The sequence below is a fragment of the Ursus maritimus genome, assembly GCF_017311325.1.
Source record: "Ursus maritimus isolate PB19 chromosome X unlocalized genomic scaffold, ASM1731132v1 scaffold_X1, whole genome shotgun sequence".
Taxonomy (NCBI): Eukaryota; Metazoa; Chordata; class Mammalia; order Carnivora; family Ursidae; genus Ursus; species Ursus maritimus.
In genome coordinates, this window is record NW_024423319.1 from 28,187,994 (window position 1) to 28,250,634 (window position 62,641).

Sequence of the window (62,641 nt, forward strand, 5' to 3'; positions counted from 1 at the left end):
TTGGAACATTTCATTGAGTCAGTAATCTCCCATAACCTTCATTCTTGAGCGTGGATTTTTTTAAGTCCAGATTCTATTTTAGCTTTCTCTTCTACTAATGCATCCTCCAATCGCCGATTTGTTCTTCTGCCTCATTCACCCTGGCCGTCAGAGCCTCTAGTTTTGACTGCATTTGGCTCATAGAATTTTTAATTTCTGCCAGATTTGCTCTCATTTCCACCCTTAGAGATTCTATATTCTCATTAACATTTTCATTAATACTTTTTTCAAGTCTACACATCATCTTGACCATTGTTACTCTGAGTTCCATTTCTGATAATTTGGTTATATCCATAGCCATTAGTTCTGTGGCAGAGGCCACAGACTCACTGTCTTTTCTTTGCTGGGGGTGACTTCTCTCTCTCATCATTCTGATGAGGAGAGGTTGCGCGTTTGTTCAGAGCCCAAATTATTGACCAGGACCCAGGCCATGTGCCCTTGTTTTATAGGGATCTTAGGGATGTGGGCTTCTTGATTTTTCAGCCTGTCTTCTGGGGGAGGGGCCTGCCATGCCGATACTCAGGCAACCCTGCTTGGGTAGAGTCTCCGCGTCCTCTGAGAGGGGGGATGGGGATGGGCACCCTGTGAGCTGGTCTTTCCAGGCTTTTGTTCTCTGGTGGCTTTCCTGGTGGTTTTTGCTGTGCCTCTTCTGCCGAAGTCAGAGCAGCAGTGGCCGAGTCTCAGCCTCTGTGGAGAAAAACAGAGGTCTAGAAGAGATATTTGAACAAATTGTAGCTGAAAACTTCCCTAATCTCGCAAGGGAAACAAACATTCGTGTACAAGAGGCAGAGAGGACCCCTCCCAAGCTCAACCACGACAAACCTATGCCATGTCACATCATAGTGCATTTCGCAAATATTAGATCCAAGGATGCAGTATTGAAAGCGGCCAGGGCAAAGAAATTTCCCACGTACCAAGGAAAACGTATCAGAATTACGTCAGATCTCTAAACACAGACCTGGAATGAGAGAAGGGGGGGGGGCATTTTTAAAGCTCTTTCAGAGAAAAACATGCAGCCAAGGGTCCTCCATCCAGCAAGGCTGTCATTCAGAATGGATGGAGAAATAAAGACGTTCCAGAATCGCCAGTCATTGACCAATTTCATAACCATGAAACCAGCCCTACAGGAGATATTAAGGGGGGTTCTATAAGAGTAAAAAGGCCCCAAGAGTGATACAGAACAGAAAGTCACAATCGATAGAAACAAAGACTCTACTGGCAACATGGCATCATTAAAATCTTATCTCTCAATAATCAGTCTCAATGTAAATGGCCTAAATGACCCCATAAAACACCACAGGGTTGCAGATTGGATAAAAAGACATGACCCATCCATTTGCTGTCTACAAGAGACTCATTTTGAACCTAAAGATACATTCAGACTGAAAGTAAATGGATGGAATACCATCTTTCACACCAATGGACCTCAAAAGAAAGCTGGGGTAGCAATTCTCATGCAAACTGAGGGCTTCAGAGGGGAGGAGTGGAGATGGGATAGGCTGGTGATGGGTAGTAAGGAGGGCACGTATTGCATGGTGCACTGGGTGTTATACGCCTTTCTTGAATCACGAACTTTACATCAAAAACTAGGGATGTACTGTATGGTGATTAACATAATAAAAAAATTATTTAAAAACATAAGTGCCCTATTTTTACGGGGTGCCTGGGTGGCACAGCGGTTAGGCGTCTGCCTCGGCCGAGGCGTGATCCCGGCGCGTGGATCGAGTTCCCAGCATCAGGCTCCTCCGCTGGGAGCCCTGCTTCTTCTCTCTCCACTCTTCCCAGCTTGTGTTCCTCTCTCGCTGGCTGTCTCTATCTCTGTCAAATAAATAAATAAAATCTTTAAAAAAAAAAAAACATATGCCCATTTTTAAAACTTTTTGATAATCATTGCTGAATTAACCTCCAGACACATACTGTACCAATGTAGCTCCACCACTAGTCTATTATGTATCTTATTTCTCTACATCCCTTCTCCCTACGTATTATCATTCTTTTTATGTTTTCCAAAACTCTGATATATAAAATAAATATTTTAATTTGGAGTTCTGTTGATTACTAGTGAATGTGGAACTCACTAGTGAATAAGAACTCTGGAAATTCAGGCCATATCCTCAATCTAGCTCTGTCTCCCTGTTACTTTGCAAACTACCTTTAATGTTTTGCTGTTGCTTTTCTGGAAAAAGTAGGATTGGTGTCTTAAGACATTTTGATACTAGACTGGCCCCTGTGAATGTGTTTATTCTGCTTAGAGAAGATTCACAGCCTCTATCTTTTTTTTTTTTAATAGTCCCCAATTTTAAGTATAAACTTCAGCTTTTGGTCTCAACATTTTTGATTTCTAGCAAAATCTGAATATAGTATTGGTCTCTATATAGTTGAGTTGCCATTTGAAGCCTTGACGTGTATAGTTACAATTGCCCCCCAAAGAATTAATTAATTTTATTGGAAAGTAAATATTTACTATCAGAGTGGGTAAGGCAGAGGATAATTGTAATTCTTCATGGAAATATAATTCCTAGGATAATAGCTTCAAGGGCTGAACTGATTGCTCAGAAAGACCAGTGTGGTACTCATGGGAAATTTCATGTCACTGAGTTTCTACAGAATGAAGTGGAGTTTAAAGGAAAGAACTTTAAGAAAGAAGCAATTTTCTTTATTCTCACCTTGATTCTTCAAATTCACAGTGTTGATGCATTCCTCTTTCTCTTCCTTACATGGAATCTTGGGCTGGCTAACGGTAAGAAAACCTGTTTCACAATATATTAGCATACTATTTTGGCTCAGGTGCTAATACAGCCCTTCTTTAAGATGTGGGGATACTTGGCACCTATTAGACTGTCCTCAGTCTGTGATCCTCTGAAGAAACACTGAGACAGAAAGCATTTCATTTTAATATGTTACATGGGATTGGGAGAAAAAGTATTTCAGCACGATCAAGGAAATATGAGCCCCGTGATTCTGTTACTGGTGTTTCCATAGGCGTGCTTGAAAACCTCATTTACCCTATGTTATAGGAGGAATGGGGATACAAATAAAATACAACCTCTGCTCTGGTGAGTTTGTAATTCATTTGGAGAGACAGGCCATGACAGAGGACATATTTGGAGTAAGTAAATTCTGGGGAGCTGGCTAAGTTTCTGTCACATGATTGATTCTGGCAGATGCAATCCCTAAACACCCTATTGCTGGGACTTGTTTGGCCTTCTTCTGTCACTTGGGGCAGTCAAATATGGCAGGGTTCTAAACAAGGCAAATAAGTCTCAAAATCCGACGCTACACTAATTAGAATGAGAAAACTATTATTTTCTAGGAGACATCAAACGCGGAAACTGATGTTCACCCACCTTGCAGAAATGCCATAATTCCGAAGAAGAAGGCACCAGTAACCTGCTAAAATGCACAAGTACTTTTCCTAAAGGTCACTTACATATCATTCCTCCAGTTTGCCATGTAGTCCCAGCTTGCTAGCGAGAGAATGATTCTTCAAAATTAACAAAGCGTGCTTTGGAAGACATCAGTTGTGTAGTGAAAATGGCTGCCTTTGGAATAAGACAGACTTGATTTTATGCTTCCTGTCCGCCTCTTACTAATTAGGCAAGTTTGCATAGTGGTTAAGAGGAAAGAGCCTAGAGAAAGGCAGCCATTTCAAACTTCAGCTTTGTCACTAGTTAGATGACCTTGAGCAAGCTATTCAAACTTTTTGTGTCTCGGTTAGTTTATCTGTAAAGTGTGAATAACAGTAGCTCCTACTCACATGTAGTTATTCGAAGTAAATGAGTTTACATATACAAAACATCTAGGAGAATGTCGGAGTACAAAGTAAGAGCTATGTATGATTAGGCCACGTTGATGATGATGATGATGGTGGTGGTCGGTGGGACCAGAGATAATTTATATCTCAGAGCTACAGATCCCTAATCTGTACAACTAGAGATAATGCTATCTATTTTCAGTTACTGACAGTATGTAAGAAATAAGTATATGAAGGATTTGATATTTGGTATCAGTTAAATAAATACATTGCTCACCATTTCCCCAGCCATTCTTTCCTTTTGTCATATAGAAGAATGGGAATGGTAGGGGTGCCTGGGTGGTCTCAGCTGTTAAGTGTCTGCCTTCGGCTCAGGTCATGATCCCGGGTCCCTGGGATCGAGTTCATCGAGGCTCCCCTGCTCAGCAGGTAAGCTCGCTTCTCCCTTCTCCTCTCATACTCCCCTTGCTTGTGTTCCCTCTCGCCGTCTCTCTGTCAAATAAATAAATAAAATCTAAAAAGAGAAGAAGAAGAAGAAGAAGAAGAAGAAGAAGAAGAAGAAGAAGAAGAAGAAGAAGAGAATGGGGGGATGGTTGATTCAGGAATTGAGAGCCTGGCTTTTTGCTTTTCTTTCAACATCCCATGAACCCACAGGCATAAATATGGTCTTTTAAGCACCTGTACTAGGCTAACTTGGATTCTGACATATCCAGCAAAGTTTTTTTTTATAAAAAGTACTATTTATCTTGGAGAGAGAGAGAAAGCATGAGCTGGGGAGGGCAGGAGGGAGAGGGAGAGAAATCTCAAAGCAGACTGCACGCTGAGCACAGAGCCTGATGTGGGCAGGATCCCATGACCTGAACGAAAATCAAGAACCAGATGTTAACCGGACTGAGACAACTGCAGGAGCTCCAATCCAGAAAAGTATTTATGCTACCCTCAGTCTGAGTTCTGTTTGATAATGTAACATTCACTGAAGATATTTCAAAACCATTATAACCGATGGGAAGCAATTTGGGATGTATCACAAAATGAGTCACTCCTTATCTAGGGAAGGGTGTATTCCTTGAAAGGCTATCAAATGGAACCACACCACCAAACTGAGGGACAGAAACTTCTCGTGATTCATTATCCTGCAAGTTAGCACCACTGCAAATTTTTTTAGCATTCAATAAATATTCACTAGAATCCGATATGTCTATCACTTTGAAACATATTGTCTATGTTTCTTTCAAAGAAATTTGTTTGTTTACCTAGCTGCTAGAAGTTACCAGTCCTCTCAGGGAACTAACTGCAAGGTTATACCTAGTTAGGGGAAGCCCGTATAATGACGTTTTGAGGTAGGAGCTATGAAAGTCCTAGCAATTTGAGCAAGTGAGGGCCATTTCTAGGATATAGAGCTCCTGGGGGGTTGGCTGAGGTTACTGGGCCTATCCGTAGCTCAAGTTTGCCCTCTTGATCAGTTCAGATTTTGGAGGGGTTTGAAAGCTGAGCAATGTTTTTGACTGGATAAAGTATACATTTCTATAACCTTTTACAAACTACCATTTGCAAGACATGTCTTTTTCTCCCTCAGTTGTCAAGTTGGTTTTCTCCTGACCCATCTACTCTTTATTTCTGCCTTCTGGTTACTTTTGGGAGAAGTTCTAAGAATATCTCCTGACTCCCAAAAGAAAGGGAAAGCTAAGTAATTCAATCTAGGTTCCAAATCATTATCGATGAGTATCATGAGATACTGAAAAGTTCCAAATCATGTTGATCCTCTTATTCAACTATCTGAGATACACACATGGACAATGAAATAGTGGACTGATATTTAGGGCCTTCAGAATTGAGAATCTTTATTTTATGTATTATCCATTCTGAGTCTAAAAGCTTGATTAGAAACATTTTTAAAATCACTGGTTATCAACCAGGAGTGACATTTCCAACATCCCTTCCTCCACCGCCAAGGGGATATTGATAGCATATTGTAGAGGCATGATCTGGTTGTTACAATCTGAGAGAGTCCTACGACATCTAGTCGGGTAGAGGCCAGGGACAATGCTTAAACATCCTATAACACATAAGACAGCCTCCCACAGCAATCATCGGGCCAAAAATTTCAATAGTGCTGAAAGTTGAGAGTTAAGATGGCGGAGGAGTAGGCGGACTCCCTTTTTCAAGGGGTCCCTTGGTCGAGCTGATAGGTAGTCCAGACCATCCTGAACATTCACGGAATCAGCCTGAATGCAGGAAGATACATCTGGATCCCTACAAGAACGTCTCCAGCGCTGAGTATTGAGGTATGAAGCTGGGAGCCGAAAACCGCTACACAGATATGGGAAGATAAATGGGAGGAGGGAGCCTCGCACATGGGGCGTCGGAAAGCAGTAGACACCTGCACGGGGAGCAGGGCGGACTCTCGGACCAGCACCAGCTGAGAGGGAAGACTGAGACTGTGAGCCGGGAGGACGTGTGTCAGACTGAAAACAGGACCTCCAGTGTGCCTATCAGAACCAGACTGAGACTCCGGGCGCTCCGGGCGCGGGGTGGCTGGGGCTGGCGCATATAGAAACACAAAGGACAGAGAGCCGGCCCTGGAAGTGAGGGCTGGGACGCCGGGTGTGGGCGCACATCCTGGGCGCTGCAGGGTTGAGCAGCACCACAGTAACAGTTAAAAGTGGCCAGATCATCAGTGGAGAATGGTCCGTGATCCCTCTGTTCTGAGACAGAGAGCTGAGATCGGCCACTGCTGCTCTGACTCTCAGAAGAGCACAGCAAACCACCAGGGAAAGCCACCAGAGAACAAAAGCCTGGAAAGACCAGCCTCAGGTGCCCATCCCATCCCCTACTCAGAGGAGCGGAGACTCTACCCAAGCAGGGTTGCCTGAGATCGGGCATGGCAGGCCCTCCCGAGAAGACAGGCTGAAAATCAAGAAGCCCCGCCATCCCTAAGATCTATAAAACAAGGGCACATGGCCTGGGTCCTGGTCAATAATTTGGAGCTCTGAACAAGCGACGCAACTCCCTCATCAGAATGATGAGAGAAAAGTCATTCCAGCAAAAGAAAGATAGTGAGTCTGTGGCCTCTGCCACAAGAACTAATAGCTATGGATATAACCAAATTATCAGAAATGGAACTCCAAAGGTAATAATAGGTCAAGATGATGGTAGATCATTTAAAAAGTATTAATAGAAAATGTTAATGAGATATCATAGAATCTCTAAGGGTGGAAATGAGAGCAAATCTGGCAGAAATTAAAAATTCTAGAGCCAAATGCAGTCAAAAACTAGAGGCTCTGACGGCCAGGGGTGAATGAGGCAGAAGAACAAATGGCGTGAGGATGCATTAGTAGAAGAGAAAGTCTAAAATAGAATCTGACTTAAAAATCACGCTCAAGAATTAGAAGGTTTGGGAGATTACTGACTCAATGAAATGTTCCAATGTCAGAATCATCGGTCGATCCCCGAGGAGGTGGGAGAAAAACAGAGGTCTAAGAAGAGATATTTGAACAAATTGTAGCTGAAAACTTCCCCTAATCTACTCAAGGAAACAAACATTCGTGTACAAGAGGCAGAGAGGACCCCTCCCAAGCTCAACCACGACAAACCTATGCCATGTCACATCATAAGTGCATTTCGCAAATATTAGATCCAAGGATGTCAGTATTGAAAGCGGCCAGGGCAAAGAAATTTCCACGTAGCTCAAGGAAAAGCGTGCAATTCGCAGATCTCTAAACACAGACCTGGAATGAGAGAAGGGGGGCATTTTTTAAAGCTCTTTCAGAGAAAACATGCAGCCAAGGGTCCTCCATCCAGCAAGGCTGTCATTCAGAATGATGGAGAAATAAAGACGTCCAGAATCGCAGTCATTGACCAATTTCACAACCATGAAACCAGCCCTACCACAGGAGATATTAAGGGGGTTCTATAAGAGTAAAAAGGCCCCAAGAGTGATACAGAAACAGAAAGTCACAATCGATAGAAAACAAAGACTCTACTGGCAACATGGCATCATTAAAATCTTATCTCTAATAATCAGTCTCAATGTAAATGGCCTAAATGACCCCACTAAACACCACAGGGTTGCAGATTGGATAAAAAGACATGACCCATCCATTTGCTGTCTACAAGAGACTCCATTTTGAACCTAAAGATCATTCAGACTGAAAGTAAATGGATGGAATACTCATCTTTCACACCAATGGACCTCAAAAGAAAGCTGGGTAGCAATTCTCATATCAGACAGATGGATTTTAAACTAAAACTACAGTTAGAGACAATCAGAAGGGCATATAGTATCTTAAAGGATATATCCAACAAGTGGATATGACAATTAGTAATATATATCCACAACAGGGGCAGCTACATACGCAAGCCAACCTTAACCAGAATAAAGAGGAGCATGTGATAAAATACACTAATAGTAGGAAACCCCAACACTCCACCGCAATAGACAGAGGAAGTAGCAGAAAACCAACAAAGAAACAAGAGCTTTGAATGCCATATTCGACGAGTTGGAGCTCATAGATATATATATGGAACACTACACCCCAGAACTAAAGAATACTCATTCTATTCTAATGCCCATGGAACATTCTCAAAAATAGACCATGTTCTGGGACACAAAACAGGTCTCAACCGATACCAAAAGACTGAAGTTATCCCCTGCATATTCTCAACCACAACGCTCTGAAATTGGAACTCAACCACAAGGAAAAATTTGAAAAAACTCTAAACAGCTGGAGACTGAGAACCATCCTAGCTCAGGGAAATGTGACTCGATAATCAGGAAATAAAAAATCATTTTAAACAATTTATGGAGACCAACGAGAATGAAAACACAATGGTCCAAAACCTATGGGATACTGCAAAGGCAGTCCTAAGGGGGAAATACATAGCCATCCAAGCCTCACTCAAAAGAACAGAAAAATCTAAAATGCACTTTTAATATTCTCACCTCAAGAAGCTGGAACAGCAATAGAGGGACAGGCCTAATCCACTCACGAGGAAGCAGTTGACCAAGATTAGAGCAGAAATCAATGAATTAGAAACCAAAAGTACAGTAGAGCAGATCAACAGGACTAGAAGCTGGTTCGTTGAGAGAATCAATAAAATTGACAAACCGCTGGCAAGACTTATCCAAAAGAATAGAGAAAGGATCCAAATTAATAAAATTATGAATGAAAAAGGAGAGGTCACAACCAACACCAATGAAATTGCAAGGATTATTAGAAACTTTTATCAACAGCTATATGCCAATAAATTAAGCAATCTGGAAGAGATGGAGGACTTCCTGGCAACCTATAAACTACCAAGACTGAAACAGGAAGAAATTGATTTTTTAAACAGGCCAATTAATTATGAAGAGATTGAAACAGTGATAAACAACCTTCCAAAAAACAAAACTCCAGGCCCGGATGGTTTTCCTGGGGAATTCTACCAAACATTCAAAGAAGAAATAATACCTATTCTCCTAAAGCTATTTCAAAAAATAGAAACAGAAGGAAAGCTACCAAACTCATTTTATGAGGCCAATATTACCTTGATCCCCAAACCAGGCAAAGACCCCATCAAAAAGGAGAATTACAGACCGATTTCCCTAATGAATATGGATGCCAAAATCCTCAACAAGATCCTGGCTAATAGAATCCAACAGTACATTAAAAGGATTATCCATCATGACCAAGTGGGATTCATACCTGGGATGCAAGCGTGGTTCAACATTCACAAATCAATCAGCGTGATACATCGTATCAACAAGAAAGGACTCAGGAACCATATGATCCTCTCAACTGATGCAGAAAAAGCATTTGACAAAATACAGCATCCTTTCCTGATTAAAACCCATCAGAGTGTAGGAATAGAGGGTAAATTTCTCAATCTCATAAAAGCCATCTATGAAAAGCCTACAGCAATTATCATTCTCAATGGGGAAAAGCTGGAAGCCTTTCCCTTAAGATCAGGAGTACGACAAGGATGCCCACTCTCGCCACTATTATTCAACATAGTACTAGAAGTCCTTGCAACAGCAATCAGACAACAAAAACTGATAAAAGGTATCCAAATTGAGAAAAGAAGAAGTCAAACTGTCTCTCTTCGCATATGACATGATACTCTATATGGAAAACCCAAAAGAATCCATGCCCAAACTATTAGAAGTTATAGAGGAATTCAGTAATGTGGTGGGATACAAAATCAATGCTCAGAAGTCAGTTGCATTTCTATACACGAATAATGAGACTGAAGAAAGAGAAATTAGGGAATCCATCCCATTTACAATAGCACCAAAAACCATACATTACCTTGGAATTAACTTAACCCGAGACGTAAAGGACCTATATTCTAGAAACTATAAATCACTCTTGAAAGACATTGAGGAAGACACAAAAAGATGGAAAAATATTCCATGCTCATGGATCGGAAGAATTAACATAGTCAAAATGTCCATGCTACCCAGAGCAATCTACACTTTCAGTGCTATCCTGATCAAAATACCAATGACATTTTTCAAAGAACTGGAACAAATAGTCCTTAAATTTGTATGGAACCAGAAAAGGCCCCGAATCGCCAAGGAACTGCTGAGAAGGAAAAACAAAGCTGGGGGCATCACAATGCCGGATTTCGAGCTGTACTACAAACCTGTGATCACAAAGACAGCATGGTATTGGCACAAAAACAGACACACAGACCAATGGAACAGAATAGAGAGCCCAGAAATGGACCCTCGGCTCTTTGGGCAACTAATCTTTGACAAAGCAGGAAAAAACATCCGGTGGAAAAAAGACAGTCTCTTCAATAAATGGTGCTGGGAAAATTGGACAGCTACATGCAAAAGAATGAAACTTGACCACTCTCTCACACCGTACACAAAGATAAACTCCAAATGGATGAGAGACCTCAATGTGAGACAGGAATCCATCAAAATTCTAGAGGAGAACATAGGCAGCAACCTCTACAACATCGGCCACAGCAACCTTTTTCATGACACATCTCCAAAGGCGAGAGAACCAAAAGAAAAAATGAACTTGTGGGACTTCATCAAGATAAAAAGCTTCTGCACAGCCAAGGAAACAGTCAAAAAAATTAAGAGGCAGCCCACTAAATGAGAGAAGATATCTGCCAATGACACTACAGATAAAAGACTGGTATCCAAGATCTACAAAGAACTTCTCAAACTCAATACACGAGAAACAAATAATCAAATCAAAAAATGGGCAGAAGATATGAACAGACACTTTTCCAATGAAGACATACAAATGGCTGACAGACACATGAAAAAATGTTCAAAATCATTAGCCATCAGGGAAATTGAAATCAAAACCACACTGAGATACCACCTTACACCAGTTAGAATGGCGAAAATTGACAAGGCAAGAAACAACAATTGTTGGAGAGGATGTGGAGAAAGGGGATCCCTCCTACATTGTTGGTGGGAATGCAAGTTGGTACAGCCACTCTGGAAAACAGTGTGGAGGTCCCTTAAAAAGTTAAAAATTGAGCTACCCTATGACCCAGCCATTGCACTACTGGGTATTTACCCCAAAGATACAGACGTAGTGAAGAGAAGGGCCATATGCACCCCAATGTTCATAGCAGCATTGTCCACAATAGCCAAAGCGTGGAAGGAACCGAGATGCCCTTCAACGGATGACTGGATTAAGAAGTTGTGGTCCATATATACAATGGAATATTACTCAGCTATCAGAAAGAACGAATTCTCAACATTTGTTGCAACATGGATGGCAGTGGAGGAGATAATGCTAAGTGAAATAAGTCAAGCAGAGAAAGAGAATTATCATATGATTTCTCTCATCTATGGAACATAAGAACTAAGAAGATCGGTAGGGGAAGAAAGGGATAAAGAAAGGGGGGGTAATCAGAAGGGGGAATGAAGCATGAGAGACTATGGACTCTGAGAAACAAACTGAGGGCCTCAGAGGGGAGGGGGTGGGGGAATGGGATAGACCGGTGATGGGTAGTAAGGAGGGCACATATTGCATGGTGCACTGGGTGTTATAGGCAACTAATGAATAATCGAACTTTACATCGGAAGCCGGGGATGTACTTTATGGTGACTAACATAATGTAATAAAAAAACATTAAAATAAAAAAAAAATAGTGCTAAAGTTGAGAAACCCTGCTTTAGTCCACTTCTCTCCTCACCTTACATAAATGCTCATATCCGGAGGCTTGAAACTGTACTTTCATTCATTTCCAAATGATAGTAGCCATTTAGTATTTCCATGACCTTACCTGGAACAGTTTTCAGAAAAAGTTCCAGGCTTTTCTGTTGAATATAGCAGACAATGGCCATATAGGATACACTTGAAATATGGTTGATCCAAACTGATATGTGCTATAAGTATAAAATACTCACCAGATTTTAAAAACTTACTATTAAAAAATTGTAAGATATAGCAATAGTAACTTTTAAATGCTTATTGCATATTAAAATTAAAATATTTGAGTATCTTGGGTTAAATGAAATATGTTACTAAATCTATCTTATCAGGGTGCCTGGGTGGCTCAGTCAGTTGAGTGTCCGACTCTTGGTTTCAGCTCAGGTCATGAATTTATGGATTGTGAGATCGAGTCCTGCATTGGGCTCCACTCTTAGCGGGGATTCTCTCCCAATGCTCCTCCCCCCATTTGCTCCTTCTCTCTAAAATAAATAAAGATTTTTAAAAATTTTATCTTATCTGTTTTCACTTTTTAAGTGTGTCTACTCAAAAAATGTAAAATGACATATACAGCTTGTACTGTATATCCACTGGACAGTGTTGATCTATATGGCTGCTCATCTTTATCAATTTCCATATGGTCTCCTAAGAGATCCAGTTCCTACTGCCAATCAATCAGCGGACCTAGGTTCTACTGGAATCCTATTCTGTTCAATCCCCTGGAGCAGCTGTTTCAAAAACTCAGCATACTGATTACCTAAAGAATATGACACACTTATGTAACTTTTCTTTTCTATCCACAATTGTCCCCATCCTAAGCTAGTCATCAGAACAGACTCCCAGTGTCTCAATGATGAACTGCTGCTTCCAAAGTATTCTTCTTACAAACCATAAAAAATTGCCTGTAGGAGTTTTTCTATGAAGAAAGCTGTGATTCTACCTTGGCGGGAGAAGCATAAAACCCGGGACGTTGATAGTGACAGAAGGCCGTGATTGAAGAGACATAAGGAAATACGAAGATGAATGAGGAAAAGAGCAAAAAAACTAAAGTCTTTCTAAAGAGAGGACTTCAAGGTGATGACCTTCTCACTTTTCTCTGAGATAAGAGACGCTTGGCTTGGTGAAATGGAAGCAACACTGGACTGAGAGATGCTTGAATTCTAGTGGTGTGGCTGCCACGAACGAACTGTGGGAACTTGGGTGAACCACCTAACTTCGCTGAGCATCAAATTAATATATCTGTAAAATGAGGGGAAAAGCCTCAAAGACTGTTGCTCAGATCATATGAGAAAGTGTATGTAAAATTCTTTTGAAATGTAAAGTTATATAAACAAATAAGGGTTATTATGAGACTACCTCTTCTAAATGCCTTGAATATACAGAGTGTATTTGAAAATATGTATGTCAAAGGTAATAAAATATAAGAGTAGTTCCAAAAATTTAGGACTGATGTCATCCTGAAGTTGTATGTCCATAAATGAACTGACTTAAAAGCAGTTCTCTGTGTTCAACGAAACCATGGCTATAAACTGGTTGTTTTCAAAATAACTAGTTGTTTGCCTTTAATGGTATTTTGAAATGACGGAAAAACACCATTTGTGCCAAAATATTTGGCTCCCAACTATCAGCTCTAACCATGTTGACAGCGTCACAATAGTAACATTGTATTTGGAATAACTACGCTCCACGGTCGTGGTTAAAGGAGCCATGCTTTTACCCTCAAAATATTTCAAGGCAAAAAGGAATCTTTGCTCAACAGTTGAGTGTATTTATTTGTTAAAGCACAATCGTTACACAGAAAACAAACTATAGCACAGTTTAAAGACATTTAAGGATTTGTATATTTAAGTAAATCTTTGAGAAGAGGTAAAGATACATTGCCATTTAAACTATCCTTAGAGTTAAAAATAAGCTCATTTTCAGTATTTAAACTCAATGTAAAATTTCTCAGACTATATATGAAGCAGTGATAATAACTGAATATTAAGTCATCACATTGGACTTTTATATTATTTTAGTGGTGACTTACCTCTCTCACAAACAAAAGACTTATTTTATCTCTTTGGTTATCTACTTCCCTAAATTGAGAAGACATACTTTTATCTCTGAGCCTTCTGCTATTACCTTCTTTTTTTTTTAAAGGTTTACTTACTTATTTTAGAGAGAGAGAGCATGGGGGGTGCGGGGAGAGGGGGGCAGAGGGAGAGGTAGAGAATCTCAAGGAGACTCCCTGCCAAGTGGCAGGGCTCGATCTCCCGATCCAGAGATCATGACTCAGAGATAATAACCTGAGCTGAAACCAAGAGTCAGGTGCTCAACTTGACTGAGCCTCCCAGGCACCCCTGCCATTACCTTTTTGACTCACTCAAGATTGCCTACAGTTTCCCTTGAAGGTAAAAATGGACTTTACCATGTAGGACTTATAAGTGGATGACAAATATCTGTGCAATGAATGAGTGAATCTGCAACTACTTTGTTATTATTTCTTTCCCTTTGCTTTGCTTCTAAAATTTTTTTCATAGGTTTTGAGTTCTCTTTCTCTGGGGCTCTACTTTTCCCATTCCTGTGCCTTGGTGGCATAAAGAAGAGATTGGTGGGGCACCTGGGTGGCTCAGTTGGTTAAGCGTCTGCCTTCGGATCAGGTCATGATCTCGGGGTCCTGGGCTTGCACCCCACATTATAGGGCTCCATGCTCAACGGGAAGTCTGCTTCTCCCTCTCCCTCTGCCCCTCCCCCTGCTCATGCCCTCTGTCATATAAATAAACAAAATCTTTAAAAAAGAGAGAGGGATTGAAGATTATGGTCACCTGGTATATCTGTATATAAGAAGCATGAATACTTGAGAAAAACTTCTCTGTAAGCAATGATTTTCCTTGTTAATCAGTATTCTCCTGATAGGTGTTTACTAATTACATTGTATCAAATTGTTCTTAACATCTGTCACTCAGAGAGCAAAGGTACTTGATACACTGAAATCCACTGATAATTATTAAAGAATCTGCGGCTACAAATTCATGCTGTATCAGGACATCATTTAAAAACACATTTTTTAAAAATATGTAATTTCAAACAGCTATTCTTCAATGATTGGTATTGTAAACTGGCTTAGGCTGTCATAACAAAAAATCATAGACTGGGCAGTTTAAACAACAGAAATTAATTTTCTCACAAGTCCAAGATCAGAGCACCAGTGTGGTTGTTTTCTGGTGAGGGCCCTCTTCCTGCCTTGTAGACCAGTGTTTTTTCACTGCGTCTTCACATGGCAGGAAGAAAGATCGCTCTGATGACTCTTTCTCCTTTTTTAAGGGCACTCAGCCCATCTTGAGGGTCCCAGTCATGACTTCATCTAAACCCAATCACCTCCTAAAGGTCCCCTCTCCAAATACCATCCCATGGGTTGAAGGGGGGAGGGCTAAGGTTTCAACATATGACTTGGGGGAGGGAGCCACAATTCGGTCCATAGCAGTTGGTAGAAACCAAAGCTCCCCTGATACTTTGAAATTACTGTAGAACACGCATGGCAAACCTGGTGCCGTAGAAGACAGGTTGCTTCAGCGACTCCCTGGTGCTTACAGTACAGAGTTTCAACTTCTTACTCTCAACACACAGAGCCCGAATCTGGTATCATGTTAGTCTCCTTCATAAACTCTGCCAAAAATGTAGGGGTTTGGGGCTCCCTGCTCGGCGGGGAGTCTGCTTCTCCCTCTCCTCCTTCTACTGCTCCCCCTGCTTGTGCTCTCTGGCTCTGTTAAATAAATAAATAAATAAAATCTTAAAAAAAAAAAAGGTAAGGGCTTTTCCTCGCTGGCCCCTAAATATACTGTATACTCTTTGGGTAGCCCTACGTCCATACATTTCTTAATTTATTTCCTTTGCTTAAAATGGTCTCCCTAACCCTTTCTCCTTATATAATCGTCAAGAATTCCGATACTAAATAACTGCATTGAGCAAATAGTAAGCACATAGTTGATTTTAGTTAAATACTCAGTGTGGATTATCTCCTTTAATCCTTGCAACAACCCAATGAGGCAGATACAATTATGATGCCTTTCACAGATAAGAAACCCAAGACCGAAAAATTGAAGTAACTTGTTCAAAGTCCCACCACTACACACTCCATAATGGCAAAGCTTGAATTCAAACCCAGTTTCATCCACTACAGGAACTGAGTTTTAATCCTTGTGCTATGTTTCCTGGAGTCAGCATTCTGAAAACAATTTTGTTTTCCTAATGTGATTAAAGATAGTGAATAGTTCCAAACAACAATTTCCACTTATGACGACTCAATGCCTATTCTTTTTTAAGAATTGGAAAACATTAGTTATTAACTCCGTGGAAAAACACGTATATAGGGAAACACCTGCCACAACCAAAAATTATCCAACAAACATTTCATGGCTAAATAGGCTCCTTTTTAAAAAATAGAATATCCTTGGAAGTTGATGGAAATGGCTTCTCAGACCTTCTTAAAGAAAACTGAAAGTAGCAAACATTAGCTGATTTGGAAAAAAAGAAAAAAGAAAAGAAAAAATTACATTTCCCATGATCAATTTGATATCATTTATTTTTAGGCAACACCAAGCAGATGGAAGTGAAATGTTTGCATTGTCACTGACTGCTCAGGAGTCACCTCTCTCTCATTCTCAATCAAGACACTGAATGTACAGCATGAACCCAAGTGCAAAATGGATACAGTGTGCATGGACCTGTTTCAAGCACGATGCTATTTAAAGCCATACTACATCATCAAATGGAATGTTCTGCACCACAACAAAATACTCATTTCTACACAGGACAGACACAGACTCCTCACCAAATAACACATTTACTTAAATTAATGAATGAACATTGTGAATGCCTACTATATGCCAGTCATCACTGGGGACAAGGCAGTAAACAAGTGATTCTTATTAGAGAGCTATCGTTCTAGAGGACTAGACAAAAAGTTACGTATGTAATTAAAATTATATACATGCACCCAATTCTGTGGGTATCTTGAACAGGAGGACCTGACAGTCTGGATATTCACATTCTAAGAACTGAGAGAAGCCCAGTATGGCTAGAGCAGAAATAGCACACAGTTGAGTCAAGCATGAGTGGAACTTGCAAAGATCTATTAGTGACAGTTCCTTCAGGGAACTGTAGACCAGGTTTTGTATTTTAAGCTAAGACAAAGGGGAAGCCACTGCATTACCTCTTAAGGCACAAGAGAAAACTATTATATTCACTCCTTTTTATCTTTCATTCCATACATATTCATTGAAAATTGTTTAGGTCCTATATGCTTTATTGCAAATAAAGATTTACGACGTGGTGGTTGTCCTCAAAATGCATGCAGTCAATTTGTAAGAAGAAAACAAGATCTTTGCCAGGTTTTTTTTTTTTTTAACACTTTTCACCTCAGTTTATTCATCTGTAAAATAGAACACAGCCAATTTCACAATAAACAGGAAAAAGTGAAAGTGTTGTTATACACCAAAGATTGAGCAGTTTCTTAATAACTTTGTGTACACTATTATTTTTGAATATTGGAAGAATAAGTTCACCACAGTGATATGGTGGGGGTGGTAGGGTGGGGGGTGGAATTCTAAAATGTAAGTTCCTCTGTAAAGACTTTTTTTTTTTAAGATTTATTTATTTATTTTAGAGAGAGCACACATGCAAGCCTGGGGAAGGGCAAAGGGAGAAGGAGAGAGAAAATCCCCAAGCAGACTCCCCACTCAGCATGGAGCCCAATGTGGGTCTCAATCTTACAACCCTGAGATCATGACCTGAGCTGAAATCAAGAGTCAGCCACTCAACCGACGGAGCCACCTAGGTGCTCTTGTAAAGCTTCTTAACACTCAAAACTGCCTTTCTGCCATCACTCTACTTACCTCTCTTCAAATCACACTGCATCACTCTTACATATCTGCATTTCCTACCACTGGGAATAACTTGAGGGTAGACTTGTATCTTACTCATCTGTCTCCAAAGTCTCTCACATGGTCTTTCACCTAGTAACGATTCAATAAATATTAATTTATTCACTGAATGAAGATCCACACACATGAATCAATTGCTAAAGAAGAGTGAATTCATACCTAAAGTGCTACACTGTAAATTTTAGACTATAAGTAACAGAGGATCAGAAAAATAAATGTGATCACGATAAGCAGCAGTAGCTAAAGAAGGCCTTGTTGAGATGTTGGGATTCAAAATAAATGTTTAAATCGGGATGGGTATTGGAGTAGATTTTCATAGGCAGAGAAAGAGAAGCATGATAGCTATGTCAAGGCTTTTCAGAAGCTCATATAGATAAGTAACAAAAATTTGGAAAGTTCAGGTCAAGCTATGTTAAGAAGGATGGGGGAACATCACTTTTAGGCATCCCACAGACTGTAACTGATTTTTACATACATTTGTATCACGTAACTTTTGTTGTATAACAATCTCAAAACCTGGTGACATAGAAAGAAAAACCATGTATTTAATTCATGATTTTGCAGGTTGGGAATTTGGGCTGGGCTCATCTGGACAGTTCTTTTGATTATGTTGGCTGGGCTCATCCATACATGTGTAGTTAGCTTCTGGGAGTCGGCTGCTTGTCAACTGCAGCAATATGGGTGGATGGGTCAGGCATTTCTCATCATCCAGAAGGCTAGTTCAGGCTTCTATTACTTGGTGGCTAAGTTCCAAAAGGGGAAGGAGAGGGCAAGATTCAACATGCAAGAACTTTTCAAACCTCCACTCGCGCCATGTTTGCTGATGTTTAATTGACCACAGTTTATCATGTGGTCGATTTCAGATTTAAGAAGTGGAGAAATTGGGTGATGGGCATCAAGGAGGGCACTTGTTATAAGGAGCACTGGGTGTTATATGTAAGTGATGAATCACTAAGTTCTACTCTTGAAACCAATATTACACTATATGTTAACTAACTAGAATTTAAATAAAAATTTGAAAGAAAAAAAATAAAAATAAAAAGTGGAAAAATAGACTCTACCTTTTGGTAGAAGGAGTTGCAAAGTCACGTTGAAAAGTGACACACATGCAGGAATGGGAAGAATTATTGAGGCTCTTTTAAAACAATCTACATCAACATTATCTCTAAAATTCAAAATAACCATCAAGGTAGATACACATATTCTCATTTTAGAGAAGCTTTTTAAAAAATGAAGTTCAGAAAGTTTGAATGACTTGCAAATATTACACATTGGCAGAGCATGGGTTAGAACCCAGCTTTGTCAAGTCCAAATCTTTATTTCTACTACACGAGGCATCTTCCTGGAGAATTGTTAGTTGCCAGTTGTCGGGAGCTATCGAAGATCCTTGATTCTGATGAACACTTGGTGAAAGCTGTGTTCCACGAAGATGGCTTTGCGTGCTGGGGGGCTGGGAGAGGACGAGACTGCGGGGAGATTTCTCTGTGTGGTGGAGACCAGAACCATGCATGGGATTTCAGGCATGGCCACAGGCATCTTCTAGTAACCAGGGAACACAGCTAAATGTTCAGGACCCTGCATGCAGCTGTTTTCTACCTTCATAGCAGAAAAAGTCCTAGTATATTTCCACAGCAAATAGTTTTCTTCTTACAGCTACTTGATGGGGTCAGGTTCAGAAACTGAAGTTCATAGAGTTCTCAAGACCTTGTATTGTGGTAAAATAAAAACCACCATAAATAATAAAAACCAGCACTTCATTAAAAATAAGTTTTTATTACAGTCATCCAACCCACTCCAAAATATGCTGAATAAATGTTTATTGCATCTATTTGAAATCGAACAAAATGTCAATTTCTTTCAGTGAACAAAGGTGTCCTATCACAGAATCCACTTTTATAGGAAGAATTAAGTTTAATATCCGATTGGCCCCTGAAGACCTTGTTTCATTAATGAGCACACACTGCTTATTGCATCTCAGTACTCGGGTCTGAACAAATCATGAAATGTAAATATCTCATAATTCCATAAAATGAATAGTTACTTCCCTAGTGGATTGAGTTTTCAAAAAGATTTGTGGAAACTAGCCATCGATCTTCATTTCCTGTTTCCTCTGCGTAGCCAACATTTCCTATTTCAGGAAATATTTTTGTTCCGAAGCATAGAACATTTTGTTGTCAGTTTCTTTCTCACCCTGGTTCTTTGAGGTAATGGCTCAGCTCCTATCACTGTCTACCACACACACTCTAATTATGAAACACATGCATAAGTCATAGAGGTTTCAGTTCATTTTATTTTCAGAGGGGCTAATCTCAGTCTCCATCCAATGTATCTCAGAGAGTTACTCAGTCAAGGGTAGAAAATGCAAAGCACTGTAAGAGTAGGATTGGAAGTTCGGCTCCCTATTCCACAGTTTCTTAACTACGTGGCCTTGAGGAAGGTGTCACTTTTTAGGGCCTTCGGTATCTATTTGTGAAATGGGGATAATAATAAAAATAATAATAATTTAAAAATAATAATACCTGAAAAGGCTAACTTGGATATCTCAGAGACAGAGACAGAGCGATCCTCTGAGTCCACTGAATCCATTAAGACCATAGGGAAAAAAAAACCAAACCCAAAAACAAAAACAAAACAAAACAAAACAAAACACCAAAGCAGTTTCCCAAGAAACAGTATTGCCGGTAATACCAAACTTGGCTTTCGGAGGGAGTGTTTCCCTGAGTAGCAAGTAATGGAGGCACTAATTTCAGAGGTGAATACACTGTAACCAGCAAATGCAACTTCTATTCTCCCTGGGGTCAGGACAGCCCAGGATTTGGAACAAATGCATTTTAAAAGGATGGTATTAGCCTTTCGGCACTTGATCTCCTATTCTGTCAGCTGCAGAAACAATCGATGATAGGAAGACGCTCATGGCTGGGATTCCTAAGACCTGGCTTCTAGCCCTATTTTTCTACTTCCTGCTTCGATGATCTTGGGTGAACTTCTTCCTTCTCTGAGGCTCCGTTTTATCATCTCTAAAGTTAGAAGACAAAATTGTACCGTCTGAGTATACTTTATTAAGCAGCGTGTTGCCTGCCATTGCAAAAGAATTGGTAGGCTAATTGCACCTTTTCAAGCTAAGTTAGTTCCAAGCTCTCCCTTCTGGGATGTTACATGATCCATATGCAGTTCCGATTATTCTAGCGTCAGCTCTCAGTAGAACTGTGAAGTGGGGGGTTTCTAAGTATTGTCATTTTCACCCTCTCTTTAAGTGTCCTCCACAAACTACACAGCTCCACTTCTGGTTTACTTCAGCTGTCATTTCCTCAAATGACATTTCCTCAACATGCAGGGATAAGATAAGCGAGCTGGTGGTAGTGACGACTCCACGCTGGATGAAAAGTGAACTACAATAAGCCCTGTCCTTAATCCCAAATGCGGATGACAAATTGTCAGGCAGAAAATGGATATGAAAATGCTAATGAATGAGTAATTAAATAGTATGCATCTTTATTATGGTCTCGAGAGCAATAAACTATTACCACTTTTACCGTCAATAATTAACCAAAATGATAAATAATTATGATGACAAAGACCATGATGATGACAATGACGATGAGTATAATGAATTGTCATGTTCAGAAAGAAAGTCCACTGGAAGTACTGGGTGTTTCAGATTCTCTGAAACTCAAATGATTTATTTCCACTATAGAAAGGTTACTAAATCCATAAAATTTTGTTAAACAGCTTTGACTGATAAAACTTGACACAGCAAGATGATGATGTGTGCCTTGGTTTAAAATGCTCATTTTTATTCTTCCTTTTACTCGTCAGCAACCAAACGGAGTCTCCTGCCTTCAGAGCATAAGACTTCTGGTAGGCTCTGAGTCTTCTAGAAAATTGATTTTCCTGGGCACATTGCTGCTAGTGCCTCATGCTGATGAATGACTCTGCTAGCGAAACACAATTTCTCCTAAATCAACAAATAGTTGTTATAAAGGCTCTAAGTCTTACTCTATTCCTACAACAAAAGCTTCCATCTCCTGCTCATTAATCCTTGTACGTGAGCTTCAAACGATGGGGCAAATTCCAATAAACCCTCTTCTTTTCTTAATTCTTTTCTAGTTATTTCCTAATATTCTGAGGAGGAGACTTGATTCCAAGGAAAGAATGGTGGGGTTCAATGTGGGTCAGCATATTTCGAAAGGGCTACGATCATTCAAGTGTCAGCGGAAATGTCCTCCCATTAGGTTTATGTCGTCCATCACCTTATTGAATTATATCTGATGAAGGAAGGGAGGGAAGAAATGGGGAAGGGAAGGAGCAAGGAAGAAAAGGGGAAAAAGGGGGAAGATTACCACTCAGGGGGCACACCTCGTGATTGCTGGGTTTGGAGCTGCATAACGATGAGTCATTCTTGCAGGATCCAGAGGAGGAAAGTGTTTCTTTGTACTCTTCTCTCGGTTGTGATCATACCAATGTTTCACTAATTTGAGGTTATATTACAGGAGACTCATCATAATTATTATTACATTATTATAACCAGTCCTAAGAATTAAGCTTCGGTGTGTCTACTCAATATTTACTCCCAGCATTTTTTCAGCAGTCAACCTGGTATTTCCCACTCCTGCACTACTACTTTTGTGTAGGCAAGAAATTCTACGGAGTGTGAGGGCTCTGCAGAGAGCCTTCTGTTAACAATGGTGTAACACTGTCCTGGCAGGCTTCGGGTCTCAATTCGCAATACATTTATCATCTTTCTCCACGGGGTGCTAGCTACGACAGCATTACTATCTCCATTCATTAGGACCATGAGCTATTACATTCTTGTTTTGTTTTGTTTTGCTTTGTTTTTTTAGGTAAGCTCTCTGCCCAATGTGGGGCTCGAACTCATGACCCTGAGATCAAGAGCCGCATGCTCTACCCACTGAGCCAGCCAGGAGCCCCGTTTTGTTGTTGTTGTTGTTGTTGTTGTTGTTGTTGTTGTTGTTGTTGTTGTTGTTTTTAGGACCATGAGCTTTTAAATAGTAAGGGAGTATTGTTACCTGCCTGACAGTCTTTTTAATGAACCAAAGAAACTATATTTCTTCCTAAAATATTTGACAATTGTTAATGGAGGCCACGTATTAACTGAACTATAATTTTTACTTTTTTTCCCAGGGGCTGCTTTACAAATAGGCAGACCCAATTTCTCTACATTTCTCTGTGCCCCCATAGTGTGTCAACATTTAGAAGTGACTGATGGCAGGGTCCACTGCTTCTCTGTTCCCAATTTTTCCCCAAGGAAAATCCTAGGCTTCATTATAGAAAACCCCACAATATTATCTCTTTTCTCTAGGATCAGGGCTGCAATGCTTTCAATTCATTATGTACAACTCTGAGGTGTCCCAACAAGAGATCCACCCAGGAATCTTCCCTTTGGGCCCATCAGCCAGGAAGAAGGACGCCTGAGGGCTCCTCAGGTGAGCAGTTGTGATTTGAATTACAATAATGAGAATAATATGCTTGAGGACAGGGAACAATCAAGAGGACACAGTGTCTGCAGCTCCCCACTCTAATACTGCCTTCCCTGAAGCCTTAGGACAGAAGAGGAAACAGAAGCCTAAGTCTGTCTTTAAGGTCTATGTTCTATGGTGCTTCTGCTTCAGAGCGGTCAGAAGAAAGGCCAGAAAGTAACTAGTGATGCGTAGTGAATGTGAATCTCGCTTATTTTGTGCTCTTACCCACAAAAATAACCAGGCAAAGATGGGGACAATGGGTATCATGATCTGAAACAGGAACTTCTGAATACTCTTTCTCTTAAAGGGCTACAGTACAGTGATAATGCCTCAGCATTTAGTGACCAACATCAACCATCAGATTATTAAATTTCTTCTGAAACATCAAATGTCAAGAAAACAAATGCGCACAGATCATCAAAAGTATATACACAGTGTAATCTGTAGGAACCCTGGAATTTCATGCATAGCATGTTCTGTTCAAGGAACCATTTTTTTGTTTTGGGGTTTTTTTTAAAGATTTTTTAAATGTATGTATCAGAGAGAGCACAAGCAGAAGGACCGGCAGGCAGAGGGAGAAGCAGGCTCCCCACTGAGCAAGGAGCCTGATGTGAGGCTCAGTCCCCGGACTCTGGGATCATGACCTGAGCCAACGGCAGACCCTTAACTGACAGAGCCACCCAGGCGCCCCAGAACCATTTTTTTTTCAAATTTATTTAAAAATCTACCTTTCACTTAAGTACCGAGACAAATATTTTTTCTTCTGGCACTAAACTCACGAAATTATAGGTCCCAGTGGAAATATATTAAACAGGTACACGCACAAACACATGCAGACACACACACACATACACACACATTCACACACAGACACTGGAAAACAATGAGATATTCTCAGAACCTGAGGAATCATTGAAAGCTGGAAAGTAGATATTAAGTCTCAGAGGGGAGACAGAGTCTCAGAAGAAAGCTGCACTCAAAGTTACGTTTGAGAACTTTATGCTACCAGAAAGGGAGGACCAACACTAAAGGTGGTCCACATCTGGAAACAGAAGAACCCATAAGCAGGCAGGGACTTAAGAGAAGCTACTAAAGTAATTAGATGGCTCTCTCTGCACACTTTTCTAGACAGTCCAATTCCTGTACTATAGACACCTGCTTCCTCTTTTAAGCCGTATGACAGAAGCAATTCAAAATCATGGGGAAATTGTTGAAATTAGAAACCCAAAGACCAAGTGTTTTAGTCTATTCAGGCAGCTGTAACCAAGTACTATAGACTGAGTGGATTCGAAACAACAGAAACTTACTTCTCCTAGGTCTGGAGGCTAGAAGTCTGAGGTCCGGGTGCCAGCATGGTCAAATTCTGGGGAGGGTGCTCTTCCGAGTCTAGACGGCTAACCCCTCACTCAATACTCACATGGCCAAGAGCAGAGAAAGGGAGTAAGCTGTCTTGGACTCTTAAAAGGGGAACAAGCCCACTCATAAAGGCTCCACCCTTATGACCTCATCTCCCCATAGTTGCCTCACAAAGGTGCTACCTCCTATTATCATCATAATGGGGGGTTGGGGGGTAAGGTCTCACCAGATGAATTGTGGGGGTATAGAAACATTCGGTCCATCACACCACACCACCGTCATTTCCTGCTGGAGTTAACATAGTTGTTTCCTAATTGGTCTCCTTGCTCCCATACTTGTCCCCCCAAAAACCTATTCTTAACAGAGGACCATGAGAGATTCATTTGTAATACAAATCAGATTATGCCTCTCCCCTGTTCAAAACACCCCACTGGCTGATTGTCACACATGACAACAGTCCCGATGACCTTGAGTACTCTGTATAATCTGTCCAAGTTCAAGTCTCACACCCTCTTTTCATTCTCTTCTTCCTCAATAGGCTCCAGTCACAGTGACTTCCTTGTTGTTGCACACTTCCCCTCAGTGCATTTGCATCTGATCTTTCCTCAAGTACACTGTGCCCACACTCTCACTTGACTGAAGCCTCTGTTCAGTTGTCACTTCCTCCAAGAGGCCTTTCTAATCACTCTATCTAAAGTAGTACTTCCCTCACTTTCCATTCTCTATTTTTGTTTTTCTTTTAGCACTCATTAATATGTAACAGGCACTTATAACACAATCCCATAACAATATGCATGCAATACATAGCTGTTGAATACCGATCGAATGAACGAATAGTACAAAAACTAGCACAAAAAAACAAAGCAGAAGAGTGAATTAGTGAACTGAGGGCCAACCTGCAAAAATTTACCAGAAGAGAGTAGGAGAGTATGAAGAAAGAAACAGATCCAATGTCAAAGACATCTTAAGGGAAATGTAAAATAAATATTTACATTTCAACATCTTTAAAATCAAAGTTCCAGAGGGCATGAATAGAGGGAGTGGAGTGAGATAATATTTCAGGAAAAATAATGAGGTAACTAGAATTTCCCACAAATGAAGAAAGACTTAAAATACAAAAAACATAAAAAATCATAAGCCCACATAAAGACACATTGTGGTGCTATTTGAGAAATGTTAATACCTAGGAATGAATCTAAGCAGAAGAATGACAAATCTTTATAGAAAAAACTACAGAAATTCACTACATAATATCAGTGTACACCTGCATAAATTGAGAGCTATACCATGGTCTTGAAAAGGTATATTCACACTTCATTATTTCTTTTCCTCTGCTTAATGTGGATTTGATTTTCTCTTCTTTTCAGTTTCCTAAAGGTACAAGCTTAGCTTATTGATTTGAGGTTTTTCTTCCTATCGGATAGCATTCAATGCTAAATTTCCCTCTAAGCACTGCTTTGCTCCACCCCACACATTCTGAAAAGTTGTACCTTCAGTCTTGTTTAGTTCAAAATCCTTGTTAATTTCTTGAGGCTTCTTATCTGATTCAGGTGTTATTTAGAAGCTTGTTGTTTTATTTGCAAGTAATTTGGGATTTTACAGATTTCACTTTAATTCCATGTTCTTAGAGCATATGTTACATGGTTTCTACACTTATAACTTTGTTAAGGTGTGTTTTATGGCCCAGAACGTGTTATGTAAATGGTAAATACTCCAGGTGAGCTAGAGAAGGATGTGTTTTCTGCTTTTGTTGGATGAAGTAGTCTATAGATATCATTTAGACCCACTGGATGAATGGGGCTATTCAGTTTAACTATGTCCTTGTTAGATCTGTCAATTATTGATAGTGGGGTGTTGACGTATCCAACTGTAACAGTGAATTCACCTATTTCTCCACGTGGATCTCTTAGTTTTTGCCTAATGTAGTTTGCTACCATGTTGTTAGGTGTAAATGCAGTGAGGATTGTTATCTTCTTGGAGAACTGACTCTTTTATCATTATGCAATGACCATCTTTATCCTTGATAACTTTCTTCCCAGCTTTATTGAGACATAATTGACATATAATATTGTGTAAGTTTAAGGTATACAACTTGTTGATTTCATGCACTTATATATGTAATATGATTACCACCTTAACATTGGCTAACACCTCAATCACATTGCATAATTACTTTTTTTTTTTTTTTTGAGGTGAGAACATTTAATATCTACTGTCTTGGCAACTTCCAGGTATATAATAGAATATTGTTAACAAGAATCACAATGCTATGCATAAGAGCCCCAGAAGTTATTCATCTTCTGACTGGAAAATTGTACCCTTGCAGTACTATCTCCTCACCTCCCAGCCCCTGAAAAACCATCATTCTCTTCTCTGTTTCTACAAGTCTGGCTTTTATAGATTTCACACAGAAAGGATATCATACAGTATATGTCATTCTCTGACTTATTTCACCTAGTATAATGCCTTCAGGGTCCACCCATGTCGTCACAAATGGCAGGATTGCCTTCCTTTTTGTGGCTGAATAATATTCCACTGTGTGTGTGTGTGTGTGTGTGTGTGTGTGTGTCTGTGTGATATCTTTTTTTTCCTTTCTCTCTGTTTTTAGATTTTACCTAAATTCAAGTTAGTTAACATATAGTGTATTATTAGTTTCAAGGGTAGTTTTTAGTGATTCGTCAGTTGCATATCACACCCAGTGCTCATTACAAGTGTCCTCCTTAATGCCCACCACCTAGTGACACCATGCCCCCACCCACCTTCCCTCCAGCAGCCCTCAGTTTGTTCCTTAGTGTTAAGAGTCTCCTACGGTTTGCCGCCCTCTCTTTCTTTATCTTATTTTACTTACCCATTCATCCACTGACAGGCATAACTTGGTTCTTGTGAATAATGCTGTAATAAACACGGAAGTGCAGATTATCTCTTTGAAGTCCTGATTTCATTTCCTTGATATATATATACCCAGAAGTGAGATTGCTGGATCATCAGGTAGCTCTATTTTCAATTTTTTGAGGGACTGCCATACTGTTAGTAGCTGTAACAATTTACATCCCTGCCAACGGTGCGCAAAGTTTTCCTTTTCTCTAAATCCTCACCAACACTTGTTATCTCTTGTCTCTGATGACAGCCATTCTAACAGGTGTGAAGTGATAGTTCATCGTAGTTTTGATTTTTATTTCCTTGATGATTAATGAGGTGAAACATCTTTTCATGTACCTACTGGACATTTATATGTATTTGGAAAAATGATTATTCAGTTCTTCTGACCATTTTTTAATTGGGTTTTTCTTTTCTTTTCTTTTTTTTTTTTTTTTTGCTATTGTGTTGTATGAGTTCTTTATATATTTTGGATATTAATTCTTTATCATATATATGCTTTGAAATTATTTTCTCCCATTCCCTAGGTCGCCTTTTCATCTTGTTAATTGTTTCTTTTGCTGTGCACGGTTGAACGTCTGCCTTCGGCTCAGGGCGTGATCCCGGCGTTCTGGGATCGAGCCCCACATCAGGCTCCTCCACTATGAGCCTGCTTCTTCCTCTCCCACTCCCCCTGCTTGTGTTCCCTATCTCACTGGCTGTCTCTGTCTCTGTTGAATAAATAAATAAAATCTTTTAAAAAAAAATGTTTCTTTTGCTGTGCAGAAGGCTTTTTAGTTTGATGAAGTCCCACTTATTTAGTTTTGCCTTTGTTGCTTGTGCTTTTGGTGTCATATCCAAAAAAAATCAATGCCAAGACCAATGTCAAGGAGCTTTTTCCTTATGTTTTCTTCTAGGAGTTTTACAGTTTCAGGTCTTATGTTTGTGTTTTGAATCCATTTCAAATTCATTTTTGTGAGTGGTGTAAGATAAGGGTCTAATTTCATTTTTCTAAATGTGATTATACAGTTTTCCAACAGCAATTATTGAAGAGTTTCTTCAATAAGTGTTCTTAGCTCCTTGTCAAATATTAGTTGACTGTATATGTGGGAGTTTATTTCTAGGCTCTTAATTTTGTTCTACTGATCTATGTGTCTATCTTTATGCCGGTACCATGCTGTTTTTATTACTATAGCTTTGTAGTATAGTTGAAAATCACGAAGTATAAAGCCTGAAGGTTTGTTCTTTTTCAGGACTGCCTTGGCTATTCAGGGTTTTGGGTGGTTCTATATAAATTTTATGTTTTTTTTCTCTGTGAAAAACGGCAGTGGGATTTTGACAGAGATTGCATTGAATCTATAGATCGCTTTGGGGAATATGGACATGGTAACAATATTACTTCTTCCAATGGGGTATTTTTCTGTTCGTGTCTTCTTCAATTGCTTTGACCAGAGTCACTCCTGAGGTTACGATCAAGTTGCAACTGGGCATGTAGTCATGTGGGGAAGGAAAACTGGCTTCCAAATTCACTGACATGGTTGTTTGAAGGCCTCAGTTCCTCACCTTGTGGATGTCTCCATAGGTTTCTTGGGTGTCATTATAACATGGCAACTGGCTTCCCTCAGAACTTTCTTCAGTACAGATTATTTTTTAAGAGTACATATTTTCTTTTTCTATGATAATATATGTGGCATTTATATTGGGGCGCCTGGGTAGCGCAGTCGTTAAGCGTCTGCCTTCGGCTCAGGGCGTGATCCCGGCGTTCTGAGATAGAGTCCCACATCGGGTTTCTCCACTGGGAGCCTGCTTCTTCCTCTCCCACTCCCCTGCTGTGTTCCCTCTCTCACTGGCTGTCTCTCTGTCACATAAATAAATAAAATCTTTAAAAAAAATATATGTGGCATTTATAAATTCCCTTTGGGAATGAATAATGGTAAAAATGTATACCACATAAAGGAGTCTACCTCATGAAAATAAGTACAGCCCATCTTGCTAGGGTTAAGATGACATATTGTGAGGAAATATAGTTTGTAGCCTCTCCAATCCCTTTTTATTGCTCTCCTAACTGTGTCGCTGCCATGCAATTTGGGTAAAATCTACTTTACATGGGATCCATGGGTGAGCCGTAATTGGCCAAAGCCTACCAGTATATGATTATTTTAGTCATATGGATTGATTCAGGGGAAGGCATAGAATATCATGGAAATTGTTCAATAGTTGAGGAAGAGATGCTCCTACTTTCTGGAAATGGAGGAGAAAGTATATAGCCCTGGTTGATAATGGGAGTGATCTTGCAAGCATAAGGGGACCATCTAAGGAATTAATTGGATACCTCATAAGCAGAGTGAACTGTCTAAAAGAAATCAGGTGCTAGGCAACATCCTTGAGTTATTAGACGAAAACAATTCTGTAGCCATCTTACCTCTGGCAATAAATTTCTTATTATTTAAGCAGGCTTGAATTGAATCTTCTTTTATTTGTCATATAAATTGTACTAAATGATAGATGTGGAAATAAGAAAAATCTCTCTCACTGGAGGATATTGGGGATTGAGACTGCACCTTCCTGAAGGACCTATAGTTGCATATATGGAGTGTAAGAAACTGTTTGACTTAATGGGTTATACTGAGAGATTCAAATCCAGGCTCTATTACACTTTTACTCCTTTGTATATTACCCTATTCATTCAAAGGGGATGAATTTTGAGGTGCCAAGTACATACGGGCTGTGATGATAGAGGTGCACATGTCATCCTGTGAAATTTCATCCATTCAGGTACACACCTAATTCCCTTTCTGGAGTTTTGTAGTACAGTCTGGAGTTTGATATATACCAGTGTTTTTCAATGCTGTAAGACTGAATGCTCCTTTTTTTTCTTTACATTAAATATATAGTAGTTTCTTCCCTTACGATACTCAAATTAAATTTCCAGAAAATCTAAACCTACCTACATGCTTATTTTTTTAAAATAAATATATTGCCTCAACTGTAACAAAAATAATAAATACAAAATAATGAATTTACAATGAGATAATACATACATCAGTGGACATATACTTGGGCAAAACTGTGCCAAGAAGCTATGGCAAAATTATCAGAGTCTAATGTCACGCATCACTATGAATATGACAGCTATAAATACAGCCTGATCCAAGTGTGTTATACGATTGACTCAAATACCACAAGGGACATTATTATTGGTGATATAATCTTCCAGAGTGGTGAACAAGATTTGTAAGTTTCTAAGCAAAACAAAGTACAGTCTTCCCTTAATTTACCTGGTAGCTTACTTCCTTAAAAAAAAATCAGTGTATATTAAATATGTGGAAAAGATGTTTTATATTTGTACACAAAACAAATTCTAGATTCAGATTATTATTTTTTTAAGATTTTATTTTTAAGTCATCTCTATACCCAACATGGGGCTCAAACTCACAACCCTGAGATCAAGAGTCACATGCTCCACCAGCCGAGCCACCCAGGTGCCCCAGATTCAGATTATTAGTTTTTTTCTTTTATGCAACATGAATATCTAGGGGACAATTCAAAAGTCATAGAGGACACGAGATTTATTGGTTGGGGATATCCCATATTTTGTAGAGTATCCAGGATTCCTCATTTCTGTTCCTGAGTCACCACAAGAAAACTGGTGCTGAGACTCAGAGCAATTGAAACGCTATCCGCTGTTTAGAAGAGACTAGAGGAACCACACTCTTGGACTCTCCTATACCTAGAAACTCAGTATGGGTCGAATGATAACATAAAAACTTAGAGTAAGGAACAGTTTTTGGTGCATTTCCTCTGGACTCTGTGTGATAATAAGCACAATGTATTATCCTCCTTCCATTCTTCAAGGTTTGAGAAGTTGCACATATCTTCCCATTGGTTTTATATGATACTTATTAATTTAGCTAATGAACTTCTCTGCTTTGTACACTGTCTTGCTAAACTCCATAAAATATGGTCATAGGATACTAACCGTAACCAAACCAAGGAGGAGGAGGGTTCTGTGATATGCATGAAATAAGCTTTTAAGGACTGATGTGGATATATCTGTGACAGGAAGGCGAGGAGCCAATATCTGCACTTCGGGTATGACATTAGGAAACTCAGCCTCCAAAACCATGGAAAAGCAAATAGCGATGGCCCTCTCAGTAGGCTAAAGGAGGAGGCTACAATTTGAGTGATCAGCCACCTACCAGAGTCATGCTTTCATATCACTCTGGAGGCCTTTCTCACTTGGACATTCAGAAACATGTGCATCCAATTTCCAGCTTGAACTTGGAGTTTTTATAGTCAAATATTTCCCTGTTACTGTTGAGTGACTAAGAGCTAACTGGCATCTAACCATCTGTTTGGCTTTATTCTATCAGTATTATTCTTCTCATATGATGATTTATTAATGTTTCTACTGAATTATGAAAGCTTATTTGGCAAGTTATTACAGCAACAATTGTAACACTCTATCCCCTCCAAAGACTCATAAAGATGAGGAAAATGTTGATTACAAACAAACAAACAAACAAACAAAAAGCTTGATTTCCTAAGGATACAAAGATGTTATTTCCATTGGCCACATATAGCAATGCCACCTGCCTTAAAATGATGGCTTAATAAGTACCTACAGCAAGCTAGTACGCTATCAGAGAGCAACTGGTACAAATTCCATGAGGGAAAAACATATTTGGCTGTGCTTATTTCTGCTGTACCGAGAGCTGAAGGAGGCCTTGGAAAACACCCCTGGACCGTGATTAACTTGGTGATAGTGGAACAATCATTGCCCTGAACTACACGTTCCTTCAGTATTGCTTCTTTCAACAATTCTGACTACTAGACTCAACCTTGACCTGGGAAATGCAGGTGTCTATGCCTAAATAGCATCATCTACCCTGATTTCTTACCTAATGTCATCTAGAAATAGCTGCCATATAGTATAGTAGTGGAGAAGTACTCAGGATTACCATGTTACCATAGGTCCTCTTAGAAACAGTCTGGTTACCCCCAAAGTAGTCTATGAAAAAGTAGACATTTTTAAGAAGCTGTCTTAATAACTTCAGATAAATTTTTTCCAACCAGGTATTAATTAACCTAGGATGAATGCCTAAAGGGATCAGCAGGGTTTAAAACCAAGAGTGAGCTGGTAAACCACTGCAAGATTGCAGCTTCAAGGTGAAAGTCTGGTTAGTTCAGTTAATTAGCTTTACGATGTGAGTCATTTCTTTATGTCGTTCATTTCACAAACTGAACTGTATAACTCTAGAGGGGTCAGTGCAACCTATTATCCCTATGAAAAATCCCATTAGGTCATAAGAGAGACACACACTCAACAGTGGTTTGTACTGAGAGAAAACCATCCAAACAGAAATAACACATGAAGACTTGACTTTTCTTTCACTCCTTAACACAGAAAAATTTGATCAAAGAAAAAAAATACACTGTGGTAATGGGAGAGAAAGCAGATAAGTCTGGATAAAAGGAAAGTAGAAACATCATTTCAAATCAAGGAAGGGGAAAACTATAATTTGTAGCACTTGCTGATTTCCACTTTCCAGCAATGAACGTGACATAACTGAAGGAAGGGTTGGGCAAAGATACGCAGCAGTGCACCGTTATCGGTATTTCCACCACACAGACGCAGGAAATGTACATAACCTCAATGGCATAGATAACAGTACATATTTCTTTTTAAGCCTTTATTTATTGGACAGACAGAGAGATCACAAGTAGGCAGAGCGGCAGGCAGAGGGAGCAGCAGGAGCCCGAGGTGGGACTCGATCCCAGGGCCCTGGGATCATGACCTGAGGTGAAAGCAGACGCTTCACTGACTGAGCCACCCAGGTGGCCCAATAGTAAGATTTTTGAAGATTAATTAGGAACTTCTGAGTTTTGAGTATTTATTTTCTTTGTTTTTTAAATTATTATTTTTAATTTTTTCTAAAGTAGGCTCCACACCCAATGTGTGGGCTTGAACTCACGACCCCGAGATCAAGAGTTGCATGCTCTACTGACTGAGCCAGCCAGGCACCCCTATTTTCTTTGCTTTTGATATAATTTATTGAGTTATAAATTTACATAATTTACATTTAACAATAATGACTGTTTCATACTTGGCTTGTAAAATTATTGAAAATTTGGTAAGCACCTCTCCCAAACCCACACGAGAGAGTTTTGGCACACCACTGGTTACGGTAAATAGAGCAGGGCTAGTGAAATTAAATAAACAGTTTTGCATTTGGGTATTGAGGAGATAGGTAATCTTCCTTAGCAAGATCATTTCCTTCACTCTCAAAACTGGGCAGCCCATTCTCAATTTCAGAAGGAAAGCTTCAGGGGAAAAAGTAAAATATAAATTAGACTGTCCAAATAGGAAATTTGTTTTGATATACCATTTGGGAATTAGTAACTCAATGTATTCTTAAAGATTAAGATTTAAAACAGTGATCTCAGGCACTTGGGTGGCTCAGTCAGTTAAGCATCTGACTCTTGATTTTGGCTCAGGTCATGATTTCAAGGTCATGAGATCAAGTCCCATGTTGCGCTCCATGCTCAGTGGGGAGTCTGTTTGTCTCCCTCTCCCTCTGCCTCCCCCACCCCCCCGCTCAAGCTCCTTCTCCCAATTTCTCTAAATAAATAAATAAATAAATAAATAAATAAATAAATAAATAAATCTTTTTTAAAAAGTATATTTAAGCCATTGATTTAGACTCTAGTTTGTTTTCTGGTTATGTTTTGTGAATTATGCCCCAGAACCTTTCATGAGATTACTGTTTTATTTGTTTATATATTTATGTATTTATTTTAAGCAAGCTTTACACCCAACATGGGGCTTGAACTCACAATGCTTAGATTGAGTCACATGCTCTACTGATTGAGCCAGCCAGGCGCTCCATGAGATCACTGTTTTATTTTATTATTTTTTTTAAAGATTTTATTTATTTATTTTAGAGAAGGAGAGAGTGTGAAGGGGTAGGGACAGACGGAGAGGTAGAATCTCCAGCATGCTCCCTACTGAGCAGAGCCCCATGAGAGGCTCAATCTCATGACCCTGAGATCATGACCTGAGCCAAAATCAAGAGTTGGACGCTTGACTGACTGATTTACCCAGGCATCCCTTAAATATACTTTTTAAACAAGTTCTGTGGCTAGAAAGCAACAATGTGCTTAAAAGTTTTCATTTAAGTTTCAAAGCACACGTATTGGCATAGGTGAGGAGCTTAGAACCATACCTATCAGCCCCTGCAGTAGCCCCTGAGACACTTTATAGAATCCCAGGGCGCCAAAGAATTACTCGAATAGATGAGTAAGAAAGTTTGAAAACTTCTATGCAAGGAGACCTCTTGAACCTTGTTTAGCATAGCCCGTGGCTGATGGGAGTCCCGCCCATCAAGTATTAAAGACACAATTATAGCTTCTAATTTATTCTCCACATGCACACAAACAGATTACTCTTGTAGCAGAACATTCACCTGCAATAAGTCTAGAAGTTTCAAAGACATAACGTTTAATCAGTAGGCTGATGTTTTGGAGACATAAACTGCTCCAGAGTTCTGACAAATTTCACCCTCATACGTGGTCCAGTGCATAAACCTCCCCCATGCGAAGTACTTGGCATCTCTAGAGGATCATAGATTTGGAATCATTAGACTAGCAATCCCGCCATGACAGGCACTCTAATCAAGGCAACCTTCCCTATTTACATCCAACACATGCTAGGATCTTGTTTAACACACTTTCTCAGGCAGCTACAATCAGAATTGGCACCCCAGTTAAAACCACGCATCCTTCATGGGCCAGGAACTCGACAAGGTCACATTCAGCTGTAATGTCTTAGCACCACATCCGCCTCATCTTCTCAATTCTTTCTGCTATAATTTTACTCTCTTTCTCTTAGCCTGCCTCACCTAAAGAAACAGGCAGACAGACACAAATATCTGAACCTCTGAATACTTTCAGAGAAGAAAAGAAGAGAACTAAAGTCATTAGCTTCACCAGCAGAACATAGAGACTGCTTTACACGGTACAATGATCGGCTCAAGATTAACAGCTCGAGGAAAAAAGTAAGAATCACTTCCTTTACCTGCTTCCCCCAGTACAGTACATTCAGTTCGCTCACGGTGGTAGGGGTCCCAAACTGAATTATCATGGAAGGACAGATGCCAAGGACTTGCTGCATGCTTGGAGCAAAAATTATTAGGAATGCCCTCTGCATGGGTGATTATAAATTGGCTATGGGGTTTAATTAAGGGGTTTTCATTTCATGATCTAAACAACTGGGCTTTGGGATTAGCAGTTGCTGTCTGTTCACATCAGTAACTGGCAATGATTCTTCTAATCATAGGAGGACATATTAGCATATTGTGCATTGCAAGATGGCGCTCCCAATAAAAAGTGACAAAAGGTTTCTGAACTCAGCATCTGTCATCCAGGATGCATGGATATCCAGAATGCATATCCAATTTATTTATAAAATATCTTCATTCCCAAGAGATCTTCTTTATTTTTGTTTGAGAAGCTACTAAAATCTAAAACAACCAACCAAACTTGCTTTCTCAATATCCCAAGGGAACTTCAAAAAACAATCATTCTTTGATCATTGTACAGTATTTTTAAATACATATTTATGTCCAGTTAACAACCAAAATATGTTTTAGAAGCAGAATAAATATAATAGTCAGTATTCAGCTGAAATAGTCTATTCATGCAGGATTCTTCTCTGCCAACTTTTGTTTGAAAATTTCCTAACGTCTCAATGTTATACCTGATGCTTTCTGGCATCACTGCAGACGCTACCACCATACATTTTACCAAAATGCTTCAAGATTGGATATAAAGTATAAATATGATAGAATTAGCTAGCTGGCATTTGAAAGAAAGATTTGCTTAATATATTTGAGGAATGTTTTTCATGGAACATCAGCCTTTAAAATGGTTATTCATTCATTTTACAAATATTTAAAGCATCTCATAGGTGCCAGCTAAGGCACTGGGTATGGGGTTATAGCAATGAGCAACAGATATAATCTCTGCTTTTACAGAAGTTTCAAAGTCAAGTTGGGAACAGATGATGTATAGTATAGATCTCTTCTGTAGATCCAGAATTCATATTGGCATATTGAAGCCTCCGAGAAGTTGTACAATAAGAAGCAAGCAGGGGCGCCTGGGTGGCGCAGTCGTTAAGAGTCTGCCTTCGGCTCAGGGCATGATCCTGGCATTCTGGGATCGAGCCCCACATCAGGCTCCTCCGCTGGGAGCCTGCTTCTTCCTCTCCCACTCCCCCTGCTTGTCTCTCCCTCACTGGCTGTCTCTCTCACTGGCTGTCTCTGTGTCAAATAAATAAATAAAATCTTTGAAAAAAAAAAAAAAAGAAGCAAGCAAATTGGGGCACCTGGGTGGCTCAGTCAGTTAGGCCTCTGACTTCGGCTCAGGTCATGATCTCAGGATCCTGGGACTGAACCCCTCGTCTGGCACTGCACTCAGCAGGGAGTAGGCTTGTCCCTCTCCCTCTTCCCCTGCCCCTCCCCACCCTCATGCTCTCTCTGTCTCTCTCTCAAATAAATAAAATCTTCAAAAAAAAAATGAGAGGGAAGGGAATAACAACAGTGACAACAATGACAAAATCAGTTCCTTAACTGGGTATTTCCCAAGCCAATTTGAATGAAACATGTGTTCTGAAGAACTCACATTGGGGCAACGGAATAAAAATGTAGGAACTAGGTGAACAGACCAAGAAATTTAATCTCATTTTAACGCCAAGTATAGCATTATTCTTTGAAACTTGTAATACGAGACACCAAATTCTCTAATAATCAGAATGTTTGAAATTATGAATAAGAGTTTATTCCATGGGTATATGGACAAAGCTAGAAAGGAAGATGCTATCAGCTATCAGCGGTGAGCTCCAGGAGCCCCTAGGGCCCAGCTATATTGTGTAACAGTATAAATCCAAATCCACAGAGGTCTTTCGCTGGACTGTCCCTGCTGGCTTAGTAGATTCCCCCCTCCCAGCTGATAGCCAAACACACTCCTGGCATCCCTTTTTCTCAGTAGTTAATTGTACTTTTAACCCTCAAATATAAATAGGAAAGGGTAGTCAGGGATGTCTTTGGTAACCCACAAATGCCTGAATGTCCTGGCTGGAACTCAACCTCACGTAAATGGATATCCCCCGGCCTCACAAACGTAACGGCACAAATGAAGTCACATTGACATTTACGCCCAAATTAGACCGACTCGTTGCTTCCGCTCAGTCAGGTGGTCGATCCCATGGAGGACTTCATACGGTTTCTGGGACGGCAGTGGGACTCCACTTTTTTTCGGCAGATCAGCCAGGGTCAAAGTTGAGTCCACAACTGCTGACCTCTCTGGCGCCCCTTGCTCACACAGCTACTTGAGTTGCTCACTCCTCACTGCTGTCTGCAGTCTCCTCCTGCAGTCAAGCTGAACTTCTCTCAATTCCAAGAATGTGCCACGCTTCTGTCAACCTCAGGCCATGTCAACTTGCTACTCCTTCAATTTGAACATATTTTGTTTAAATCTCGTGTCAAGTATAACTTATTCCAGGAAGCATTCCTTGAGTATAAATGAGAGGCACTTCCCCTGTGTGTCCACGTAGCGCCCTGTGCTCCTTCCTACTGCGGGACTTATCACTGTAGGACTTATCACAGTGCTTCAATCGTCTGTTCCGAAAGAGACAGGTAAACAGCAAAATCCTTATGGAGAGAGACTATGTCTTTTTTATCTGTGTGTATTGAGCACTTGAGGTGGAAGCCGGCACATAATAGAACGTTTTTACAGGAGTGTTTGCAACTGTCCTTCTACAATTTAACAGATATTCTTGCTACAAGTGGGCTATAGACGAGCCAATCTTGATTAGCAGTTTTCAAACTGAAGTCACACATACCAACTCTCTTTCCTTACTTCTCATATTTAAAACATCACTGTATAACCCACCCCAGGCAATTTTGTGATAGAGAATTATCTATTGACTTCTTCTATTCCTTCAGGCACTCAGAGTCCTCATTCTCAGCTTTGACTGCCTGAAGCTTCCCACAATTTTACCAGTCCATCCTAGACATCGCTTTATGCTCTGGGTTTTCCTTCCTTATCAATTTTTTTTTTCTGTCCTGGGTCTTATTTTCTTAGAGTTCTCCTTTCTGCTAAGTTTCTACTGACTCGATCAAAGCGCTTATAAAAGCACATTTTAATTAAATTGTGGGAGGAGGAAATTTTCCAGATCCATGATTAAGGAGGGTGTATGTCTAACCACCCCATCCGTTTTTTTCTTACAGCTAATGATAAAAAGTGAGCAGGCTACGGTCAGTCTGTAACAGGTCTTGCACTGGTCAACACATCACACTACATGGCAGCCAGCTATACCCCTCTAATGTCAAAGAACTTTCATTCCAGCCTTGGAATGAAGTCACATTGACATTTATGCCCAAATTAGACTAAGTCATTGCTTCCACTCGGTTAGGTGGTCGATGCCATGGAGGATTTCATAAGACCCTGGGCCTAAGGCAGAGAGATGGAACACACACATCCCTCTAGAAACCAAGCCTCCCTGCCACTAACCCAGCCCTCACTACTGTCCCTTACTTCTAGACGCGGCATCACTAGCAATCAAAGAGCTCTGCATTATATAAAGAGAAGAGGTGGGGCACCTGGGTGGCTCAGTGAAGAGTCTGCCTCCAGCTCAGGTCATGAGCCCAGGGTCCTGGGATTGAGTCCTGCATGGGGCTCCCTGCTCAGCGAGGAGCCTGCTTCTCCCTCTCCCTCTGCCCCTCCCTCTGCAGTACCCCCTGCCTGTGCTCTCTCACTCTTGCCCTCTCTCAAATAAATAAATAAAATCTTAAAAAAAAATAAAGAGAATGAGGCTTCTGATTGTGACATACTCAGAGGTGGTAGTGACACACTCAGGGATGGCTGCTCCCCTGATTCGATGACTAACTCACTAAATTATACTTGGTGAAGAACAGGGTGAAAAAGGAGAGGCAATGGTGGGACACAGAACCTTTGGTAGAAAATGAGCTAGTCCAGCTGAATAAATAGCATGTCATAGCACATGAAGAAGACTAGGCACCAGAGTTGAGAGCAAGACAGGTAGAAAGTGAGGACAGAAGGAGGAAGAGAGAGAGAGAGAGAAAGTGACAGAGAGAGACTTTACCTTTACGGTAAAGCTGAACAGTAGGGACAGTGGTCTTACAACCCGTAGAGCTTAAAGCATTTACTATCCGGTGCTTTAAGGAAAAGATTTGCTGAATTCAGAAGTAGACAATTAGGACGTACATTTCTCCAGTGATGGGGATTGAGTCCCAGAGACGCAGGCCCATGGTGTCTGCTTTGGGTACTTTACAACCTGAAAGTGAGGAACATGCAATCCTCTTGTTTTGAAAAGTAGGGAAGGAGTCCCATAGCTTGAAGAAGTGCTGAGTCTTAAGCCCTTTTATGCCACTTAGCAGTCTAACTCAAGTAACTGTTCTGCAAATCTGTGCTAAATTGTTCCTAGTGGCAGCTCAGATGCTAGTGAGTCTTCTGCTGATGAAGCCCCAGAGTATACTTTCTAGAAGGGAAACTCCAACTCAGCCTTTCTAGAAAGGTTATGCCATATATCCTGAGCTCTTCCCCCTGACAAGGCGTCTTTCATTTCTGATGACCTTGAAGAGGCAGACCATGGGTTGCTGAAAAAAGTTTATGACCATTTGAGTTTATTTAGATGTTAAAAAAAAAATCACTAACTATACCTCAGTTCTATAAACTTCTGAATTCCCACCATTTTAAGTCTTTGGTTCTGGTAGATACAACAGTGTCGTGTGTATGCGTGTGTCCGCAGACCCACAGCGGCACACTTATAATATGAAATGAAACGTGTAAAAATAGAGTGCTGTTCTTACAGGCGGCTGCTTCTGTGGGACTTACTTAATTGTTAAGAGAAAAAAGTAGATCTAGATTTTGATAACTGAGACTGAATGAGGGAAACATTTCAGTCACTTTAGAAGAGCTTGTTGGTTTTATTTTGTTTGGTTTGGTTTGGTGGGGGACAGGGGTGGGGGTTGAGATACGATTAGCTGCTGTAATCTGCAGAAATAATGAACTCATTTATACCAGTTCTAACCAACAGCTAAGGAAGAAATTGGGAGTTTATTTTCCCATTTATACCTGCTTGGAGGTCACTGATGGATTTGGATGTTTTCAATACCTTTTTGTCTTCCTTGCTAGTTCAGAATTTTTCCTCCTTGTCTATTCAATCTTATCTTTTTAGCCAACACTAAATTCAAGCGTACATAGAATTTAAGCAAAGATGCCAAAAATGGGGGCGCCTGGCTGGCTCAGCCTATAGAGTGTGCGACTCTTGATCTCAGGGTTGTGAGTTTGAGCCCCACGTTAGGTGTAGAGAATACTTAAAAAGAAAATGTTTAGGAAAAAAAAAAAGATGCCACAAATGTACAAATGAATGAATAGAAATTTAGAAAGTCCAGGAAAATCTTTACATTTAAATATCCATGAATGTATTGTTAGTCAGCTTACCATTAAAAGAAATTACTTTAATGACATAACAACAACAACGCTGTCAGTAGCCAGTCAGGACAGTCAGCCTCGTGCTCAGATATAAAAGCAAAGCCTCACAGAAAACCAAACAATCAAAGGAAAATTTAATTAGAATTAGCCATCTTCACAGGCTATCTGGAGCTATTCTCTCCCTCTCTCTCTCCTTTTTTTTTTTTTTTTTTTTTTACCATTTATGATCATTGGAAAGAAGTGTGAGGTTCATGATAATAGATGGGAAACTGTTCACAGGTCTGTGACCTTTCCTGAGTACCGGAGCCAAAATGTATTACCCCTGTTTTGGATCATTCCTCCATCGGGTAACCATAGCAATTCACTTTGGAAGACACTGAGAATTTTACAATGTGAGACAATAGGTGAAGAATTCAAAGCAAGGTAACTTCACCAGAGACTGAAAGTGTATGCAAGTCCCTTCAAATTTTACCTGACAAGATGAGGGAGTGGATATTCTGGTACTCTGTTATCCATACCAGTGATGTTCATGTTTTTTGGTCATGGAAATATTTTGCAGAAGTCTAAAATACAACACCATAGAAAAGCAGGCTTGATCTGGCTAAAGCAGTGGCATATATACAACTTTCTGTACTTACGATTCAACTTTCTGTAATCATCCCCTTGTCCACGTCCATTCTGCACTTACCATAATGTCTGGTACACAGCAGACATTCAAGCAATATTTTTGAATGGATAAATGAAAAAGTAAATGAGACACATATAAGGAATCACTAGGGATCTGTGCAGCAGTTTTAAATCTGCTGTGTAACCCATTAGTTTTAAAGATGAGAACCTTCTGGAAGATATGAAGAACAGTGAAATTAGGCTAAAAGAGCATTTCATGTTTGTGTGAGGATTCAGAAGGCCCTGATAGTGATAGCAAGCATCAATATTTTGCTACCCTGAAATACTCTGAAAGAGGTTTCTTATATATTGGTTGTACAAAAAAATGCTTTTTATTACAATGTTTATTACAAATGTATTTTATTATAAGACTTTTGAGTATGGACTACATTTCCAGAAATATGATAAAGGTCATACCTCATGAAATCACACATGTAGGCAAAACAACACAATTCAAATCACAAATTCCATTTTTATCCATAAATTTGGCCTCATGATCAAAATGTAAGAGCTTTTGAAACTGATAGGCCTTTTCATTTAAAAACTAAAATGTTTTTAAAATAAAGGATTAAGACCAATTATTTAAGAATAATTCTTCTGAGATATTTGTGTGTGGCTGTGATGGTTAATTGTATGTATCAACTTGATTAGGCCAAAGGATGGCCACAAATTGGGTTAAATATTATTTGGGGTATGTGTGTGAGCATGTTTCCAGTTGGAAGAGATTAACACTTAAATTGGTGGGCTGGGTAAAACAGATCGCCTCCCCCAATGTGGGTAGGCATCATCCAATCCATTGAGGGCTTGAACAGAACAAAAAGGCTGAGCAAGGAAGGTTGAACACTTTCTCTCTCTCTCTCTCCCTCTGCCTGACTGTGTGACCTGACACTAGTCTTCTCCTTCCCTTGGACTGAGACATACCACTGGCACTCCTGGTTCTCAGGCCTTAGGACTAGGACTGGAATTTACGGCGTTGGCATTTCTGAGTGTCCAGTTTACAGACGGCAGACTGTGGAACTGAAAACCTCCATCATCACATGAGACGATTCCTTATAATAAATCTCACTTTATGTATATTATGTATTATACATATTATATATTTTTATATACATAAGTATATTTTTAATAGATATTACACACACACACACATTTGGTTCAGTTTCTCTGGAGAAGCCTAGCTAATGCACATTTTGGCACCAAGAATGATTTTACAGCAACCGAATCTTAAGGTTGAGTTTTCTGAATTGGTTCTGGGATTTCTAGAATTGGCTCTTGAATATGATTAGATGTAAAGACTCTAATGATTGTATTGCCAATGGTAAAGAGAGCATTGATAGCCCATGGCGTGATCTGGCAATGGAGACGAGCAAAATCTCTGCATTGGATGTTGCTAATCAACCACTTGTAAGAAGCAAAGAGCCGAATGACTACACATAGAATACTTTCAAACAGTTCTGAAAAATTATACAGATAGAATGAGATTGGCAAGTTGCCCCTAATGTCACTGGACAAAATGGTGAAAGAAAAGGATTAGCTCAGGGATTCAAATTCCCAATTCAAGAGTCACATAAATAACCTAAAGGGGTCTATGTGTGCCCTGAAGGAGAGCCTTACCTCCCGTAGTCACGGGGCTACAGAAATTGATGAAAATCAAATGCAGAATCTCATAAGGAAACTGGTTAAATTACAACTTAAGCTGAACTCCCAGCCTCTCCGGGTGTCTATTGTTAAAGTGAGGGCTTTGAGAAAGAATAAGATCCTACAGGATCCTACAAGTTGAGATGGGGACATGTGGCAAGAGCGTGCTAAAACTGGGTACACTGAACCCCTAAATTCTGAGTCTTCTTTGCAAGCGGAAGAGATCTCCCCAACCCAAGTAGAAGGAGCCTCCCCACTATATCAGAAGTGGCCTCCCCACTCACAGCAGAAGCAGCCTCTCCAACCCTACCGGCAACAACATCTCCACCTCCAGTAATATCAGCCTCTCTACCCCCAGCCTTACTGGCCTTTCCACCTGTCTGAGGGAATTAAATCTGCATTATAATCCCGAGGAAGGGATTCAAAAGCCTAGGAGGATTGAAATGTTAACTGTGGATTTGTCATTTAAGACTTATTCACCACATCTTCTTTAACCCTTCGTCTGTTGAAGGACATCTTGGTTCCTTCCACAATTTGGTTATTGTGGACACTGCTGCTATGAACATTGGGGTGCATGTGCCCTTCTTTTTACCACATCTGTATCTTTGGGGTAAATACCCAGTAGTGCAATAGCTGGGTTGTAGGGTAGCTCTATTTTCCACCATTTGCATTGACATGGATGGAACTGGAGGGGATTATGCTAAGTGAAGTAAGTCAAGCAGAGAAAGACAATTATCATATGGTTTCACTCATATGTGGAACATATGGAATAGCATGGAGGACATTAGGAGAAGGAAGGGAAAAATGAAGGGGGGGAATCAGAGGGAGAGATGAACCATAAGAGACTCTGGACTCTGGGAAATAAAACTGAGGGTTACAGAAGGGAGGGGAGTGGAGGGATGGGGTAACTGGGTGATGGGTATTAAGGAGGGCACATGTTGGGATGAGCACTGGGTGTTATACACAACAAATGAATCTTTGAACACTACGACAAAAACTTACAATGTACTATAAACTGGCTAACTGAATTAAAAACAAAAAAGACTTATTCACCCACCCTTCTGGAAGGGTCCAGAAGACATATGTGAGAAATAAATGTGTGAGGGGAGCCCTGGCATCTGCAAAGAGCTCTGTGATTGCTCTTCCCTGTAAACCAAAATTTACGGTGGTAAGTGCAGCCACTGAATTGGGAGACCTATATACAACAGGGGTAATTGGATCCTATTTGGCAGGGGTAAGGTGGTGGCCCTCAACCACCACAGGCAAGGAGGGTACGGTTATCATAGTGAACAGCAGAGTCAAAGCAGCAATCAGAATAGTCTGAGCCTCATGGACCTATGAAGTTGGCTAATTGATCACGGTATTCCTAGAAGTGGAATAGATAGGAAGCCGAGTAATTTTTACTTGAGCTGTATAAACAGAAAAGTCTTAGGTCAAGTGAAAAAAGTCAAAACTGAATCATAAAAACGGAGAATTACAGACCTTCCATCAATTCCCAGACTTGGACCATGTGATCCAGCCAATCAACTGGTGCTTGAAGTATCAGTGGCAGACGAGGATGCTGTCTGGAACTCTTAGGAGGCTCCTGTAGTTGACGGACAGCACTAGCCCTGAGGATTTTGAGGCAAAGCTTTGCCATGCCATCCTCTGCAGATAACTGCTCTCCTTTTGAGAAATAGCTCTTGGCCTGCTACTGGGCCTTAGTAGGGACCAAATGCTGAACCATGGGCCATCAAGTTACCATGCAACCTGAGCTATCCACGATGAATTTTGTGTGTTATCTGATCCACTAAGCCACAAAGCTGGGTTTACACAGCAGCACTCCATATTCAAATGGAAGGCGTATATACGTGATTGAGCCCAAGCAGGCCATGAAGGCACAAGTGAGTTACACGAAGTGTCCCAAGTGCCTGCTCCTGGTATATTGCCTTGTCTCTCCCAGCCCGCACCTGTGGTCTCAAGGGAGTTCCTTATGATCTGTCAGCAGAGCAAGAACAGCCTCTAGTTTACAGATGGTTTTATAGGCGAGCAGGCACCATCCCCAAATGGGCAGCTATACACCACAGCTCCTTTCTGAGACATTCCTAAAGGACCGCGGTGAAGCTGAATCCTCCCAAGTGGGCAGAACTTTAAACAGTGCATGTTGCTTTACACTTTGCTTGTAAGGAGAAATGGCCAGACATGGAGTTATATACCAATTCACGGGCTGTGGCCAATGATTTGGCTGGATGTTCAGAGACTTAGAAGGAACACGATTGGAAAACTGATGACAAAGAAATCTGAGGAAGAGGTATGTGGACAGGCTTCTCTGAATGGGCAAAAAACATGATATTTGTGTCCAGTGCGAATGCTCACCAAAGGGTGCCCTCAGCAGAGGACAACTGTCATCATCAAATGGATAGGATGACCTGTTCTATATATGCCAGTCAGCCTCTTTCCCCAGTCACCCCTGTCATTGTCCAACGACCTCACGAACAAAGTGCCCATGGTGGCAGAGATGAAGGTTACACGGGGATGAAGGTTATGAAGATGAGGCTCATTGACGTGCACTTTCACTCACCAAGACCAACCCGGCTGTGGCCACCACCGAGCGCCCCACCAGCCTGCACACGAGACTAACACTGAGCTCCTGATGTGGCACCAGCCCCCAGAGAGATCGGCCGGATATCTGGTGGCAGGTTGATTACATTGTACTGTTGCCACCTTGGAAGTGGCAGCATTTTGTTCTTACTGGAATCGCCACTGACTCTGGATACAGATTTGCCTTTCTTGCATGACAAGACTACCAACCATGAGCTCACAGAATGCCTTTCCATTATCATGGTATTCTGTGCAGCACTGTTTCTAATGAAAGAACTCACCTCCCAGCAAACATGTGGCCATTAGCCCATACTCATAAAATTCACTGGTTTTACCCTGTTTTCCACAATCAGCTGGCTTGATAGAATTGTAGAATGGCCTTCTGAAGACTCCGTTACAGTGCCAACTAGGTGGCAATACCTTGGAGGCCTAGGGCAAGGTTTTCCAGAAGGCTGTATATGCTCTGATTGCAAGGCCAATATGCGGTGCTGTTTCTCTGATAGGATTCATGAATCCAGGAATCAAGGGGTAGAAACGGGAGTGGCACCACTCACTATTACTCCCTGTGACCCACTAGCAATATTTTCGCTTCCTGTTTTTGCAACTATAATGGCCAAGGGCAGCCCTCCCCAAAATGTGCCACTTTGGCATACTGATTATAAATAAAAGTTACTTAAGAGACAGCCTGTACAAGAAGGAAACTCAGATCCTCCTCTGTCCCCATAAAAACAAGAAATAAATACCCCATGTAAAAGGTATCCTACATGTACCAGGAGGTAGAGACATCCTTATCACAAGAAGGCTATATAAACAATCCTTGTGATTTTTACTAATTCACTACCTTGTCCAAATTCTGTTAGAAATTCATTATTAATTGAAGCTCCCAAAGTCTTCTTTTTCCTGTCAAGTCCTCATAGATATATGGTCTTTTTATTTAAAAAGTATAGAGACTGCCTGTTTGGTCATTTTTCAGTTCTCAGTTTCATTATTGGGACTCTGTGCACACGTAATAAAACTTTGGGGTTTCTTCTCCTATTAATCTATCTCATGTAAATTTAATTCTTGGTCCAGCTGGAAAATCTTGAAGGGTGGAGGAAGTTTTCCTTCTGGTCACGTCCTTATGCTGCTGGCCTAGAGGTCTTAGTTCCAAGGGAGAAATACTTCCACCAGGAAACACAACAATGATTCTATTAAACTGGAAGTTAAGACTACTGCCCAACCACTTTAGGCTCCTCATGCCTCTGAATCAACAGGTGAAGAAGGGGGTTACTGTGCTGGCTGGGGTAACTGGTCCCGACTATCAAGGGGAAGTCAGATTACTATTGCACAGAGGAGATAAGGAAGAGTATGTCTGGAATACAGAGGATCCCTTAGGGTGTCTCTTAATATCATCACGCCCTGTGATTAAAATCAATGGAAAACTACAACAACTCAATCCAAGCAGGATCATTAATGTCCTAGACCCTTCAGGAATGAAGGTTTGGCTCACCCCACCAAGTAAAGAACCACGGTGAGATGAGGTACTTCCTGAAGGCAAAGGAAACACAGATGGGTAGTGGGAAAAAATCGTTATAAAAACCAGCTATAACCATGTGACCAGTTACAGAAACAAGGACACAAATATAATGAGTATTCCCCCCTTATTTGATTTGGTTATAAATATATTTTACGTTTAAGTATATTTTATATATGTATGTGTGTATCAAGTATCTTTGTTTTCTTTCATCTTATTCCCTCATCATGTAACATAAGATGTATTATTGACTTTCTATCACAGTGTAAGTATTGTTAATTTTACATCATAGCATTTAAGTTATGGGACATCAAAGAGAAAACATCACACAAGGACCTTACCTCCTGTTTTGGAAGGGGTTCGTGCATTTTTGGTTGTATGCGGGGAGTTGTACTACATTAGAATAATGACCTTGTTATTGTTTTTCTCTAGAGATTAAGTATGGTTTAGGGAGGTGTGCTTCAATGCCAAGTTGACAGGAGTGGAATTGTGATGGCTAATGTATTGTGTCAATTTGACCAGGCCAAAGGATACTTACATATCTGATTAAACACTATTTTGGGTGTGTCTGTAGGCTGTTTTTGGAAGTAATTACTATATTTGAATTGGTGGACTGAGTAAAGCACATTGCCCTCCCCAATGTGGGTGGCCATTATCTAATTCATTGAAGAAATGAATAGAACAAAAAGGAAGAGGAAGGCTGAATTATCTCTCTGCTTAACTGCAGAGCTGAGACATAGGTCTTCTGCCCTTGCACTAGGACTTAAATATCATCCACTGGTCCTTCCGGTTCTCAGGCCTTAGGACTCACGCTAGAATTTACAGCATCCACTTTCCTGGGTCCCTGGCTTTCAGACAGCAGATGGTGGGACTTTTTTCAGCCTCTACAATCTCGTGAGTCAAATCCTTATAACAAATCAGATTGTACACACACACACACACACACACACAAATCTTCCTCAACTTATGATAAAATTATGTCCCAATAACAATAATACACCTAACCTACCAAATATCGTAGTCGATCCTAACCTCCCTTAGATGTGCTCAGAACACTTATATTAGACTACAGTTGGGCAAAATCATCTAACACAAAGCCTATTTTATAATAAAGTATTGAATATCTCATGTAATTTATTTAATATTGTACTGAAAGTGAAAGACAATCGTACGTGTGTAAGTTGCATACACAGTGTCATGAGAGGGTATCATACCATCTATCACTAACCCAGAAAAAGATCAAAATTCAAAATTTGAAGTATGGTTCCTAATGAATTCATATTGCTTTCACACCATTATAATGCCACAAAATAATAAGTCAGGGACTGTCTGTATATACATAGCAAATTATAATATGTAAATATGTAATATGTAATTTACACAATTACATGTATATTTTATATATAGTATAATATACATATATAAATTATTATAGTATTAAATGTAAATAAATATAAATATAGTTGATTCTGTTTCTCTGGAGAACCATGACTAATACAATGTGTGCTTCTACATTTTTCCCTGCATTTTAGCAAAAAGAAGAGATATATACAGAATGAGAGAAGCCAACACAATTTCAAGCTGGAAAATCATTAAAGATTATTCAGATTACCTTCTACATTAGACAGATGAAAAAACTAAACTCTGTATAGCTCAAAGAAGACAAGGGTAGGAGTAGAACTTACATATTCTGACGTGAAGTTCAATGGTCTTTTGCATTACACCATTTGACAAGAAAAATACTAATGCTAATGATGATATTATGTTAGCATAAACCTGAGGTTTATTTCAAATAACATTTTTACTTCTATTACCCTTTTTAAAGGAACAGGAGAAAATCGGATCCGAATTGTACATTTTGCAAATTATCTCTAAGGTGCCTATCTTTACAGGTGCTGAATAATATGCTACACAATTAGCGTGATTAATGGGACTTAAGGATGTAGGATTCCAACCCACATTGAAGCCGAGTGATCCGAATGAGTTTTAATTAGAGTTGGATGAGTTTCTTATTTCCAAATCTATTGGTGAAAAATTGGATTTTAACTTCAGCCAATTTAATGTGTTGCTTTATACTACATGGCTACATGAACGACAGGAAAGAGCGGTGCCCTGGAGTCTCAATAAATTGGACCAATTTGAGAAGAAAAGCCTCTGATTTAGTGAAAGAGTATGTTCCTCAAAATAAATGTAATTTAGGGCACATATAATACTTCAAACTACACTAATAAAGTAATGTCATGCCCCCAACTTCTAATCTAATTCTGTTTTAAAGAGGTATGTTTATATATTCAACTTTTTCTCGACCACTTTCTCTTTCCACCTTTTTTTTTTCTTTTTTTTCTTTCTACTTAACTAGAGCCAGTTCTCCTTCGTGGACGCTGATTCCCCTATGGCACTATCAACTGACATTTCCTTATTCTCCCACAGTGGACATATATTAGGTCCAGGAAAATGGGTTGGAATACCTCTGATTCCCCTTTACTATTTCTCTGATATGGTTTCATCACCTTTGTTCAATACCCCATACTCATTTGAAGCTTATAAAACTACATTCTTCCTAATCTTGTTTCATTTTCAAGTCACTCTTCCACACTCTTTGAAGATGTTGGCATCCGTTTTACAGTTATATATTTTTTCATCATCACAGTAATCCTATGATATTTCAGCTAAAAAATAGATGGCACATCCGTGATGACTCCCTTATGCTTCCTTGATCGTCTTCCACATTCTATTTCTGACATGGGGAAACTGAAGGACTCCATAAAAATCTGCTTTTGCTCCTTTTCCTGCTTCTATTCTTGCTAGGACCTGCACCCCCACTTCATGCATGCCTCATAAGGCACATAGTGTATGTCTTTCTTGTAAGGGACAAGGAGTAAATGATTTCTTTAGACTAGATAATATCTAAGGAGGGACCTGGTGAGAATGACCAGACGAAGCTATCACATGTGTATTCCAGACCACCTGCACTAAACATCTCCATGCTAAGACCCCCTGGCTCCAAGGAATAAACCTGGATCCTTGTCTTTGTTCTAACTGGTTCCTGGATGCCTAAGAAGACATGTACACCCCACCACAATCCTCAATAAAACCCCCAGGCCCCAAACAAAGACAAGATACTCGGTCTGTAGCTGCACTCTCTCTCTACCTTCAATAAACTCCGCTTTTGCCTCCCGCTGGCTAGCATTTGATTTCTATCCTGCACGCAGCCAGGGATCCTACTGGCTGGTCCTGCAGGACATTCTCTGGGTCCTTGGACCTGGCCTGCCTGCATAAATTCTGCAATTCATTCACAATGATATTCACTAGAAATTACCATCATGCAGAACTATTCCACCACTATAATATTTAACTTTGAAATTTCTCCCATCACATTCTTCTATCCTTTAGCCTCTCCTACTCGTGCATCCTAAATAGCCTAGTTTTTTATTTCATCAAAACTTTTAATCCTCTGTTACCCCTTTTTCTCATAACTCCCTATATTACCTAAACACTCATAGGTGACTTATTAAAGTGTACTCTTACCAGCAGCTTGAATTTATTTTTCTTCCCACAGTATCCGCCTAGTCAATTAATTCTAAAATCCTTAGTCTACATGTCTAGTTTCTTTTTGACTACTTCTGGGCTTCTGAACGTTGCCAGAGGATGTCACACAACACATGGTGATTGGCTCCAGTGAAAATATATCATTTCCAATATTTCAGCTAGAACCTCTATACCATTAAATTATCACATCATTCATTCTTAGTATTTCCTTCTCTAAAAAAGTTCTTTTGGTTTTAAGATAGCTCAAATTAAGTTGAAAAAAATGGGGGATAAAGTTTTGAAAACAGTAGAGACCTCATGAGTATTAATATATCCAGACTTGGGGTGCCTGGGTTGTTTTTCTTTGGAGCTCAGTAGGTTAAGTGTCTGCCTTCGACTCAGGTCATGATACCGGAGTCCCAGGATCGAGCCCTGCGTTGGGAACCCTGCTCAGCGGGGAGTCTGCTTCTTCCTTTCCCTCTGCCCCTCACCCTGCTCATGCTCTTTCTCTCTCTCTCAAATAAATAAAATCTTTAAAAATATATCTATATCCAGACTCAAAGCGACTCATAGTTGGTAACTGGATGCCGTCGTATGCTACGGCACCACTTTCTAGGTCTCTTTCGTTCTGTCTCTGGCTACCTCGCAGGCCACAAGATCTTTCTTCTTGGCATCTCTGTTCATTTACATTATTTTCCTCTCAGATTCCCACAACAACCTGGAATAGTTTCCCAATGTCTCAAATCTAAATTCCCAGAGAAGAGGCCTCATATCTGATTCGTTTGACTAAGTAGCTGATCAGCAAATAATTTTACAGACATGCCAATATAAGCCAACTGCTTCAACAGAGGATTTGGGTAGTTTGAGTTATGAGAAAAGAGAGCTGCTTGCAGAAAAGCATCATAAAAATATTTTCCCCGCAGTAGTTACTGCAACCTCACAGCTATCCCCGAGTCCTTCAGTCGCACTATTTTCAACACGTTTAGCCCCTATTTTAAGGAGAGTAGAAGACAAATATTCTCTGCAATCAGCTTGACTTATGCGCTGCTTCTTCACCTCAACACACACGTGTCCATTCTTCCTTTTCTACACCTGTTTCAGAAAAGTGAATAAACTCAATTACACAGAATTATTCACATGGACTAATCAAATTTGTAAAGAAGAAAATGGGTGGAGTCAACAATAATTTCCTTTTTCCTTTTGGGTCTTCGGTCTCTTCCTGAGCATTAATATTGTCCTCTCCACTAACCATGATCATCTTCCTCATTCTAAAAGAACAATGCTGCCTTCAAGATACTCTCGTATCTCCTTCTTCCTTGCGGAGTTAAACATGGAGAAAGTACTCCAAAATGCACGCGTTTACTCCCTTTCTCCTTCTCAACAAATTGCTCTTTCAAGACTTTGTTCTCGTCCACATGGTTTAGCTGTATGCATTTTCTTTATTAAATAAGCCCAAAACTTGCTTTCGTACTGTAATAATATATCTTGGATCTGGAATTAAGAGGAACTGCTTCTTCCTCATTCTTAATGTTTCCTTTTATGTGAAGAGACATCTATTAGCATAACGCTCCTGGCCTCTTTCCATTTCTTTACTCATTTTGCCTTAGGGGCTGAGGAGTGATTTAATATGATTAGTAATTTTTGGAAAGAGAAAATTCTTAGGACTAGCGGTTTTCTCCTTTTTGTCACTTGGGAATAAATTGTCCACAAGGAGCACATGTTCTCTTGGGCTCCTCTGGAGGCAGCCTACCACAACTGGCATATCAGTATGAAGACATCAGAAACTGCTCCAGCTCTATAATCATTAATACTGAAATTCCCTTCCTTGATCAGAATCATTTGCTCTTACATTCTAGTGGAATATAATATTTGGAACCCGACTCATAGATATAAGCCGCATTCTCCAACATCAATTTTCAGGAACAAACGTTATATTTTAATCCACATCTTCCTCAGTTTTTGTCTTATTTCCCACTTGGTTCAATCAGAAATATTGATAAAGAGTCCTTTGGGGGACAGAATAACTTCTGGAGGTTAAGGCTTATCACATGCCCTTTATGGATGATGTTAAATTTTGGTGGCATTGTATTAAGTGCAGGACACATGGGTTTTTGACCTTGGAAGTTGACAGTGGCCTATATTGCACAAACTGGCTGGTTTTAACAGTTGTGAAGAGAGCCTTTAACTGCTATGCCTTCAGGCTATTTTGCGTTTGGCCCTTGGCGGGTGAACATAGCATATGCAGTCTTTATATCAACAAATGTTTCTTTAGAGGCACTGCAATATGCAAGGCCTTGAGTAACACACAAACCTAGGGTTTCAGATTTCATTGATGGTATAAGTGAAAATTTTTAAAATTTTGGACCTTGGCAAAGAAAGAGGTTACAGGGGCCATAGCCACGGGCAGGCCTTAGAAAATGATGGCCACATGGGGCTTAGCAAACAAATGCTACCTTTACTGGCTTGAGCAACCGCGTGGGCCTCAGAAAAAAAACTCACACTTAGTGAACAGACTTAACCACAAGGTGGGGAATTTAGGATACAGATTACAGCTTAAATTTAAACACCAAAAGCACTGTCCGTAGCACATGTGTGTGGGGTTAAAGATGCCTCAGCAGACATGGCTGGGGCACTGACGCTTCTATAAGGGGGTACAATTGAGGCAAAGATTCAAACATGAGGAAAGGAGAATCTTTACATATATAGACCTTTTAACCACTGATAGAACACAATTTATTGCTTTTATATTGAAAGCTGAATTCCTCAGACATTATAAAGCTCTAGAGTTTTCATGTAAAAATTATTATGACCTGGGGTGCCTGGTGTCTCAGTCAGTTAAGCATCCCACTCTTGATTTCGGCTCAGGTCATGATCTCAGGGTTATGAGATCGAGCCCTGCTTCCGGGCTCCCAGGCTTGTGCTGGGTATGGAGCCTGTTTAAGATTCTCTCTCTCCCTCTCCCTTTGCCTCTCCCTCATCTCTCCCCTCCTCTAAAAACAAATTGTTACGACCTAGTAAAGGCAACCCTACATATGCTACGTTCAGTGCCTAAAAAGCAATGGTGAGTGAGACAAATTTAGATTCATGTAGATTGTCCACAGGCTCAAAAGACCCTCAAACATGTGGTCTCAGCATGAATCTGAATTCATTAATTACAGGGGAGTAGTCTTCTCTAGGAGACAGGTTTCTGAGAACTAAGCTATTCCCTAGCAAGTAACAGTGGAAGTTACCATTAGGACCTAGGCTGGAAAATTCCTGTTTATAAAACAATGTGCACACTACTTTGCAAGAAATAGTCCAAATCAGTGAAAAAATATAGGCTCAAAATGTAAATGTGAATGAAGACAAATTGAATAAACAATAAAATAGTCTCAAATAAGATCTGGTGAATAGGACTGTCAACTTTGTAAATTTATATGCCTCCTCAAAAAATTATAATGTAAACATAAGGTTGAAGGAGCTTAATTAATATCAGACGAATCTTCAAAATAAAGAGATAAAGAGATAAAAAGTGAGCCACTTCATAACAATAGAAGGATTAATTCATCAGGAAGATATAAATATCATTAATGTGCATGCATCTGATAACACAGTTTCAAAATACATGAAGCAAAATTTGACCAACATAGAGGAGAAAATAGTTAATTCCATAACAACAGTTGGGGATTTAACACCTGTCTCTCAGCAAATAGTAGACCTAGATAAAAATCAATAAAAACATAGATAATCTGAACAACACTATTGATCGACATGACCTAATTGATATTTATGGTACACTATACCCTAATAGTGCAGAACGTAATTATTTCCAAGTGAATATGGTACATTTACCAAAATGTAATAGACCCTGAGCTCGACCAAAGAACTAATATCAATAAATTTAAAGGGACTGAAATACAGAGTATGTTCTCTTGCAACAATAAAATTCAATTAAAAATGAAGAGCAATAAGATATCTAGAAAATACCAAGTATTTTTAAATTAAAATGCTTCTAGGTAATTCATGGTTCAAAGAAGAAATCATGAGAGAAATTAGAAAATATTTCAAAATGAATTATAATGAAACTGGAACATGTCAAAATTTACGAAATATAGCTAAAGCAGTGATTAGAGGAAAATCTATACCTTTAAATGTCTACATGAGCAAAAAGGTAGGTCTAAAATCTAAAAATGATTCAAGATTCCACCTTCTGAAGTTAAGAGGAGAAAGTGAAAGGGAAATGATAATAATGAGCAAGAAATAAATAAAACTGAAAATAGTCAAACAACATAAAAAGATTAACAAAGCCAAAAGCTTGTCTTGGAAGAGACACAAAACTGATAGACCCCCTAGGTAAGATGACTAAGAAAACAAGAGCAAGAACTCAGATTACTAATCCCAGGAATGAAAGAACGTTTTTCTGTATAGATGTTAGAGACATTAAAAAGGCTATAAGAGAAAATTATACATCATTTTATTGCAGAGAACTCAACGACTTTGATATATAGATAATTTTCTAGAAAAATACAATTTACCAAGATTAATACACAATGAAGCATAAAGTCTAAATAGCCCTACATCAATAAGATGAATTGAACTCACTATCAAAATTTCCCACAATGAAAAACGCAAGCACAGACAGATTCACTGATGATTTTGTAGGGGCCAAGGATAGACTACACCAAGGTGGGCCTCTTTGGCATGAAGATTATTTTGAGTTAAAAAGCAATAAAAATCCAGCGGATTCAGAAAAGCTCTTCACCTTTTTCCTCAATTGCCTAAAAAGAATTTAGATAGAGGACCTGCTCCAGGAGGAGAGCTATTACCACAGATAACTACATTATGATATTAACTAGGTGTGGTAGAGAGAAACCTAGCAAGGCATGCTTGATCAGTCTTCTATATCCCATTGTTTCTGAGTGGCCCAGCAAACATTTGGTTACCAAATATTTACTCTTTTTCATTTTCCTGTGAACTACATTCCTTCGCTTTAAAGTCCCAGACCCCTACCCCCTTGGTTCAGGATGACATGTCTCATTTTACCTGACCGTCGTAGGAGTTTCATGTTCGTGTAGAATCCTTATATGTACAAAATTGAATTTGTTTTTTCCTGTTATCTGTCTCATGTTAATTTGACTCTTAGTCTCTCTAGAAGGACATTTAAGGGCAGAGGAAATTCCTTCTCCCTGACAAAGTCTATCAAATATTTCAGGAAGAAATAATATCAAGAATACATAAATTCATTAAGTAAACAGAGTAGAAGAAAACACTTCTCATTGCATTTTACAATCTAGTATATTCCTAACACCAAAATTTGACAGTAGTACATTCAAAAATATAAATCAATATCTCTTATAAACATATATAGAAAAATTCCTAAGTAAAATATTAGGAAATAGAGTTAAACAATATATAAAAGGGATAATATAGCATGACCAAGTAGAATTTATTCCAAAAATGCAAGATATTCCAAATATGCTTCAACATTCAAATATTAATTAATGTTTTTCACAATATTAACAGAATAATGGAGAGAAGCCATATGAAAATTTTAATAGAAGCAAAATAAAGTTGACAATATTCAATACTCAAACATGATAAGAAGAAACTCTTATTATACTAGGGATAAGAAGGCAACTTCTTTAATATACTAAAAAGTAGCAACAAAAAGAAAGTTACAACCATAGTAAATGGTGAAACACTAAATCGTTTTCCTGTAAGATGGAGAACAAGGTAAGGCTGACTATTCTTATCATTTCTATTCAAAATTGTAGTGATTGTTCCAGCCATTGCAACAAGACAAGAAAAAATTAAAGGCATAAAAATCAGAAACACAAATCTATCTTTATTTGAAGATGACAAGATTTTTTTATGTAGAAAAATGTAAGCAGTCTACTAGAACTAACAAGTTTATTTAGCAATGCCTCTACACTGTAAGTAAAAGGCATTTCTTAAAGAACTGAAGGGAAATCAAAATAAATAAATTTTTTATGGATTAAAAGAATTCATTTTATTAAGAGGTCAGTTTTTCTCCCAAATACCAATAGATTCAATGCAATCTCAATAAAAATTCCAGCAGCACTTTTTTTTTTAATCCAAAGTTTACAAAGCTATGCTAAATTTATATGGAAAAAATAAGGACACAAAAAATAAGGATTGGATTATCCAATCCAATCTTGAAAAAGAATAAAGTGGGAGGAATAAAATTTTCTGATTTCAAAGTTGAGTATAAATCTAGACAAATTAAGACAGTGTTTTATTTGAATCATGTTGAGACATAGATTGTTTTATTTTAATAATGTTTGAGAGGTAGATGAATGGAGCAGAGTAGAGAGACTGGACATACAGCAACACATATCTGATCATGTGATTTTTAGCAAAAGGGCCAAAGCAATCCAATGGAGAAAGAAAAATGTTTTCCACAAAATGAGCTGAAATAAGTATATATTGATGGAGAAAAATGAGCATAATAAACTCTACATCACAGCACACACAGTCACTAATTCAAGATGAACTACAGACAAACATAAAATAAAAAATCATAAAACTTTAAGAGAAAAACGGGAATATTGTTGTAATTTCAGTATAGGCAAAGATTTTCAGGTGAGTTGGAGAAAATAACCATAAAAAATGATAAATTATACTTCTCCAAAAATTTAAAATTCTGTTTATCAAAAGACACAATTCAAATGAATAGGCAAACCACAGAGAGTGAAAAATATTCTCAACACATATATCTATAAGAGAATTTTATCCAGGATATATGAAGAACTCTTGTATATCAATAACAAAAAGACAAAAAAACTAATAAAAATGGGCAAGGGGCACCTGGGTGGCTCAGTCAGTTAAGTGTCTGACTCTTGATTTTACCTCAGGTCATGATCTCAGGGTCATGAAACTAAGCCCCACATTGGGCTCCGTGCTCAGCAGGGAGTCTGCTTAAGATTCTTTCTCTCCCTCTCCCTCTCTCTCTCAAATAAATAAATAAATCTTTTTAAAAAATGGACAAAATATTTGAGTAGGTACTTCTCAAAATAAGACCTACTATTGACAAATAAGCAAGTGAAAAGTCTTCAGTATCATTTGTTCTCAGGGAAATTCAATTTAAAGCCACAGCGAATTACCATTATACACACAGAGTCTAAAAATAAAATTGCTAAAAGCACCAAATTTTGATGAGGTTGTGAAGCAACTGAAACCTGCATATAGTATGGGTGAGAGTATAAAATGGTATAAGGATATTACGGTTTCTTATAAAACTAACCTACCCTTACCTTATAACACAACAATTCCATCCTAGCTATTTTTCCAAGAGAAATAATTATATATTTCACAAAAAAAGGTTGTCCGTGAATATTCATAGCAGCTTTATTCATAATAGTCAAAACCGTCATCAGGTCATGTGTACATCAAAAGAATGGATTAACAAATTGCATTATCCTGGCGATGGGTATTAAGGAGGGCACGTATTGAGTGGAGCACTGGGTGTTATATGCAAATAATGAATCATGGAACACTACATCAAAAACTAAGGATGTACTGTATGGTGAATAACATAACATAATAAAAAATTATTTTAAAAAAATAAAATAAGATAAAATTTAAAAAAACACAAACAACAAATTGTGTTATCCATATGAAGGAACTATACCCATCCCACTGAGAGCCCAGGTTGAAGTTGCCAAAGGGATGCTGAACAGGGCAGTAAAATGGAATGAATAATGGCTATACACATGCATTAACTTTGAAGACATTATGCTAAATAAAAAAGGCAAGAGAGTACATATACTATACGGTTCTATTTGTATGATGTTCTAGAACAGGCAAAGCTATACATGTTGGTTTCCTCTTAGGGTGGTAGCGATGGAGATAAACCGGGAAGAGCATAGGAAAATCTTTTGGGCTGATATTAATATTCTGTACTTTCACAGAGATTTGGCTTATATGGATGAAGGTACTTGTTGAAACTCAGTGATTGTCCTCACTACCTGTGGTTTTGCTTGCATGTACATTTTACATCAAAAGAAAAATTATTGTAAACAAATATTGATAATTCTTGTTAATAATTGCATGCTCTGTACTGTAGTGATGTCTGCAATTTACTTTGATATCCTATAAAAATAAAAAGGATGGATGGATGGAGGAATGAATAAATGGATAGATATGTTCTACGTCAAGTACAGAAAGTGTTAATGGTAGAATCTAGATGGTGGTGATCTGGGTGTTCTTTCAACTTTACCGTATAAAAATTTGCATAATAAAACCTTGGAATAAAGGCTAGGATATCTCAGACGCTTCTCTCTAAGAGAGGTGCCAATTTGCATAAGTGGATTCCCCTACCCCAAATAAAAGCTAAGTATTTTGGATAGTGCCAAAGTTTGTTTTTTGAAGGGAGAGTTCTCCCGGTTAAGTTCAAGTATATAGGTTGTAGATTTGAGACAACTAGCCTCCGATTAATATGCTGGTGAAGCTAATATTAGGAATGCTTTTTTTTATCCTTTTTCCTTCAGACACTACTGAGTCTTTGTTATGGGTTTTACACAATTAGGTACTACAGTCAAGGACAATGATTTTGCTTGGCATAATGGCTAATAGAATGTTAATTCTATTTAATTCTATTTTAATTAAAAAAATTAAATTTGGCATGTTTGTGGCTGGCATTATAATTGTGTGTCCTGTGAACTCTCTGAAAGATTCAAAACTCAAGGCTCATGAAAGACTTGACAATGAAGGTACTAAGGGTATGAAGGAACTACACCCATTCCACTGAGAGCCCAGGGTGCAGTTGCCAAAATAATGATGATTCTATCCAGGTATTTATGAGCTCTATGTCTGAGATGTAGGGGGTGAGAAACTGGAGAAAATTTTAATTTGGACTTTTAACTAGCAAGAGCAAAATAATTTAATCTAGGGTCTTAAGTATTTTGAACTTTAATATCTTTGGACATTAACTTTCTAGGAGAATTAATTCTTCAACTTTTATTTCTCCCTAGGAATTTGATAATGGGGCAACATATTCAAATGTGGGTGATCTTATGGTCGGCATTTTATTGTTAGAGTATTTTAATAATGCCCTTTATTCACACTGCAAAACCTCTGAGAGTATATGTTGAACATAATGGCTGGACATAACTTCAGCTGGAAAACAGAATAAGGAACACATTTTGGCCTGGCTTCTGATTTATTGCAGAACTTTTTGCAGGTAAAATCTAGGCTGACCAACTGAAGTCCCAGAAAGATATCAAAGAGTGAGTGGTTTCGTATAGGACAGAGTCAGCCTCAGAAAGGTGGGAGCAGGACTGTCTTGAAAGACTGCCAATCTCTTCCACTGAGGTAAATAGCCAAACCACTGGGTAAACGTAGATTGAATGGCTAAGGTTAATGGGTTAAAATTATAAAGGTCAAAAGACTAATTAAAGAACATGTTTCTTCCAGCACTGATACTTTCTTCCATGTAGAGAGACAGGAATTCTCACACTACGGGTTTGCCTTTTCTCCACCTCCTCAAGGACTTGGAATAACGTATATGTTTGGTAAATTGGGGGAGAATTAATTGGCTATACTTGGTCTGGCCCATTCAATTTCCCTTTCCCTTAAGGTCAGGCTCCACACAGCAAACACAGAATCTACTAATGGGGACAAGGGACAGTCACGCCTTAGCGCGGCACTGTTAAGTCACGTAACTGTTTCATTCTGCCTTAGCCTTTAGTTGCATTTCTCAATTTGTACAGAAATTATGGAGGATTGAGAAGCGGTGTTTATTGGGTCCACTCTTAAATACTGTAGAATTTACACGTGCTTGCCAATTTTAAAATCACAATTTTGAATTGTAAGAGTGAACATCTCTTAATGGACTTATTGGCTATATTTATTTCTTTTCCTGTGTATTTTCATTCATATACTTTGTCCATTTTTCTATTCCAGTTCATATTTTCCTTATTTATATGACCTCTTTCTATATTAGTGAAATGAATTGTCAATATACTGTAAATATTTTTATTTGGTTTACTTTCTATCTTCCGACTTTATAGTATTTTTGGAGTTTTCATATATAAAAAAGTACCGAGCTTTTCTTTTATGGATTTATAGTTTCCATGTCTTGTTTTGAAAAGCCTTATCCCATCTGAGATTATAAAAAAATACTTTTTGGAATCATATGGATTCCTATTTTATTTTAGGGCTTTATCATTACTACTTATCAAAATGGAATTTATCTCACTGTAAAGTTTGAGGTAAAAATGCAAGTTTCTAAATTTTTCCAAAAGAGCTAGTCAATTGTTCCAACAATGCTTATTGAATAATCCATTTTATTCCTACTTATTTAGAATATACTGAATCCCCACAAAATTGTTTCCAGCATCTCTATTCTTTTCTATTGTTTGATCTATTCTTGGAATATTACCTAACCAGTATATAATAGACTTAGTCTTGCCTCATTACTCCACTTTTTTTTTTTAAATCTTTTTTTTTTTTTAAAGATTTTATTTATTTATTCGACAGAGATAGAGACAGCCAGCGAGAGAGGGAACACAAGCAGGGGGAGTGGGAGAGGAAGAAGCAGGCTCATAGCAGAAGAGCCTGATGTGGGGCTCGATCCCAGATCGCCGGGATCACGCCCTGAGCCGAAGGCAGACGCCCAACCGCTGTGCCACCCAGGCGCCCCTCATTACTCCACTTTTAATATCCTTGTTATTTTCAAATATTTATTTTTAAGATAATTTTAGACTCATTTTGTCATGACTAAAAGATAATAAAAATGGAAAAATCTTACTAATATGGCAATAGAAATAAATAATTTAATAACTAAATTAAAAAGACTCTAAATATTTGGAGTATCTTCTCGGACAACAACAAAGTAGCTTTCCATGTAACATAAGAGAAGTTTTACACATTTTCTTATCAGTCATGAACATTCTGTATTAAATATATACACATAGACTCAGCTGATGATGTTGTGCTATTGTAAATAGGATGCTTCCTTCCATAATCTTTTGAAACTAGTTTTTATTTATTTATAGAAAAGATAATTGACTTTTGCGTATTAATTTTATAACTGGTCACCTTACTGAATTATTTTGTTTCTAAGAATTTTTCAGTTGATTCTCTTGCATTTTAAAAACATAAAATCCTATCATTTATAAATAATAATTTTGTTTCCACTGTCCATTTGCCAATATGATTTATTTTAGTCTAATTACATTGGCTAGAATTTCCAAAACCTATCAAATTGATACAGTTCTAGAAAATAAACTTCTCATTTCTGATTTTAATGGGAAAGGTCCTAGGACATCACTGCTGATGATAAATAAATTTCTATAAAGTTTGTTTTTAAAATCAGTGATGGGTATTGAATTATATTAAATAATATTGTATAATTCATCGGGATAACTATGTTTTTCCTCCTTTGGCTAATTCATATAGTAAGTAATAATGATTTTCTAATACAAAACCATCCTTACATTTTTAAATAAATGTTCCACTTGTTCATGGTTTAATATATGCTTAATTAACTGCCTGATTCTATTTTCTAATGTTTTTTTAAGATATTTGCCTCAAAATTATATAGATTAGTTTGTAGGTTTTTCGGTGCCCTTTTGTAAGGGTTTGTTGTCAGCATTATGATGATTTTGTAAATTATATTTTAAATT

At 39.0% G+C, this 62,641-nt stretch overlaps 1 long non-coding RNA gene and 1 pseudogene across 1 annotated transcript; one reads left to right on the top strand and one right to left on the bottom strand.

The window, feature by feature from the left end:
- Positions 1–19,133: 19,133 nt before the first annotated feature.
- On the bottom strand, positions 19,134–25,207 carry LOC121105621. Its single transcript, XR_005838230.1, has 2 exons — positions 24,670–25,207; positions 19,134–19,586 (listed from the first exon to the last, which is right to left on the bottom strand). It is a non-coding gene; the product is annotated as an uncharacterized LOC121105621 (long non-coding RNA).
- An 18,337-nt stretch (positions 25,208–43,544) lies between these two features.
- On the top strand, positions 43,545–47,158 carry LOC121101844 (annotated as a pseudogene).
- The last annotated feature ends 15,483 nt before the right edge of the window (positions 47,159–62,641 follow it).